Raw genomic sequence first — 60,948 nt, 5'->3', positions numbered from 1 at the left:
ACTTTTCATAGAATGCTAACCCTAACCCATTGTGCTGAGAAGGTTCCGCCCTCCGCTGCCTGGCAAATTTAGGGTTAGTTACAGCTGGAAGGCAGAGCTTGGGACTGAGTAACATCTCATGTGGTCCTTTGTATTTCCGCCTGCAAACAACTCAGACTACCATGTAAGCAAGTAGATTCTCTACTATGTACTTTCTAAAAGATATATCCAGTTCCTTTGACTTGTATCTAAGTCTTGGTTTCTTGGTGAAGAAAGGCTTAAATACAATTTTTTTTCACTAATAAATGTATTGGGAAAGTTATTCATATTACAACAACAGACATTAATATGTCATAAAATATGTCCACATTATGGAGATATTTAAAGAATAAATCTTCAGTCATGAGAGAGAAAACAAATAAGAGAGGCTTTCAGTGTGCCATTATCCTACACAAGAATAAATAAATTTGCCTGAATATCATCTGTAAATAAAAGACACACAAATCCTTTCCAGCCTTCAGTAAAGTATTTATATCATTAAATAAAATTAATGGCTACTTGAAAAAATTCTAATGTTCTTTAACTGCCTATTTAATGGTAAGACTTCCAAAAATGCTGATCTAATTTTAATATTTGAAACTCTTTCTTTGTTTTAATTTTTTTATAATGAACATTTAATTGTCCCTGTGATGGTAACTGTGGGAAACAACAGTAAGTTAGACTTGGCTTTTGCTCAAAGAATATCTCAATTAGAGACATGATCTTGTAAAAAAACAGCTATAATTGTCTCTGGTTAAGTGTTATAATGATGATACATGATTAAGGGTCCTGGAGATGGCTCATTGGCAAGAATGCTTGCTGTGGAAACAAGGTGACCTGAGTTTGAACATTCAGCATCCATACAAAATTCAGGCATGGCTGCTTCTGCTGTGTAACACCTTCCAATGTTGCAGGATGAAGTCGAGAGAACCCTGGGACAATGAGTCTAGTTGAAATGCTGAGTTCTGGGTTCAGTGAGAAATCCAGTATCAAAAAAATTATGATAGAGGCAACACAGGGAGACATCCAACATACTGTCCTCTGTCCTCAGCATGGCCATATGTGAGGCATACAACAAACACACACGCACACACACTCAAGACAAACGACACTTACTCACCTATGCCTGGAGTGCATCTATGGAAGACTTCACTTAGTAAACTTTAAGCTGTTTTTCAAAGGCTAATTAGCATATGAAGAACTACTAAAGTACACTGACTTTAGCATGAACTACACAGTGGGGAATGGCAAATGAAACCAGCCCTGAAGGGAACAGTTTATGTTTAGATTTAGGGATACTCTGCATAGGCCAAAATGGGCAGTACAGGATGTCCAGAGGACTATGATTCAGCACAAAATGGCTAACACTGGATGTCCAGGAAGCCAAAAGTAAATAGTGTTGTAATCCATGACATAACTACTTCTCATAATAGTTGTGACAATATGCCACTTTTGTGGGATTCTTTATCTAGATGGCCTTGAGGTCAAAGGTGAGTGCCTTTGTTGGTTTTCTTGTGTGTGTTAATCCGTGGGTCTGTGTGCCTTCATCCATGTAGCCTGTGTGCCAGTCTAGATGTGTTCATGTGCCTACCTGTATGCAGCTTGTATCTGCTGCCATGTGCCTGGGTGATACTTCATCTACCTGTCTAGTGGCCTGTGTGCAGGTAAAGAAAGCATGTCTTATTTGTTGGTGGCTTCTCAAAATCTTCTCCCAGCTGTGACCCTCCTTGCTTGGCATTGAAGCTTGGATCTCACAGCCCACTCATGGGGAACCTTGCAGCTCATGCTGAAAACTTAAACATTATTCCAGGGAGGGTAGAAAGCCAATGACGTCTTAATTGAAGAAGTAATATGGTCAGATTTCTTTCTATGAAGACGGGGCATTTGAAGGGCTGAACCTAGAGACAGGTCCTTGCTGGATGTTAGGCAAGCATGTTTTCAGTTCACCTGAAGGGGTTAGTAGTAGAAATGAAAGCTGAGGTAAGGTGACAGGATTGAGGAATATTAAGGAGGTAAAATGATCAAGAGTTGGAAATTGGTAGGATTTAGTCAAGAAGGTGAGAGGGGAAAAGAAATCTTAAGTGACTCTATTTTAAGGCTTTAGTAATGAGGATGTAGGAGCCATTAACCGAGATTAGCAAGCAGGTATGTGGACCCCAAAGAGCTTTAAGCCCCAGGGCAATCAAGATAAACCTGGTGCTTAGGTACGAGGCAGAGCTGTAGGAGGGTACATTTGCATCATTATTATAAAGCCACAAAGAAGAAATTGAGTGAATCTGAGGAGAGTGTACAGAGAAGGGACTGGAAACTCAACTGCAGGGACCATGAGACTAAAAGTAAATGGCCATGGCCTATGAGATGAAAGGGAACCGTCAAAGTGGATGAGAAGTGCAGAATTTCAGTGAGAAAATGCATGGAGGGTGTGTGTGTTGGCGGTGGGGGTTTCATCATCCACCTCATTTAGAAACATCAAAGATAATTCCAACCACTCTCCCAAGAATTTCTGATGGAAAATTGTGACTTTTGCCTAAATATGCAGGTTTTAAAAGAAAGCCAAGAACTTTGATTTGACAGGGTACATGTAAGTGTTTGCTTAGGCAGCCTGTTTTCCCATCAGGCAGCAGGGTGCCACCATTATTGCTAATAGTTATTGTTAATGGAAGACTTAAGAGGCTCTTTTGAAGAGAAAGATATCCTTTTACCCCTAAAATTACCAACCAAAATTCCTTGCTACTACACAAACTGAAAACCAGGAGGCAAATTTTAATTAAAAATATTTATAGAATTTGGATAGCAGCTGCCAGTTTTGCTCACCGCTCCTGAATGCATTCTGCAGCTGGCCATAGTTCTCCATTCCAATCAGCTTAACTGATAATAACAGCTGTTCATTAGGCAGGGGACATTTTTATGAATGCCCATGTGGTATGTAGTCCATACTGGTAAAGAAATCCTTAATGTGATGATATTTAAAAGAACTACACTGTGACTTGATGATAAAATATTCTTAGATGATATTTTTTATTTCTTTAGTGTCTTCAGGTTCTGCCCTAACCTATCCATTTAAACCATAGGAACGCTTTACAGGATATTAACTGGAACAAAGAAGAAAATGAGAGGAGAGGAAAGTGGTAGGAACTAAAGGGATGAGTTTTGGAGGGACCCTGTTCTTAAACACATCAGCACCTTGAACACGTCTTGCTTACGAGTATAAAACATTGAGTCAACTCAATTTGCAGCTTTTTTATGCTTGTTTGTTTTGTTGATTAGACAGAAACAAACAAACAAAAAAGAGGTTGCAAAAAATATTAGGAGTCGAGAACAAATCCAAACAGAATTTATAATCCTGTTGACAGGGTCAAAAAAGTGCTAAAATAATTAAAACCCCAGCGCAACTAAAACTTGAACCTTATCAACAGACCAAAGATCCAGAAGTGTGCAGAAATAGGCAGTCTCATCAGAATTCCTTTGGTACAACTCTTTATAAAACTATTTCCAGATTCTTTTAATTAGAAATTATTGTTTGGGGGCTTATACTGGATGGATTTAGGTCAACTTGACAGAAGCTAGAGTCATCAGAGAGAAGGAAGCCTCAGTTGAGAAAACATCTCCAAAAGATCTGTCTGTAGAGCATTTTCTTAATTACTGATTGATGTGGAAGGGCCCAGCCCACTGTGGGTGGTGCCATCCCTGGACTGGTGTTCTAGGTTCTATTAGGAAGCAGGCTCATCGGGTCAGAGGGAGCGAGCCAGAGAAAGCAGCACTCCTCCATGGCCTCTGAATCAGCTCCTGCCTCCGGGTTCCTGCCATGCTTGAGTTCCCGCCCTGACTGCTTTTGATGGTGACCTGTTATGAGGAAGTATGAGGGAGCTAAACTCTTTCCTCCTCAAATTGCTTTTGGTCATGGTGTTTCATTGCAGCAATAATAACCCTAAGACAGGGCTGGAGAGATGGCTCGGCAATTAACAGTACTTGTTGCTCGTGTAGCAGAGCCAGGTCCAGGGTCAGTTCCCAGCACCCACAGGGGTGGCTCACAAACATCTGTAGCTCCCGTTCCTGGTCACTGGATGCCTTCTTCTTACCTTGGAGAGCATCAGGCATGCATATAGTACATATATATACATGCAGGAAAAACACTCATATTCATAAAACAAATCTTATAAAATAATGTAATGAAAGTACTATTCATGGAATCCAACTACATATCAGAGTTCAACTTGATTTTTCCTTTTATTATCTAGATGTCTCATAAATTGAACTTTTTAATTAAAGATTCATTAAGTTGTGTAATATATTTGAGATATATATACACACATATATATGTTTTGTATGTATAAGATAAAAATGACTTCTCTTCCTGAGACAAAATGCCTTGGCTTCATTTTTCTATTCTCAAGAAGATGTCCTTTTAAAATGCCCTTTCCTCATCTGATTTTCTTTCCAAACTTTGAGTTCCTACATTTGAGTTGCTGTACTAAATTTACATGGCAGGAGTAGAAATAAACTAGAAACCAGATTTGCATCCTAAGTGGGCCAGAGGAGATTCATGATAAATTAGAAGAGAACTGGTAGAAAATAGAAATGAAGCCACTGCAAGAAATTTATAAGAGAGAGAAGCAACTGCTGTTTGTTTGTTTTAGGTGAAAGCATAAAAACAAAACTAAGAGAAATGAGACAGAGAGAGCATGCAAAAAATTAAGCTTTTGTTATTTCTCTTATATGCTTAGAATAATTGACTGGTTTGGGGAAATTTTGATTTAGCCTTTTTTACTGCAAAGCAAAAATACAAATAAGAGCTTTGTTGTTGTTATTGTTACTTTTCACCAGACATCTCCACTGAGACCACTTAGTAGCTGCTGTGCAATCCTCGTGTTTATAAAGAGGCAATGTTCATGACCTGTTAACCAGAGCAGGCAGAGTAATTAAACGCTGCAAAGTACAAGTGGGTATTCCTCTTCTTGTTCCACAAATACAAGGAGGATCACCAATTAACCATACCCTCCTATTTTGCTGTGAAGAAAATTTGCATGTTGAAAGACAGTTGCATTTTGATTATTCTACCCTTCTCTGTTTCCTGCAAGTTCTTACAGAAACTGTTATTTTGTGCTTGGGAGAAGCTTTCAGGAACATGTCCTGACTCATGACGCTGTGTGTTAAGTATAGTACATGGAAGAGAGAAGAATGTAAATAAACCCTGAGACAGTTCATCACCTGCCATGAGCAGTATAGCTGCTTCATCCTCCTTACATGTTTATCTTCTAATGCATTCATCCTCACACTCCAGGCCGTGCTTTCACAGCACTTCCGGAGGATTATCTTGTGGCTTAGTAGAAAAAATGAAGAGGGAGAGAAAGCAAAGGTCAGTGACAGAGAACGTCCTTTTGTTTTCCTATCTTAATCCCAGCACTTCCTTCTGGGTGGAGGGATTGACAAGTGGACCATGACATAAATAGAAGACCACATGGCCTCAAATAAAAAGAACCTTCAAACCCTGAAAAATAAGTCCTCTAGAATGGACAGACAGAACCTAGTGTAAGCTGGCGGCATTAGCTTACATCCAACTATCCTAACTTTTTATGAGGAATTGCATAGAAAAAAGATACGAAATTTCAGTTGTTTTATTTTTACTACAGAGATACTCTTTTATTCATTCTAACTAAAATTGGGACAACCCTCAATTTCAAAAACTTTCTGAATTAATGTATTTCTAATTATTTGTAGAGACAACTAAGTAGACAAGGGATTGCAAATTGGCTTACCAACTTTTTTCTTAAATTTGTCTTTCCTACAACACATTCTCTCTAAGAAAAAGGCATCCTTTTCCTCGGTGGGAAAACATCTTATTTCAAGTGCTGTTACCCTGTTTTAGCAACTGTGTGTTAAGTTTATGTGACTTAATGTTTTGTTGTCAGAGAAAACCATGAACTTTTGAAATATTGGAACACTAGACTGCAGCTGTCCTCTCAAATACAGTATAAAAATATAAAAGGAAGCCAGGAGTGGTGGCACATGCCTTTAATCCCAGCACTTAGCAAGGCAGAGGCAGACAGATCTCTGGAGTTCGAGGATAGCCTGAGCTACAAAGCAAGTCCAGTTCAGCTAAAGCTACACAGAGAAACCCTGCCTCAAACTCCTCCTCTCCCCCTTCCCCAATGTAAAAAGGAAAGAACAAGTTGAGGGAGAAACCATTCTAGGCGTAAATCACTCGAGAACCAACGTTTGCTGTGTATTTATGTTTACATAGAAGAGTGTTAGGCTTTGGGTAGTAAACAGAATTGCAGATAACTGAAAACCCTGAGCGACTTCATCTTCCTTGTGGGGCCATAAATACAGTCATACTGACTTTTCACCCAATTCACTAAGAAAAAATGTCATCAGTAAAGATTTTGGAAATTAAAATATTGAGGAAATCAAGGGTAGATCCTGACAGTGTGAGAAGACTCAGTAATTTTGGAGAACACAAAACACTGATACGACTGAAAAGATCTGTAGATGGAAAGCAAAGAGAATGACATCTGTGGTAAGCAAAGGACAGAATGAAGAGCACGGCAGAATCTGTGCATGCTCAGGACCCTGGGCTCACCCTTGGCTGCAACTGGGCATGTGGGCTGCATAATGAGAAGACAGAGAAAAGACCCGGGTTAGCAGGATTTCGTAGGATCTAGAAAGTCAGAAGAGTCTAGGGAGTGAGGTCCAGACTTTGTTTAGTTTCGTTTATTTGTTTTGGCCTTGAGCAGTTGTTGAGGGGAAAAAAAAGGACTTATAGAAAATAGCAGATCAGTAAGTTAGAGCCAAGGTTTTTACTTAAAGAAAGAAATTCTTCCAAAGAGCTTTTGTCTGGATTTCTTCCTTTGCACATACTGGGATTCTTTAGTAGCCTCCTTATTTTGATTTATGTTCTCAACTAAATGTTCATGGACACTAAAATAAATTACTATGTCCTGAAAATCAGACTTTTGCATAGCATGCTCACAACTGCTAACACATTAATGTTAGAACGGAGTATCTTCTCTCTGCTCCCTAAGGTCAGTGTTTGAGAGCTAGTGAGTTAAACCAACAAAACACAGAGTAAGAACGGGAAAGGCAAGCAGATTTTAAAAGGGTTGTTTTGTTTCTAGTTGTGTTCATGTGTGTGTCTGTGTGTGCACAAATGTCACATGAGTGAGTGCACAGAGGCCAGAAGAGAGTGTTAGATCTCCCTAAGACACAGTTATGGGTGGTTGTAAGATGCCCTTTGTGGATGCTTGGAACCAACTTGGGTCCTCTGGAAGAGCAGCAAGTGCTCCTAACTGCTGAGTCATCTTTCCAGCTCCAGTTTGTTTCAGAAGCTTTTTACTTGACATGGGGAAAAAAAAAGTGAAAAAAAAAGTTTCTAGAAGCAGGACATGTTTACCATTTTAACAGACAGGTAAACAAGTCCTTCATAGTTCCTGCTTCACAAATATGTCTGTCAGATACACTGAGCCAGAAGGCTGAAGATGATGCTCTACAGTATGGCAAGATTGAGGTTGACAGTCCAGGCAGTAAACTGTCTCTGTCATTTTTATTTGTTTTGGAAGCTGCTTGCCTGTGCTTCCTGCTTACTTGGGTAATGATTTTATTTCTTCTTAAGTCTCCGATTGGGTTAAAGACCAAATAGTTATAGTTTTACAATTAAACTTAAATGTTTAAGAGTTAAGAAGATGTTTTAAGGTCTAAAAAGATGTTTTTAGGTTGATAAATACATGATGTGATAAAAAAATGATTCAAGTCCAAAACTTTAGACTCACCAAGATAGGATAGATAGTATTTTCTTCTAAGTTGCCAAATACATATAGACTGGACATTATGTATTTAAGTCTTACCTAGTAGTTTTATAATTGTTTCATAATTGTTCTTATTTTATATGGTTTGTAAAAAAAAATAGCCTTTTTAATTAGACAGAAATTGGGAACTGTAGCAGTTGATCTGGTACTTTGTATTATAATGTTAATTATTTTGCTCCCGGAGGTCTGCTTGCTGTCTTGAATTGATGCTGTGTAACTTTGCCTCCAAAATCATTCCTGATTGGCCAATAAAAATGCTAATACCCTGGCTAGGCAGAAGAGAGGCAGGTTGAGCGAAGTTTCACAGGCTAGGAAGACAGAAGGCTTACAAGAAAGGGAAGAGAGGAGAGAGGAGAGAGAGGTTGCCATGAGTTAGCAAAAAGAAACACATGCCTGGCAGGAGCTTGCTCAGAGGATGGGCATGACGGAGAGAAGCAGTCCAGATGAACAATATATGCAAATGTGTATGGGAATTTTAGATGGGAAATAGTCTAGAGAGGAATGACTAAAGCAAATGGCATGGAGGTTTGATCTGGGAGATAATGAGGGAGCTGAGGGCGTTTGTATCTGCCCAGCCCCAGTGGTTTAAGGCTATTAAAATTTCAACAGGTGTCTGTGAATTTTTATTTTTATAATAGAGGGTTAAGGAATAACTGCTTCTTTAATAACCATAAAATCAATATTAATTATTAACAATTAAGTCAACAAAGACTGTTTTTGCAAACTTATCTTGGTGTTGGTCTTCGTCTCAGGTAATAAGACCCGCTCTCCTTTTCTTGGTTCACAGATAGCACCTTCTTGAGAGACATTTGTTCCCTGGATCTGCTGAATCTTACTTGCCACCGTCTCAAAAGTAATTGTTGCTAAAGTGGCATTCTCTGATCCTTGTCATTAGCATAGCCAGATACCTGGTTACTGACACTATTATCAATTTTATTAATAGTCACCTAAGAAATTAATAAGGGACACTCTTGGTTTTATCTATGAGCCCCTATCAAAAGTCAGCTTTTTAAACAGGGGAGATCTGCACTGGATTACGTGCAACACTCCATATAAATGGATCAGAATGAAAGGAGAAGAAGGAGGAAGCTGCCAGCAGAGGCATACACTCTCTGTTCCCTGCTGCCACGAGACGGGCAGCCTCCCCCTCGTATGTCCTACCACCATCATATTCCCCACCTCATTGTGGGCCTAAAGCAATGACTTCTGATTACAAACTCTGAAATAATGCCAAGTTAATATTTTCTCCTTTCAGTTGTTTCTGTTAGGTATTTGTCATGGTGACAACAACCGATTGACATACTAGGTAATGCTAAATTTATACATGGCTGACTAAATCATGTTTCCTGTGGTCACAACATAGTAAACATATCACCCATTTCCATTCTGAGGCTGGACAGATTATTTAAAATTATCAATACACCACTTACACACTAACACATATATTAATATTCTTACTGTAAAACATTTATACATGACTAGAAGAAAATGATAATAAACTTAGATTGTTTTTTTTTTGGTAGTTCCCTTCAACACACATACACACACACACACACATACTCATACACACACATATACACGACACACACCTGTAGAGCAGATAAACTTTAAGTCCCTAAAAAGTAACCAAAGGGTGGGGTGAGGCGGTTCAGGAGATAATTTGCTCCACGAGAGTGAGGGCCAACATTTGGATCACCCAGAATTCATGGGAAGCTGGATACAGTGGCACAGGTCAATATTCCCAGTGCTCATAAGTAAGATGGGGGAGACAGCCTGGGCAGAGAAGCCCCGGTATACACAGCAATGAAACAAGAGCTGCCTTGTCTCCAACAAGGTGGAAATCGAGGACAGACACTCCACGTTGTCCTCTGAACTCCTCACATGTGCAATGGTACATGCACACGCATGTTCACAAGCACAGATATGAGTGTTCTCACACACACACACACACACACACATTATATAACATAAACACAAAAGCAATGGGTGGTGGCGGCACACACCTTTGATCTCAGCACTCCACTTGGGAGGCAGACACAGGCAGATCTGAGTTTGAGGCCTAGTTTATAGAGTGAGTTCCAGGACAATCAGAACTACACAGAGAAAACCTATCGCAAAAACAAAACAAAACAAAACAAAAAAACCCCAAAATGTTTAAAAATTAAAAATAAATAAAAATAATCAAAATGTCAAAATGCTTGATCCATGAGTACACGTTTGAAAACCTAGGTGGTAGGTTTTAAAAATTTTATGCTTTCACTAAAATTAAAACCTTTCCTATTTAATGCATTTTAAAACTTTACACAGTAATAATACCAGCAATCATTTCCTATTTGGCTTGTTCTGGAGAAGAACCTACATTCCATTAAAAGACAGATTACTTCTGCATTTACTCTCATCAAATGAACCCCTGAAGATAAATCATCGTTTTATCATGTTTTTTTATATATATATATTGATAGCATAAGGTAGCAAAACCAAACAACTATATCCAAGCCATGCATCAAGCAGTTTAGGTAGGCGTTGCTCAAGCTGCATTGACTTACTGCATTAACAAGTAGTGGTAGCCAGTGAGAGGTCTTCATACTTCTCTATTTTATGTACCCCATTTCTACATTGATTTGGGGCTCGTGGTGGTTTGAATAGGTATGTTCCCCCATAAACTCGTGTGTCTCAATGCTTGGCCTATAGCAGTGCCACTATTAGGAAGTGTAACCTTGTTGGAGAAAGTGTGTCATTGTGGGGGTGGGCTCTGAGGTCTGACAGTCTCAAGTTATTGAGTGACACACAGTCTCCTTCTGTTCCCTTCAGATCAAGGTGTAGAACTCTCAGCTTCTTCTCCAGCACCATGTCTGCCTGCATGCTGCCATGCTTCCCGCCATGATGATAGTGGAATAAACCTCTGAAACATTAAGCCAGCCCCAATTAAATGTTTTCCTTCATAAGAGTTGCCATGGTCATGGTGTCTCTTCACAGCAATTAAACTAACTAAGACGGTGTTCTTTCTTTTCAATCTCTGAAACTGTCCTGGTTCTGAGGGCTGCCCAAGCTGGAATCACAGACAAACCTAGGGAAGATCTTTAAAGCTAAATTTGTTGTATTTTGTCTTTTAACAGATACACTTCTACTGAGTGTGAATTAATAGGAATGAAATCACATATAAAATATACCTCATTCTGCCACAAATATTCATTAAATCCTTGATACATTCAAGACAGATGTAGTTTGGGAGCTATGAAGTAAAATAATCTTGTAAGAATTTGGAGAGCTGGTATGGTACTGTGTGCCTGAGATCCTAACACTCAGGAAACTGAGGCATGGAATTTGTGTGTGTGTGCGTGTGTGTGTGTGTGTGTGTGTTTTGAGATAGATAGGGTTTTTCTGTGTAGCCTTGGCTGTCCTGGACTCACTTTGTAGACCAGGCTGTCCTTGAACTCAAAGAGATCTGTCTGCCTCTGCCTTCCTGAGTGCTGGGACCACAAGCATGCGCCACAATGCCCAGCTGAGGTAGGGAAATCTTAAATCTAAGACCTGTCTGAGGTACATAGAGGGACTCTGTAATAGCAACAACAATTTTAAATTGGTCTCCCAGAAAGCCAATCAACTGCATAAGGACTCAAACAGATACTGTAAATAAATGAAGCAGAGTTGAATGGAAAATATTGTGAGCACATCTCAGCTGGCCGCGTGCACACAAACATCTCATATTGCAAAGTATCCATTGAAGTCAATTGCAAATGTCTGCATAAGTTACTTTGGATAGTTAAGTTATCCTGGGACAGTTAAATGCTGATGAGTGTTTAATAATGGACCCATTCTGATGAAGTCCAGAAGTGCAGAATTCACTATTTTCTGAGGGTAATGATCTTCAGAGACCACTAGAGGGATGTCCACTTTCAGGTCCCTTGTCTGCTGTTTCAGTGACAACGGCTGGGGGATATACACAAAGACACTATTTTACAGCATGCGCAGCACAGTACAGGCAGAAGACAGCTACCTCGAGGAGCCGTGAAACGATGCCAGGATGAGTTCTCAGGGCTTACCATGGGATGCCATCACAACTCAACAGCTTACGTATCCCTTTTTTTTTGTTTGCTTATATGTTTTAGCATGGTAAGTATCTCAAAAGCCCTAAAGCCTCTTACAAGCTAATAGGAATTAAGTTCATCACACCACATAGAGACCAGGTTTTAAAAAAAAAAAGCATAAAAAGAAATAAAAAATATATTTAGGCTAGGCAAACGAAGAAACATTTTCCTTTATTTCCTCCTCTTCTCCTCCCTTCCCTCCTGCATGCCTACCAGCCCCTGCCTGGATGAAAGCAGAGGCTTCTGACACTTAGGGTCAAAGTGCTCCACCACTGAACTATATTCTCAGTTCTTTCTTCTTCTTCTTTTTAAAATGTTTTGTTTTGAGATGACACCTCACTAAGCTGCCCACCTCCCCGTGAACTTATTTGGTAGTTGTGACAGGTCCTGACCCTGTCATGCCCCTGCCTCTACCTCCAAAGTAGCTGGGATTACAGCCTCGTACCATTAAGCTTGACCTCTTTGCCAATTTTTTTATTTATTCTTCATGGTATTCTTGTGGAATTATATGATTATTGACCTTCTATAATGTATACACAAACAAAACAGAGAGGAAAAAACAATGCTGTCAGGACAAGGCAGGGATGAACTTTAATTTGTTTGGGTTAAAACCCGATGTTTTTAGACAGACAGTGCATGCTGGCACCCCTCCATGAGAGACTTTAGTAACCCCCCCCCCAAAGCTGCCTATGCCTTGAATTTAAAAGTGCAATGGATTTAATCCTCCATTAGAGGCTGTGAACAAGCTGGTTTGGTAGCACAGGCGTGTACATCCCAGCTACTCAGTAGGCTCAGGCAGGAGGATTTAAGACACATTTAAGACCAGCCTGGGCAACTCAGTGAGACCCTATCTCAAAATAAAGAGTGGAAAGAGTGCTGGACAGGTAAATAGCTCAGCCATAGAGCGTTTGCCTAGCAGGCAAGAATGTAGCATTTGCCTATAATGCCTAACATTCAGTCTCTGTCTATCCCCCTGACACACATACGCACACATGTGTATGCACACACACACACATTTATACACACATGTAAGTATCATATAAAGGAAACAAGTTCTAAACATTGAAATAAACACCTTCAATTTGACTCTCTCAGAACTATATTCTCAGAGGGTATGTGCTCACTCTTTGAATTCCTATGTTTACTTCCCATGTACTTATCTTATTTCATGTGATCTTTCAGTTTCTATAGAAATAAATACAAATGCTGTTTTAGCCATTTCCTAAATTCCCTACAGTTGTTCTGGGAACAGTGGGCTCAGCTCCCCCTCTGCCTGTCAGAGTGATTAATTAGACTTCACTTCCTGCTGACGTCTCCAACGGCCTTTTCTTACCCCCAATGACTAATAACACGTCTACAGAAGTCCAAACAAATAGCCACAGTATCTAGTGTTTATTTTTGGAAGTCATCCCCAGCCAAAATGCATTGAACCCCTCACAGACAGCAGTTTAGAAATTCCTGGCTAGGATTCCTGTCCTGAACAGCCGCACTTGATACAGCTAGAAAGCCCGTTGACTGGCACCCTGGGGTGGCATTGTGCCAGCATGAGGGTTGTCAAGCTATCTGAATCAAGAATAGGCCCTGAGCTGTGATAAATCCAGATGGGCAGGCTGCTCGCTGGCCCAGTGAGGGGCCTATCTTCCTCAGGAAGTACCTCTGTGCCAGCACCAGAACATTAACGCCACATGCCTTTCTCTGCACTTGACATCTGTGGACATTTAGAGTATGTGACAAAAGGAGGTAGAGAACGAGAGTGGAAAGGAAGACAGGAGGCTTTATAGGTGGGGCTGGCAAGGCAGAGGCAGACGCTCTAAGCCGAGGCTCCAGGACCGTTAGAAACGGGAACCTGCTGGGTAGTTAGCATGTGATCCAGTGCCAGCAGATGCCGCCATTCGAGGCCAGTGATCACAAAACTGGGGGAAGAGGTCGGTGAGGAACGGGCTTGTCAAACTGCTTCTAGCTGTGCCTGAGCTCCCTCCGCACAAACAGTTATCAGGGAACATATCACGTGGCTACCAAGTGAATCCTTAGGATAGGAAAAAGCCCCCACCCAAGGCATAGGCCCAGAAAAGGGATTTTAGAAGTGTCATGAGCCCCGAACACAGGCCAACTCAGTGGGGGAGGAATCATGGCTGGTTAGACAGATCCAGGCATCCAGACAAGCTTGGCATGGCTTTTGTCAATTCATCAGCGAAACGAAAATGTCTAGTGTTCTAAATATGTGTGTGCGCGTGGGAGGACTTCCGGTTCAGGATCTGTGGGGCTCTGACGCTGTGGTGTGGCTAATTTAAGGTCTGGGGAGGTTAACATGTGTCCAGGATCATTTTACACATAATCCCTGTCTGTAAATTGAGAATTAGATCCAAATACACCTCGCAGCATTATTGACTGCAACTGAGATGGCCTGTACAAAGTGCTTACAAAAAAGGGTTAGTCCATAGAAATACTTGTGTCTTTTTGCAGTCAACTCCTGTATACAAGTGAATACACTGATCGTCATCACTGTACTTCTGAAAAGTCATCAAGTATTAACACAGAGTGCTACCGGTCAGGACTACTCTAGCATGGGTATCACAATACGTGTGTACGGTGTGTGTCTGCATGTGTTTGTGTATGTACATGTATGTGTCTCTGTGTGTATATGTGTCTATCTACGTGTCTATGTGTATATACATCTGTGTGTATATGTGAGTCTATGTATGTGTATATCTGTGTGTATGTGTGTGTCTGTGTGCATATGTATGAGTATACCTGTGTCTCTAATATATGTATCTGTGTGTCTGTGTGTGTTCATGAATAGCTAAAGATCAAACCCAGGGCCTCCTACCTTTCCCCAAGTGGGAGTCCTGATTTTTTTTTTCTTTTTTCTTAAAGCAAATGTATGTGTGGCATACATGAGTATGAGTATAACCATCTCACACTCAGAAGAGACTCAGGCTCAAAAAGTTTAAAGAACTCTGGTCATTAGTCTTTGGAAAATTTACCATGTTACATAGCAACCGTGAAGAAATAAATAGTGAAACAATATGGCTTTTTAGAATACAAAAACAACACAGTGGTTCTAAAAGCAAATGATGAGGGGTCAGTAAGGCAGCTTAGTGAGCAAAGGGCTTGCTTCCAAGACCACTGACCTCAGTTTGATCCCTGGTACCCATATGGTGAAGGAAGCACACCACCTCCCAAAGGCGGTCCTCTGACACACAGATACACACAGAGTATTACCAGTGCTAGGTTATTTTCAAATTCTGGCTCTATATCCCATCTTTAAAATCCATGTCACATTGATTTAAAGTAAGAGGGGTTTATTTTGGCACATGGTTCAGAAGGTAAAGTGATGGAGGTTGAAGAGTGGTCCATTAAGGTGGAACATGAGGAGCAGGGTGCATACAACATGTTGTGTAAGTTTCTCTTGGCCATTATTATTTACTTGTTTTGTGTGTGTGTGTGTGTGTGTGTGTGTGTGCGTGCATGTCCATGGCACTTGTGCTGAGGTCAAAGGGCAGTCCTTGTGATTCAGTGCTCACCATCTTCCCTGTGAGTCCTGGGGCTTGAACTCAGGTCCTCAGGACTTGGCAGACAGCACCTTTATTCTCTGCTCCATCTCACTAGCCTGTCCTGTATGATTTCTTCAACTGAGCATCTTGCAAGTCAATGCAACTTCTTCAGAGAAGCCCCTATGCCCTCTGCATCCTGGTTCTCAACCTTCCTAACACTGTGACCTTGTAATACAGTCCCTCATGCTGTGCTGACCTCCGACCACAAAACTATTTTTGTTGCTGCTTTATAGCTGTAATTTTGCTACTGTTGTGAACTGTAATGTAAATATCTGATATTTCTGATAGTCTTAGGAGACCCTTAAGGCGTCACGACCCACATGTTGAGAACCACTGCTATAAATGGTGTTTTCCTGTTTCCATTAGCACTTTACTTATGACCTTCTGTGATTACTCTGTATTTTTGTTTAGTTTGTTTTTAAAGACAGGGTAATTTTCTGTTTACCAGGCTGACTGTGATGGAACTTAAAATCCTCTTCTGTGGGATCAAAGAACCTTTAAGACATCTAACCTAGACCATTACTTGCAACTCACTTGTGTCATTTCCAATTTACATACTATGAAGTCCTTCAGGGCAGGTACCCCAAGTGTGCCCTTTTCTAGCATCTGCCATAGCGTTCAGTCAGTACTCAATACAGTATGTCTAAGACACATTTAATAAATGCATGAATATATGCAGAAAATTTAAACTATGAGGCAGTGTAAGCAAACAAAAAGAAGCTGTGAATTCTTCACATGAAGAAAGGCCTGACATATGCATGTCTATTTGCATCTCAGACAAATGTTGGGGGCTTTAATTGAGAGATCCTGGATAGCATGGAAGCCATAGCTGCCTCTGGAGAACCCAGAGTTAAGGACACTGCTGGAGGACTATTGTTAATAGAATTATTTTTAGTCTTCTGCTTAGTGGAATGCATTCCTTTGTGGGGAATTTAAAGTGCTTCACTCTCTTGTCGGCTTAATTGTCGCAATTCCAGGAGCTATGTGGGTCCAGGATTATCACCTTATTTCATGAATGAGGAAGCTGCAGAGGCTTAACTCATTCAAGGCGACTCAGGTAGCCTTTAGAAGAGAGATTAGAAATGCTTCCCTTCCTCTTCATGTTTCTATTGTGCTGGACAGCCACTGGCTTTAGCATATGGGCAATCACAGCTTGACTGCATCTGAGAGACCCAAGTATTCAAGACCCCAAGGGTCCTTTGGCTACACCAATTAGAGCTGCCACAATCAATAACTTCCCAGGTCAGATTCCTTTTGCCTTCTGGCATTTGCAGCTTGATGCCAGGCGACTGGGAATTTCTTTCCAGGAGCTTGCTGCATAATTTGCAGAGCTAGAAGCAAAGGAAAACCCCTGGCTGCTTGCTTAAAAATTACCAAGGATTTCAAGATAGATGCTGTAGAGCATTAAACCAAGTTTGTGGCCTTTGGGGAGGCTACTGCACTCTTGGAAATAGCTTTTCCCAGCTGTCTCCTTGCTTTCCGGGACCTTCATCAGGTTTTGCTCAGAAATTGTCACGTGCATCTTTTTTACTTGGGTTGATAATACCTATGTAGTAAAGCCTCTGTGATGGTGTGTGTGTGTGTGTGTGTGTGTTGTGATTAAGGGTAAACCACAATATACGAGTCTACAAGGAAAGGATGCTTGCTTGTGTTTCATTCACCGTAGTGTCACCTGAACTTACAGCAATGATTGGCAGCTAGGAGTTCTACAGTAAGTATTTGCTGAGAATGAATACTTCACTATGTAGAAACTTGCCTCCCGAAGTGTGTCCTAGATTCACTTCTGCCAGAGGCAGTCTTAGCTGTATTGTTTATTGGGTCTAAGAACTTGAAAGCCTCCAAATATACCCTACTCGCAAAGTTCCTACAGCCTCAGGAAAAGCTGAAGAAATGAACTGCAGGAGTCCTTTAAGTTTGGTGAAATCTTGCATGTGCTTTACTATACTGCTACAAGGGCTGATTTAAGAAGATACCAGCAGCCAGCATGGGTCTACTCTAGGCCCCCTGCACACATGCTAGGGTTGTTTAGCTTGGGTTTTTTTGCTAGACTCCTAATAGTGGGCATGGGAATATCTCTGACTCTTTTGCCTGCTCATGTGACCCTTTTCCTTCTACTCGGTTGCCACACTCAGACTTGGTTTGTGAGGGTTTGTGCCTAGTCTTACTGTGAATTGATAGGAAACTTGGCATCCCTAGGAAGCCTGTTCTTTTCTGAAGAGAAACGGAAGAGCAGTGGATCTGAAGAAGAGGGGAGAGGGTAGGCAATTGGAAGGAGAGAAGGGAGAATGAGGTTGGTATGTATTGTAGGAAAGAAGAATTAAAAATAATTAAAGTAATTAATTAAAGGAAGGAGATACCAGCAAAGGGATCCAAATTCTCTATAGAGAACCATGACATCTATCCATAGATCCCCTAGAATGCATAATTCTGAGTGCGTGAATCTTCATGCTCTCTTTCAGCCAGGATGTGATCTACTATGGGCTGCCCAAAGAACCAAAATAGAGCCACGGAATGTGCAGCTGATTGCTTCCTTTCCACAGTTTTCATCAGAGAGATGAAACAGAGAGTTCATGAGGCATACTAGTGTTTACATGCTAATTCACATTCAGGAATTTACTCGGGTTTTTACAGCCACCCTACGTTTATTGTGTATATGCCTGGTGCCCATGGAGGCTAGAATAAGGCACTGGGTCCCCTGGAACTGAAGTTATAGATAACTGTAAGCTACCATGCATGTTCTGGGAACAAAACCTGGGTCTTCGGCAGAAGCAGCGAGTGCCCCTAACCACTGAGCAATCCATCTCCCCTCCCCTGCCCCACCCTCCACCCCCCAGACAGGGTTTCTCTGTGTAGCCTTGGCTGTCCTAGAACTCACTCTGCAGACCAGGCTGGCCTTGAAGGAGCTACATTTTTAAATGAGAATTCTTCCTTTGTTAATCCAGTTTTACAAAACCCTGTTGCTTAATTTTTAGCCTTTGAAATGGTTTTGAAAAAAAAAAAAAGTTGTTGATGAACAATAACCGATAAGTTGCCAGTGTGAGGGCAAGAGGCAAAGGTGACCTTGAAACTAGAAATGAGGTTCACCCTCCTCTTACAGCTAGTCACCCCCTGGATGAACATTGTCGCATGAACCATTAAATTGTTCCTCCTGTTTATTCACGAAACAGTGCATCATGATTCCTTAAATCGAATCCTTTGTCAATCTTTACAACTGCTTTGACCCTATAGGAAGAAATGCTAAACATGTGACATCAGGTGTATTTTATAACAGAAGATTTCAACCTATCATGTCCTATGTAGGGAAATTATTCCATGAGAACAGCTGAAACTAGTCCAACCATTCGCTTGAGGGAAGCCTTGAGGTAAGAGCCTCACCTCACTTTGCTTTAAAAATAAAAATACACGTGGCTGTGTTGGCAGTGTGAATTCAGTTTCCATGAGCATGCTGCCTGCCAGCTAGGGAGAAAACGCAAAATCTTTCATTTTTTTTTTTCACCAGAATCCGTTTAGCATTAAGAAGACCTTTTAGTTTTCCACTCTGCTTTAAGCTCATTAGTTCCAATAAGACCAGTGGCAGACTATGACATTTCCCTCAGCTGTGCCAGGCTGTGTATTTGAAAACTGTCTTATCATCCCTTTTCTTTTCCCCAACACTCAGAATTTCCTATACACAGGAGGAGTCCATTTTTCTAAATTTGGAGCATTTCTGCTGCATTAACTTTTGCAACAATTGAATACTTTTCATGGTTTCTGATTCCAACTCTAATCTCAACCATAAACCCTTCCTTCTCCAGCCCAGGAGGGACCTATAAAAGAATGAGCATGAAGAAATCAGATGACAGGCCAGAGACGAGTCCTAATGAAATGCGGAGCAGGTGGCAGCAGCTTCCGCAGGACACAGCACGAGAATGAGGCCTCAAGGGCACCTTTCATAGGAACAGAGGCGAACCCTGTGAGGGGCTCACAAAGATGTGGCCAGCTGTGCAGTGAGCTGGCTTACTGAGGAATGGAGCACTTTGTGATTGAGAAATGCTGTAAACTGTATTTTAATCTTGAAGGACTTTAGACCTAACATAGGAGGCAGTGAAAAGTATGAATGGCTTCACAGATTTGTCCTCAATCTTAGCTTCCCAGAAGCTGTCTTTTACAAGTCTGTGGTTTCTGCTCCTTTGGGCACAGAGGTCAGTTCCCTATTCTGGGAACTGACAACAGGAGCAGTTTGGCTATGTTCATGCTCTTGAGTGTATTGAAGCAGCCGTAAAATTTGGCTCCTTAATGTGGAATCACACCTGATATGAACCTGTCCTCTAAGGAGGTGTGAAATATGAAAATCCCTCAGAGACTGGAAAGTAGGACTATAGCTAAGCATGCTCATAGAACACGGGTTTACTTATATATAGCAAAGAAATCTGGTAAAAGTAAACTGAAATGGATCTGAATAGTGTCCTATGTGCTTCACTGAAAGAGTCATCATTTGTGGTTTAGCTGGAAGATGGAAGAATTTCCTAGAGGTTATGTCAAAATATTACGAAAGTATTTCGGAATGTATTTTTGTTTTTTCAAATACATATATTTTAATCATATTCTTACCCACCCCTAAGTTTTCCCTGATCATATTTCCCATCTCACTATCCACCTAACTTCAAGTTCTTTCTCTCTCTCAAAAATCAACAAAAAGCAAAACAAACAAACAAACAAAAAACCCAAAAAACAAAACTAAACAAAAACCTAAAAAGACAAAAAACATTAAGCTACACACACACACTGTGCCTGTTTTGTGCTGGTCAAATACTTCTGAGCATGGGGCCTGGCTGGAGGGCGTTTGCTATCCCCAGTGTTACTCCATTAGAGAAAACTGGTTGTGCCTTTTCCAGCAGGTATCAGTTGGAAAAAGCTTCTTGGTGAGGGGTGAGACTTCGCGCCCACATTCCATTCTCAGTGCTGGGATTTTGTCTGGTTTGAACCCGTGCACGTCCTGTGAGTTCATATGTGCATTAGTCCTTGTTAGGTGTCCGGAAGACACTCTTTCCCTGGAGTCACCCACCACCCCTGGCTCTTACTATCTTTCTGCCTCCTCTTCAGCGTCGATCTTCCAGACTTGAGAGCTCTTCTCCGTTCCTACTGTCCTTGGCTTTAACAATAAGGCCCTGGGCCTTGTGAGAAGCTACAACCTATGTCATCTATTCCGTGTTTCTGCCCAGTGATGCTGTCAGGAATTCACATTCGAAGAGTAACTTTAATGCACATGATGAAGGGGGTCAGGGTCTCCATAGACAGCACCCATTGGAGTCTGGAGAGGAAGGCAAGTAACGAAGACGCCAAGCCTGAATGTGCCCACTAGGGGGCAGTGCTCGAAAGAATAACAGCCTTTACCTTTGCGATTAGGCCGGGCCAAAAACAAGGACCTCCTTGTGATTCCCCACCCTACGTGCAGAGCGCGTAAAGATTTTATTTCTTCGGAGAAAAGAAGGACAAAAGACGTTTTCTCCAGCTTAAGGCATAAATCAGTGATGGTGCCATTGTCACTTGCTGAGCTCAGAGAGGGGCCAGTAACAGTAATCAGTAAAGCGTACATAAAGTGTGCTTTAAAAGTGAAATCTTTCTATAATAACCTCTTCAGGAGAAAGAATTTGTCAAAGCGATGACGAAGGTGTTTGGTTTCAGACGTCCCTTGGTCTCTACCTGCCGCAGGATGTGGCTGGCCAACTCTGCTGTCTACCCTGAATCCCCCAGCCCAGAGTTGGGGGTTCCCCTCTTCCAGAGGCTCTTCATTACATAATCCAGACATTCTGTTTAGACCCTCTCCTCCCTCTCTCCTCTCTCTTTTTGTATCATCCCCTCCTCCTCCTCTTCTTTTCCTTCTCTCTTCTTTGTGTGCTTCTCTCTCGAGCTCTCTCTCTTTCTCTGTCTCTGTCTCTCTCCCAACCCCACCCCCTGCAATGCACGGGGCGGGAGATGGGGGGGTTAACGGTGTTTTTCAGGGAAGACTGCAAGGGCTGTAAATCCATTGTCTACCGGCTTCAGTCTTCAACAGGAACCTCGTTAATTAGATAGCCTACCAAAGTGGAAGCATTGTTTCTTCAAACGCTCATTACAGCCCACAGGCCAGGGAGCTGAAGGGATTGGTTGAGCATTCCTGCTTTTCAAAAGAAACCAGAGAGTGGGAAAGGAAAAGAGCACATTGAAAGAATGCCAGAAAGAATGCCAGATTCAAAACTCCTCACTTTCCCTAAGGTCAATCCGTGGAGTTCACTGCTCATCATGGAGTTACTGAGAACAGGAAAACACGTGAGAAGCTAGCACGGCACTGCGTGCTTTCGAACTTTGTGAAAATTGATCTTTTGCTCATCTTGCTAACAAACGAATATGGTGAACAACACAATTGAAGCACGAGGATGCCCTGAATGTGGAAGGCAGTCCAAATGGAGGGTGCTTCTTCTACCCCAAGTCGGTCAAAGAGGTACTCTTGCTCTAAAAGCTGGCATGCTAGTTGGGGAGAAGACACTCTAACCCGGGCCTTACCAGCAACTCTCCTAGTAAGAGGATAACCCCACACTGTAAGAAGGGGTGTGGTGCCTTCTCACTCATTTCTGCCTTGACATAAAAGGACAGAGTGGAAAGCAAGTTTACCATAAACAGACACAGTCCTCTGGAAAGTCAACTTTTGTTTTCCCAGCCATCCCTAGCTGTGTGACCCTGTGCCCATGGCCCTGCCCAGGACTAACTACTATGGGTCACATTTGTTCACTTTGCAAAATGAGATGACCCACACATTCACATCGCAGGATGGATGGCCAAGAAATAAGGGCAGAGGCAACTCAGATTCTCTTCACGGAGCTCTTCTGTTATGGGCTGGTTACGATCTCACAGGCTTCACTGATTTCAAAGGAACAGCCTGTCATGGGGAGTATGTAAAAATTTAGCCACAGATGACAGAGACCCAATTATTAACATTCTAAAGAATCTTAAACTTTTAAAACCTTGAAATAGTTTTTGTTCTGTTTTGGTTTTTAGACAGGGGACTTGTCCCCATCCCACTAGTGCACAAGCTGCTGTTGTAGGGTATGTGGCTGGAAGAGGCCCTAATGATCTTTCTAGAACCCCTCCCAGTCTTCTACCCTTCTGTGCAGCTAAGAAAATAACAGTTTGTTGTCTCCTCCCCCAACCCCCGGGGTCTGGAGGAATGGATCTCCCCGTTTTCAGCTCTAGAGCTTGGTCGGCTGAGGACTACAAACACCAGATAAAGATCAGGCATGAAGATAAAGTGACTTTAAAACCAGCACATTATCCAGTGAGGGCAGCTTCTTAAAGAATTTTAAACTGCATAGCTGTTCATAAATATAAGAAATGCTAAAGCTCTGACACCAAACGAAATAAAAGTATGCATGCAAATACTATTTATTATGTGCAGTCACTGAGCAACCACTTCATATTGAGCCTTATCAGAGTCAACATGGAAATAAAATGTCTCCTTGTCCTTCCAGCCTCCTTATTAAAATTCATTAAATTTGTTTTTCTCATACATGGAGAGATAAGGTTATTAATTACACGAACTGCTTATCAGCAAAATGTAAAATAGCAGGAGAGGCTAAGAAGGAAAGAGATATTGGGATAGAAGAAATTTAGGGTGCAAGAAACCTTAGAGACTGAATATGAGTATATATATATATATATATATATATATATATATATTAGACTTAATTCTTAAAATTAAAATGTTTCATGAAAAGTATTTGTAATTGAAATAAAGATGATAAAAAGACAGTTTAAAAGGGACATGAGTGTGTTTGTGTGAGATTTGCTAATTAAGTTGAAAAGCATAAGTTGCCGTCTCCCAGTGATAAGACTTTTACAAATTAGAGCGAGGTAAACTGAGCAGGACAGTGGTAGCCGAGGGTCAGTAGGGATGGAGAAGAGGCTACCTCAGCATCCACTGCACAGTCCTGGCTTTCTTTTCTGTAGAAACCAGTTAACAACTGATGTTTGGGGTGATATAATTGGTGGGAATTTCATTTTACAGTTACCAGGAACAAGCATAAAGACTTTTATTCAGCAAGCATAAAGTGAGGTGAGGGTTATTTTCTCTCCAGAATGAGGAAAAAAAAAATGGAGTGGTCAGGTCTCCCCGTGTGCTTGTACGCAGAGAACTGCTGTGACAGACAATCTAGACAATCAAGATGTCTGGGAAATGGATTCTCAACCTAAGGTGTTAGCTAATAACTTCAGGCTTGGAGAAGACCACCTCAATGCACTTGATTTCTGTGGATTTACCTACAACAATCAAAAATAAATCAGTGAGAAATCATCTGTGATGGCACTAACAAATTCCTTTAGACTCATTCATCTGAAATACACATATGCATATTCAGCATGTATATTGAATCACAACCAATAACTTATTGGATTAGATAATGAGTATTGGAGGCCATCAATGTGATTAAATGTTGATCAAAGTCAAGGGTCTCAAATTCACAAATACGCCTGGCTGAATGCAGGCAGATTTTAAGACAACACTAATTTCTATGCCTACTTTCTACTTACAAGTTTATCTACATACCTACCTATACTGCTGAGCTTTCTCTTTATAAAGTGCAGTTTTAGAAGCCTTTAGAAGACTTTTAAAACCTCAGAAAATGCAGCATAAAAGAAGATTTTTGTGTCTGGGCCACATCATCCCCATTTCGGGGCTTGAGAGAGAGGCGTGTGTCACACAGTGGCTGTGGTAACCGAAGGCTATAGTCCTGTGGTGTGAGAATTTGGCAATCTGAAGAGAGAGAGAAAAAACAAACAAAACAAAAAAATAAACAAACACTTGCAGACCACCACAACAATCAATAACAAAGCACATTGCTCCAGTTTTTCGCAACACCAGTGAGAAAAAAAACCAAATGTCATCAATCCCTTCTTTTAATCTCTGCTGATCAGAAATGTTGCAAGCTTAGAAACATCACGAATAATTAATTTCCTGGTAATTATACCCCCTCACCCCATATTCCATGTGTAACGAGGACCACATTCTAAGCCAGCGAGGGGTGGGGTAGCTAAGGAAGAACTCACTGGTAGCCTTTATGAAGAAGTTACTTCAATGTATGGCCTGGCGATGAGTGGGTCTCAACTTGTGGGCCTTGACGCTTATCACACATCCTGCAAGGCAGATATTTACATCATGATTCATAACAGTAGCAAAATCACAGCTATGAAGTAGCAACGAAAATAATTTTATGGTTGGGGGTCACCACAACATGCCGAAGTGTATTAAAGGTCTGAGGTGACCTTTAAGAGAACCACTGGTCTAGACCTTATTTGCATATGCACTGTATAAAGAAGCCAGCGCTGGCTGTTGCTCAGTTGTACAGTTGGCCAAGCGGTATTCAATTACATATGTGAGTCAGTGCTGGTTAGGGACTGCAAGCTCTCAGGGGCTGGCCTCACAGCTGCTTAACTTCAATCTTCTGTCAATTACTATGTCAGGTGCACAGGGATGGCCTTGGGGCCAGAGCCTCTCTGCCTGTTCCCTTTTCCTCTTTGTTCTCCCTCTGCTCCCCATTCAGAACTTTTAACGAGGGAACCACATTCCTCCCTAGAAAAATTTCACATGCAAAAATTTTCCTGTGGAACATCTGTCATGAAGAATGGAAAACCAAATACATGGAGACAATTTCTGATTTTAGCTAAAAATAATTCCAAGATACTTTGAAATGTCTTAGGAGCCAAGATGTTCTTTTCTTTAAAAAAAAAAAAAATGTTCTTTGCCTTAAAGGTCGTTGGAAGAAAGCCCAGCTGAACAGATGTCACAGGGCACGCTCTAGCGTTTTATAGTAAATGGAGGAAACAGTTGGCTGGGCAAAGTGGGGTTCTCCAAGACAATACAACAGCCAGGCTGGGATCTTCTTAAATGTGGGTACAATGCCCCTCTGAAGGTTTTGAAGGCAGGATTAGATTCCTGTATGCTTTCTAAATGCAGAATGGCAATATCACCCTGACATTTATGTCTTAGCAAATTTAGATCAGAGTGTCAGTTGCAGGTATGAGATAAGTTTTCAATCCTTAAGCAGAAGCTTAACCCTTAATGGATTTCTCCTGAATGTATGTATTGGGAAGGAAGGACTAAAGGATAGGGAAAATAGAATATGAAAAAATAGAATATCAATTATTCTTAGCTATGAAAAGCCTTAAAGTTTTAGAAGAGCACTGACTTAGAACAGTTGGCAGTCATTCATTTGTTCAACAATTAGGAACAAAGCTTAGGAGTCAAGATGTTCTTTTCTTTAAAAAATGTTCTTGTATGGGTTTTTTGTATGGGTTTGTATGTACAGGATCATGTGTGTGTATGCATATGTGAGCATATATGTATGTGAAGACTAGAGGTCCATAACAGATGTCATCATTAATTGCTGGCCACCTTAAACTTTTTTTATCTTTTCCTTTTCTCTTCTTCTCTTCCTCCTCCTTTTTTTTTTTTTTTTTTTTTTTTGAGAGGGAACAGGGTTGTTGTTTTGAGACAGAGTCTCTCTATGGAGCCTTGGCTGTCTTGGAACTTCCTTTGTAGACCAGGTTACTCTTGAACTCACAAAAATTCATCTCCTTATGGTTCCTCAGTGCTGGGATTAAGGATGTGTGCCACTGTGCTGGGCACCACCATAATTTTTGAGACAAGTTCTCTCATTAAGCCCAAAGATCACCGATTTAGCTAGTCTGGTCAACTAATGAGCCTAAGCATCCTCCTGCCTCTATTTCCCCAGTTGTGTGGGTGCTGGAGATTGACCAGAGGTCCTCAAGCTTGCTCAGCAGCCACTTTACCAACAGATCTGTCTTCTCATCACCTCAGTAATTCTTTCCACAGATGTTTACTGTGGTCTGACATACATCAGGCTCGGGCACTGAGCCAAGCTGTGGATTACAATAAATAAGGGCATCCGGTTTCCTCACAGTTCAAGCTAAGCATGGCAAGCTAGAGATAAATAAAATGTGATAACACCCAGGCAGACATGTCTTGGGTCTTCAAGGGAACATGGTTTTGGACAGAACTGAGCTGGAGGAGGTGGATGTGGCACAGTCAAGAGGTGAGGGGGGCAGCTCAACAGTGCCAGAGTTGGAAGGTTCATTAACCACATGAATTTACCTAACCTGGACCGACATTCCTGTTTCTCAGACTTTGATATCTTCCTTCGGCCCAGTATCTGTTGGTGTGATACACAATCAGAGTTCAGACATTTTCCGCATGGGGGGGAAGTTCCAGGTTCTCCAGGCCTGAGCTCTCTCTGGCAGAAGGGCAAACCCTTGTGCAGGAAAGGGCCTTTGTGAGGAAGGGCTACTGAGGAGACCAATGACAGGAGGCAGTAGGCAGGCTAGAAAGACCCCAGGCTGTGGGGGAGATAATGACTTCCAGGGGGTGAGAGTGAAAATAATTGAACTATTTGAGACTACTGCAGCCACTGATGAGAGAAATTACAGTGCCCAGAACCAAGGTGGTAGCAGTAGGGGAGGGGGAATTCAGAAAGTGTTTGCAAGATGTCAGAACTATAGAATCAATGGGGTTGTGGTTGATTCATTCACTTGTCTAATAAACTTTTATTGAATTGCCACCATGTTCTGGGCATTGCTGTTGGTTCCCAGCAGGAAAGGAGGCAGAGAAGAGCCTAGTTTCCCTGGGGCTCATGTTCTAGTGCAGAGAGACAGACAAAACACAGCTAATGAGGAACTAACTCAATCACACAAATCAGAAGTCAGTGCTCAAAAGGGAATAAACTGTGTAAAACAGCATTTTCTTGGTGAAACTATAAAATGGCTGGGAGTGGGATTTAGAGAGTGAACAAGGAATGAGGTGAAGACGGTGAGTGAATGACTGCCCTACACTCAGACCAGGAAACCAGAGAGGAATACTTGACATGTTTTGTTTGTCCATTTCACTTTCAGCAGTGCAAGGGATATATCGAAGAGCCCTGCAGACCCCAGGCAAACCGCCAACCCTTAGAAATCTGTGACGATCCAAGACAGCATGATGCTGAGTTCAGTTTGAAAGACTCGGGAGATGATGTGACCAAGAGGAACTCATTCGGTTTCTGTAATGCAAATATCAAGAGAAGATGGATTAATAGTCAGAAAAACATACGTGCTAGGGAGCATACACGCACACCTGCAGACTCATAGATACCACATGGAATCCTACCCCCACCCCGTAATCAGTGCTGTAGCATTGACTATGGGCCAAAATAGCAGCAATATGGAGAGAAGGAAGGGGGTGTGCAGAGGATGTCCGGCAGGTGTGAGACTGACCAGGGATGGATCGTTAATTCTTTTACAATCTGTGATCATCATCATGTGTACAATAAATGTCATGTTGCCCTGCATTCGACACACACACAGTCAATTGTTTCCTGGTTGGATTTGGTACAAGTGCTTTTCCACACATGTTATTAGTGAAAACAGCTCTGGAGAGAGTCAGCCAATAATCTGCTTTGGGGTATACTCGGCACAGTTTCCTGTCCACCAGAACTTCAAAAAGGCACCTGCACAGTCCCCAGAGAGATTAAGCTATAATAATGGCCAATCCCAGAGGTGGGGGGGCGGCAGCCATTAAGATAATGAGAGACTCCTCTCTTCTTTCTTGCAAGCTTCATGAAGCCCCTATTAGGGAACTTAAAACCCCAAATTCCAAGGATTCATTGAGACTGAAAAACCCCTATTTTCTTCTTCTTCATAAAAAGTGAGACAATAAAAATCAGTGAGGTGTGTAAAAGAAGGAAGAAGAAGAACCAATAAAAACAAGCTTTCTGCAACTCCAACAGACCTTCCATTCCAGGCCGAGTGGCCTCCTGCCAGTCCAGCTTAATGCTGTTAGTATTTCCACTGACTTTACTGTGGGTTGTTTGGCTGAGGAATATGAGGCTGATTTAGATAGGATCTGGTCATTCGTTTATACAGAAATTATCCATAATTACAAAGGCCACAGACCTCACTGGTAGAATCTTCCAACATCTGAAAGACATCTTCAAATGCTGAAAGACATCCTACCTTCAAGGAAAACAAACAAATAAACAATGACAGACAAAAAACAAAACAAAACAAAACAAAACAAAACAAAACAAAACAATGTACTTGCAGGAAAGGCCACACTTGGAATAAGTGAAAGCTCATTTTCTTTTTCTTTTTTGAGACAGGATTTCTCTCTGCAGCCTTGGTTCTGCTGAAACTCATTCTGTAGACCAGACTGGCCTTGAACTCACAGATATCTGCCTGCCCCTGCCTCTGCCTCCTGAGTGCTGGGATTAAAGGTGTGTACCACCATACCAGGCCTAAAGCTTATTTTCTAATGTGATGCGGTAAACAAGTTTTTCCCATTACAGCAAATAAAAAGAGTGATTTCCTCCCAGCATTAAGTGTTAAGAGGAGGCTTGAAAATAAACCTACCATCCACTGGAAGGACAGCTAGAAGGACAGACATGGTAGAAGGGTACTGACCTGTTAACCGGTTATTCGGATATCAAAAGGATAGAACAGGGTATAAAGGAGATGACATGTCTATCTCAAAGCCACATTCTAAGACTGACAGACATGCAGCTTTGGCAGAAGGGCCGTTGAGGGACTAAATGCTTTCTCTTTTTCCAGTATTTGTCTTTGGTTTTCTGTATTATTTTTTCCCAATTTGCTCATTGTCAGGATATTGCTGGTACATGCCCAAACTTAGGCTGTTTTTATGCTGTCTGAAAGTGCAGTGCCGTAGACACAAAAACCCCATCATTGTTTAAGTCTAGACATGAGGGGATATCCATGGCCAAGTGTGGATATTTGCTGTCCCCTGCCTTAGGAAAAAAGAATCAGCTGTATTCTATGAATATAAGTCTATAATCGTACCCTCCCAAGTCAGACTAGAAATACCTGCCATGTTCTTGCTTTTTTTTTCCTTTTGTTATTTTTTAATTGAATTTGTTCATTCAATATACACAATAAATAGCTTTAACCATGACATTTCCATACAACCATATCATTATACTTTGTTTCTCTTCACCCCCTGCACTGTCCTCCCCTGCCCCTCCTTCTCAATAGCTCACCCTTTAAGTCCTTCCTACTTTCCTGCCATATAGACACCATTATCCTGTTTCCCTCTCCTCCCACTAGACTCCTTCCTACTCATAGTCTTGTTTCTACTTTCACACCTGGCTTACACACATGATAAATACATGAGTAATTGGTCTTTCTTAGTCTGCCTTCTTTTGCATAAAATAATGTTGTCCAATTCCACCTGTTAACATTCTCCTCAAGAATAAAATGAAATCTAAGCAGATTCACTATAGAGAGCTACAACTTATCACTCCTATATTAGGTTGCCACTTAAGAAAAAAGAAATTAACTTGATATTCAAAACAATCACCTGAACTAGGGTGTGGTGGTGCATGCTCGTGATCCCAGTGCTGAGGAGGCTGAGTCAGGAAGATCATGACTACAAGTCCAGTCGGTGCTACATGGTGAAACGCCATACCAAAAAGGCAAAACAAAACAAAAGCTATCACCACCAATGATGACAAAATAAAACAAAGACAAATAGATCAATAGGTAGCATTTCTAACTGAAGGCTACAGGCATTGACAGAAAATACCAACTCTGCCTGCTTTGAGGAAGTAAGAAAATACTTTATTCTGAGCCAAGTCAGAGTGACCATGACCTAGGAACTCAGATTCAAGTTGTCTCAAATGACATGCTTCACCGTAGGCACTCATGCGTACAGAAAGGGAGCTTGTGAATCAGTGTTACAACGCAGGCAGGAGGGTCACCGGGTAGACTAGCCACCAGGAGAGAACTGAGTAATTTGTGTGGTGTCAGTATCACCCTCTTCGCTTACGTTTGGGGAAGGCTGGCGGTGTGTCACATTTGGGGCCATTTTCCAGCTTAACAGAAAAGCCAAGAGAATATCAGGCCAGGAGAAAAGGCTGATAGTAAATGGATGTTAAAAGAGCTTAGATACCTCAAGTACTTGGAGTGGAGCCTTCTCTTTCAGACTTTGCAAATATGTGTTTGCAACCAAGAACAAGTTTAATATCTCTCTTTTTCTGTTTCTGTCTCTCTGTCTCTGTCTCTTGGTATGTAACATTTCATCCCTCTACAACCATGACTTCTGCTCAGCCTTGGTCAAGTAGTCTATAAGATATTTAAAAATGGCACAGCCTCTTCAGAGAACCTTATTTTACATGCGGAAGCTGAAAAACTGTAAAGGGCATTTTCCTAAGATTGTTTAATAGTAATAAGAATTTTTCATCTTGGGACCCTTTAAGCTTGAAAATTGAGTGTGTGTGTGTGTGTGTGTGTGTGTGTGTGAGAATGTGCATGTGTATGAGTGTGTATGTGTGTATGAGTATATATGTCTGAGTGTGGATGTATGTGTGAGTGTATATATGTATATGTGAGTATGTGTGTATATGTATATGAATGTATGTGTGATTATGACTGTGTGTGTGTATGTGTGTGTTTACTAATAGGTTTCTCCATCCATTTAGACAAGCCAGACAAGGAAGTAGAGTTTTAAAGTCCAAGAAGACCTCCATTGAGAAGGATGCTGCTGTTTGCAAACCCAGAAGGAGCAAAGAGGTGTTGGTGGGCTAGCTTTTGTCTTGCTAAATCACCCTTAGTTAGGTCCTGGCTCTCAGTCTTATAAGCTCAAATTTTTAATATGATCTATATTCCAAAATCAGTCTTCTTTGAGTACAGCCTTCTCTTCCAGACATTGCAAATATGTGTTTGCAACCAAGATCATTAATCTCTCTATCTTTCTGTTTCTGTCTCTCTGTCTGTCTCCTTTTCTCTATGTCTCTCTCTCACTGTGTGTGTGTGTAAGTCAGAGGTCAGCCCTGGTTATTGTTCCTTGTGAGACAACCACTTTGATTTTTGACACAGCCGCTCTCACTGGTCTGAGACTACCTAAGTAGGCTAGTCTGGCTGACCATAAAATTCCAGGAATCCTCATCCCTGCCTTCTGAGCTCTAGGATTACAAGTGTGTGCCACCATGCCTCGCTTTCTCAGGTGGTTTCTGGGTATCAGACTCAGGACTTCATGCTTGAACAACAAGTGCCTCACCAATGGAGCCACCTCTCCAACTCAGACACTTTATATTTCTATGAAATACCATGTACAAGTTGAGTAGATAATTATGTTAACCTGGTGAATTCATTTTCTTCCTACCTATAGAAAGATAAACAGCATGAAACACTGAATTCTTACCAGAATAAGCAAGATCTTATGTATTGTTCAAAAGAAGGAGAGATTCCAATGGCTGGTCTTACAATTGGGAATTGGTCTTAAGCCAACCCTCTAAGAGCTGAGTCAGTCTTAACCGCTTGCTCTGTCAATGTTTGCCTCTGGCACTCCTTTACCAGTGCTTCTTTGGCTAGATAATCCTCTTTAATTTACTATATTAGCATCCTTAGTTACACTATTGACAATCCTTGAGGCCAAAGAGCCACTTAACCTTTTTTTTTTAAGGTTTTTTGAAATATGTTTGTGTTTAACTGCTGTGTGTTTACCTTCACTGTGTAGGCATTTATTTTATCCAAAATGAGTCTTCCCATGCCTCCTTCTGTGGCATGGAGGTGAGCTGCTTCCACAGGCTCATGTAGTTGTATGTGTTTGAATACCAGTCCACGATTAATTGACATTGTTTTAGGATGTTACTGAACTTTTGGGAAATGGGGCCTTACTGGAGGACACAGGCCACTGAGATTGGGTCTTGAGGGTTCTAAGACTTGGCTTCCCATTGCAAGCTCTTTGCATCTTCACCCAGGAAATGTGAGAAACTATGACATCACACCCTGCTGCCCTAGAACATGTGGTCTGAACTGCCATGCTTTCCCTTCCAGAAACCAATGAGCCAAAATAAATCCTTTCTCCCCTAAGTGATTCAGTCACAGTGATGAGGGAGGCAGACCCGGAAGAAACATGAACCTTCCAGGGCTTTGGCTACTTGGCAGACAGCAAAACAAATGCTGCTTTCAATACTTTACTTTCTAACTTTCAATGATAAGTTAGACAGTACGCAAAACACAAAGACAAGAGTGATTCTGTATGCACATGATAGTCTATTTGACACAATTATCTCTTAATCTGTGCCTCATTGTGAAAATCTTCTGGCAGCTCATTTGTAGCATACAACTCATTCTATAAGAAGAAATACTTCTCATAGGTAATTATGAACAATTCAAAAGGGAAGTCCTACAACCATTTAAGTTTGATTGTAGTTTGGGAGGCACAGCTTAACTGTCATCTATCTGTAAATACAACAGAACTTGCCATCACTTTAAGAAGATAATGACTGACAGCTTTTCAGGTATAATTACTCAAAGACGGGACAGGATTATGTGGACGGCAAACACTAGCACAAAGGATATGGTTTCTCAGGAGGTAAAATAAGGGCATGAAGGAAGAAACGCTACTTTCAAACCTGTTCCAAGCATCAGGAGGTGAGGAAGGCTACAACCCAGCACTTGAGGACAATCTCACTGGCAGAGAAAAGCTTTAGTATATTGGAGACATAAGAGCAACCTAGCAGATTCCAATCAGGCTTACTCTATAAATGTTGGAAAGATGAATGAGAGATAAATATTTATAGCCAATCACTATTTCCTAGTGGTGAGATAAAGAAGGTAATTGAACCAAATTAGCCTCTTTTTCAGTTTAGAAGAAATGGAGGCAGAACATACATAAAGTGGATGAAGTGATGGCTAAGAGAGCTGGCCCACAGGTGGCATAAACACTGGCTGGTGCAACTCACATCAGAAAAACCTCACCGCAAATAACCGTGCCTTTAATTCTCTGTCAGGGAAATGCCCCAGTGGAGTTTCTCCATGAGAAACTGTCTATACAACTTCAAAAATACGATAGGGGAGGGAGAGATAAAGCATTCAAGCAGCTTTCAATCAGCTCCATAGTAGGAAATAATTTCAACACTATTTGTCTGACAAAGGTTTCTATACAGGGTCCCATAATAGCTGGTGTGGAAACCAACTTAGCGGTGATTCCTTGTCTCATGGATCTTGGGCCTTAGTTGTGGCAAGCCATTTATCAAATCACCCTAGATAAATGTCTAATTATAGACATAAATAAATATGGTAGGGTGTAAAAAGCATATGACTTCATCTAGAGTGAGGTTTCTGTGAGTTTTACAGGGAGTGGTCACTGAGTTCAACAAAATACAGTATTATTTCCATAGAAGAAACAAGGTGCTGATAAATACTACAATATGAGTGAAACTTGAAAACATTCTTTTAAGTAAAGAAAGTCAGAGAGAGTCAAATTATATTTCACTTACAGGAAATGTCTGTATTAGGAAACTCCACAGATACAAAATTTCATGGACAGCACTGCCAGTAAACAAAGACAGACAGACAGATAAATAAATAACTCGTTTGCATAGTTGCTATTCCACCACGTGTGTGCACGCATGCAGAATCTTCTGAAGAGAGAAGCCGACTCCAAATTGGCCCCCGTGCCACTGCCTGCTGGTGTCCTGGCTCTGTGCTCCTCACTCCCTGTTGCTTTGGCCATCCTCCCACATTGCCATCTTTCGGTTCCTGGAAGGGACTGTACTCACTCTGCCACAAGGGAGGCCTTTGAACCCACTATTTTTTTTAAATATAGTCCAATACCAAGGCATACATTTTACTTTGTAAAGCATTTTAAGACAGACAACTCAACCTTATTTCATTACATTCCTAATGTTGCATAAAAATCAGATTCACAGTTATCAAGCTCTAGGGATGGAGGAAATGAAATAGAAGATATGGAAGATAGAAGATATGGAAGCTAGCCTGTGGAGCTACATGGGAGTGTTGAGATTAGTGCAACATTTCAGAGTGCAGGGAAGTGGGGACTTAGGTGTGAAGTGCACTGTGGAACTTATTTGAATTGTTTATGCTGGAGGGCCTGGTTGGTGAGCCAGACAGGTGTTCATGGTTCTTCATGGTGAGAACTAGAATGAATGAAGAAATGACTGCATGTGATGTCTTTGGCTTATGCTGCCACCGAGGGCCATGGTAGTGTCTGTGATCCAAGCTGCAGCAGAGGGCAGTGTTAATGTCCGTGGTCTGTACTGCTACCTGAGCTCCGTGGCATGTGCTGTCACCAGAAACTATGTGGAAGTCCATAATCCACTGACTGTAAAGGCGAAAAGCTACTTTTGCCATGGTATTAATGACTGCAGACTCACAGTTGAGAAAGAGGTACATAGAAGGCTCCTGTGACAACCCCTAGCCCAACCCCACCTCCCCTTCCCCTCTGCCTCCGGCAAAAAGAACAGCCTAGACAGAGAGCCATCAAACAGAATTCATAAAAATGTGATAAGAATACTGAAGTGTAGCTCTCCACACCTGATGGCTACAGGAGGGGATGCAGGTGGAGAAGGACTCAGTTTTCCTTAAGGAGCTGGCCACCAGGAGTTTGGTTGGCCATGTTCCTGTGAATATATGGGTAACACAAATTGGATGACTTCTTCTTCTTCTTCTTCTTCTTCTTCTTCTTCTTCTTCTTCTTCTTCTTCTTCTTCTTCTTCTTCTTCTTCTTCATCATCATCATCTTCTTCTTTTTCTTCTTCTTTTTCATTTTCTTCTTCCTCTCCTTTCTTCTCCTTCTCCTCCTCCTCCTCCTTTCTCCCTTTTCTTCTAGTCCTCCTCCTTCTTCTTTTTTTTGGGGATGTGTTAGGAGGAGGCAGTAAGGGTAGGGAGGAAGACCTGGGAGGAATGGAAAGTGAGTGCAATTGGGGTTCATGGTGTGAAATTCACATAATCAATAAAAATATTATGTTAAAAAATAATTTAGTTATGAGCAGAAAAATATTGATAACAGAACTTGGAACCACAAATATATTATCGTAGAATTAGACAATTAGAGAAGTAAGACTCATTCTTCTGACACATAGTTATGTTTTTCTCAAACCCCCAAAGGTTTCACATTTAACTTTGTTCAATAAAATTTTGAACAAAACAAAACCAAACAGAAAGAAAGAAAGATAGAAAGAAAAGAAAGGGAAAGAAAGAAAGAAAGAAAGAAAGAAAGAAAGAAAGAAAGAGAAAGAAAGAAAAAGAAAGAAAGAAAGAAAGAAAGGAAGAAAAGAAAGAAAAGAAAGAAAGAAAGAAAGAAAGAAAGAAAGAAAGAAAGAAAGAAAGAAAGAAAGAAAGAAAGGAAGGAAGGACAATGACAGGCCGATCTGGAGTACAGTTTGAACTGTCGGTCATAACATTAATACAATTTTAGCTTTTCTCCCTCCTCCCTTCCTTCTTTCCTTCATTTCTTCCCTCCCTTTCTCTTACTTTCTTCATTTCTTCTCTCTTTCTCTTTTTCTCTATCCTCTTTCTCCTTCTCTCCGCATCTCTTTCTATCCAGGGTCTCATACAGCCCAGGCTGGCCATGAAGTCGTTATATGGCTCAAGATGATGTTGAACTCTGGTCCTTTAACCTCCAGAATTCCGAGATCAGAGAGAAGTGCCACCACATGGATCAGCTCATGCGGTGCTGACTGGGGGATAGAACTCAGGGATTAATGTACAGCAAACAAGCATTACATCAATTGAACTATACTCTCAGTACCACATTTTTGGGTTTACATAGTTATGAAATTTTTGAGACTGAGCCAGAACTTCTGGACTCCCAACATTTGTGGATGCCTGTAGACTTACCACAGCGGCCTGGCTGCCTTACACCTATCAGAATAAGTCACAAATGCCATGCTTGTGGAAAAGAAGACGCTAGGCTTAAAATGGTGATGTGGAGTATGTAGGTTTACCATTGTTAGAAATCATGGGACAGCTACACACAGAGATTTATTTATCTGTTGTATCGTTTCTTACACAGCAAGTGTTTTTTGAGTGTTTTCTGCTAATGAACACCGTGTTATGCATACATCCACAAGGTTATAAATAAAATTAGCTCATCTTCTATGGAAATAAAAAATTATGAATGTAATTTTACTGATAATATGTGGGAATATAATGTTCTACTGAGATTATAAGGCTATAATCAAAGAACTTTTGCTTACTTCTGATGAAATACATGCTGGATAAGAATTATTTTTCTTAATAGACAGAGTTCTTTAATGAATATATTTAAAAATAATCTGTTTTTTCTGTTGCTGTATTTCCATCAATTTCTATTTTTTACTATGGTAACATGTTTATGATACCAGAAATACCTTATGTAAAATTTGAAAATAAGTAAAAAACAAGTTCTATTTATTTTAACTTATGAGTTTATGTCATCACATCTCACTTTAAGATATGAAGTTTTTGAGAACTACTTGACAGTGGAATAATATTCATTCCAAGGCAATCTGTGAAGCAATTTTTTTGTGTGTGATAATAGTTGTTCAGGTTCTCACAAAAAAGTAACATATGTCATAACAGACCCCAGGATGTCAGCTTTGTTACCTGGCTCCGTCATAGAAAGGCTTTCAATAATGCTCACAGGCAAATGGCCAGAGCTATCACCTTTCTATGGTATTGACGATTGGTCAAAACATAAAGAGGCAATGTAATTAAAAAGGTCTCCAATGACTCCAAATATTGATGAGGGCAAAACTGAAAATCAACAGTAATAATGAAGGAATATCCTTCATAGAGAGTTTGAAAATACAAAATAACTGGCAAAATATTAGATGCAATTCTACAAATTAAAATTGATGGGAAGATTTAATTTCAAAGAAAAAACATTTTATGTTATTAATTGTGACTAAAAGTTACTGGCACACATACCAAGTCTAACACTGTACATTTACATTAAAAAGAACATTCTAGAAAATGTGGCTTCTTGGTCGCTAAACATTATGGACAGTCTTCTCAGATCATTTACTCTAAAGAATAAAATCTGGAAGACAATGAAAATCAGAGACAAGGTTTCCAGCTCTTGGGCTCACTGGCACTAACAAGCTTCAATTGAAAGAGATAGATTCTCTTAATCGAGTCATTCATGATATCATGGTTGTTTGGAAAAGAAATTTCAATAATCCAGGCTTTCTGGCTGCCTAGGATAGCCAGCAGGGGGTTCTCAAGGGACCTGTGAACTCTATCCCTCAGCAAACTTTAGACTAAATAACACATACATTTGTACTGTATTAGTTTGGCTAAATTGGAACTGTGTATCCCAGAAATCCATTTTATGAAGAGTTCTAGGATAGTATGGGGTTTGAGATCATTTGACATAAGATTTCTAATGTGGAAGTGTGGTATGTAACTGTCTTTCTTTCATGCTTAGAGTGTGGGTGCAGGGTGCTGGGTATGGTTGAAACTATGCATGCTGCCCTTTATCTGCAGGCTCACCTGGTTGGCACAGGACAGCAGCTGGGCTCTTGCCAACTTCTCCTGCTGGATCAGCTCCCTTGAATGCTGAACCAGATGCATCATTAACTCTGTGATGGAAACAACCAGTTTCTCTTTCATCAATTGCCTGCTGACTCCAAATGCCATCAGAAGCAATATCTTTAGATGCTTACTATCATTTTATTATATTACAATATAAAATATACACTGAAATATACATGTTTTCTCTATAAATGTGCATGTTTTACATATAACTAATAAAAATACAAAATAGGATATGTATGGTTTTGCTTTATCCCTAGTGATACATGTTATATCAAATTGTACATATATTTTAAAGTTGCATGTGTAATTTATATAAACACATAATGAACATAGAGTGGAAAAATTTACTTAGCTTTGGCTTGTCCCTGGAGGAGACTTATTCTTCTTCTCTCAGAAGCGATTGATTGCCCTTTGCTCTTCCTCTAGGAACACAGTCATGCAAATTTTCCCTATCCAAGTTGGCATGGCATTCTGACTGGTTTAGTAATAGTAATTATAGAAGAAGAGGTCATTAACTAGAGAGGGAAGGGAGCACATTGGAGAGTTGGAAAGAGAAGGGAGGGGCAGAAATGATAAAAAACATTGCTTATGTATAAAAGTCTCAAAAAAAGTTTTAAGTAAAGAAAAGATGGGGGAAGGGTAATATAATCAAAGTACATTATGAGTATGAATGTGATTATGAAATAAAGAACTGATTTTAGAAACTGTATTAAATGAAAGAAATGACCCAGCTTATTAATGAAGGAACTAACATGATGGTAATAGTTCAAAGAAAGAAGAGACAAAAAGAAAGAATACTGGAATGTGACTATTAAAATCCATTCAGCAAAGCACATGACAATCGAACACAGTCTTTCAAAGCTACTTTCTGTAAAGAAATCATCTGCATCTCAATTTGAAAAAAAAACTGATATAGACTACTATAACACCTGGGCTCTAGTCAAAGGCAAATATTACATCAGACAAAGCTGCATCCCTAGGAACAGATGACTTACTCTTGACTTACTAAACACTACTCTAGCAAAACTTTGAAATTTCACTGTATCAGTTAATTTTCTATTGCTGTGAGAAGACACAATGACCAAGGAAGCTTATAAGAGGAAGAGTTTATGTGGGCTAACAGTTTCAGAGGGTTAGGTGGACACAGCATGGCAGCAGACAGCAGACAGGGCTGCTGGAGCTTGATGCTGAAAGCTGAGGTCACATGTATTCATGCAGGAAGCAGAGAGAGGGAACTGGGAATGGCTCTAATCTTTAAAACCTCAATGCCCACCCCCAGTGATGTACTTCCTCTAGCAAGGCCACATCTACTAGACATCCCCAAACTGGGGCCCAAGTGTTCAAATGCCAGTACCTATGAGGGACATGTAATTCAAACCACCACAGGCATAGTTTATTATTATTGTTATTGTTCCTTAATTTTGGGTACTTTTTATAGCATATTTATATACATCTTCTGGAGGAAAAAAAAAGGCATATTCTGTACTGAAAGGATTTGCAAATTAAAAATAAAGACACACATACAAGATGTGCCTCTGAACAAAAGGAATGAGATATAATGGATCCCATTCAAATTTTGATTGCAAAAATAAGACATACCTGCTTTATTCTGGCAGCTCTCTTTAGTGGAAGCATTTCTCTGTACTACTTCAAGAGAAAAATATTTGAGTTGCTCATATTTTTAAACAATAGCCCTGCAAACTACTACAACCTGCTACTCATCTACCTTGCTTTCAATGACAATAGCCAAGATTTACTGAGGACTTCCCTGTACATTGTCTTGGAAGCTTCACAGCCACCCAATCACACTGTCCTTCTCAATTTATTAATTATAAAATATTAATTTCAAATATATTTCTCCAAAACCCAGCAACCTTCACTTGCTGGGTTTTTACATGAACGCCCCTCCAGCAATTTCAAACTGCAACCCAAATAGAACCCACAGCCTCTCCTCTCCAAAGCCATCCTTTCTGTGTTTTCTTGTGGTGATAGTAATATCATGAAATCAAAACTCTTTTTTTCCCAGTGTGTTTCTCTCCTACTGGGTCTGGCCATGAACCCAGTGCATAGGAACATCAGTTTTATTCACTGGTAAGTAACGTATCCCATAAGCCTCTTTAGGATGCTTGTATGCTTCATTCTCTTGCCTCTTAGGACTTGGGTCAAATGCCAGCTTCCTGGTGGAAAGCCCCATCATCTCATCTAATTTGCACCCTTAGCTCTTCCAGTTCTTCTTGGGCTTCATTGCTTTTTCTGAGTATTTATTTCCTACTAATAACCTATGCATTTTATGTATATACCATTTTATAATCCTTTCAGAAAATTTTCAGCTCTATAGGGCACAGATTTTTTGTTCCCAGTGTTAACAATTCCTCACTACTTCCTATAGCAAGAGGCACAGTTGGCACTATGTAAATATTTGTTCAGTGAATAAATGAATCCATAAATGAATTTTATAGCAGTGAAAGCTATGAGCTGCAAAACCTGTATGAACTGAATATGTCACACATCAGCGAGAAATATTTTTTTTCTTACAACTTGGTCTACATTTTTCATGTAGATAAAAACATTTAAGGAAACATTCTAATGCAATATGGATACAGATGAGGGTCTGGGGACATGGCTGAGTTGGTAAAGTGATTATCACACAAGAATGAGAATCCGAGTTCAAATCCCTGGAACCCGTGTTAAAAAGCATGCCAATAACTGTGGTGCTATGGGGTAGGGTGAGTGTGGGGGGTTGGGTGTGAAGGCAGGCAGACCTCTGGAGCTCACTGGCTAGCCATCCTGGCTGAACTGATGAGCCTTATATTCATTGAAAGAGTCTACCTTTAAAACTAATGGTTGAAAGCAAGAGAAAAAATACATCTGACATTGACCTTTGGTCTCAAAACATACATCCAGGCAAACATCCACATAAATGTGAATACCTTCTAAAAATGCAAGTCAGCGTTATTTGCCATAAATAGAAGCCAACCCTACAGAACTACATTACGATTGACACATCATATACCCTGTACTTTGAATCTGCGTTCAACCAATAGTGTAAATTCTCTAGTTTGGAAGGTTTCAGTCTGAAAAGAAGATTTCATGTAGATTAAAGGTGGCTCACTCTTTAACCTAAACATGAGATTTGTAGAAACTGGCTCATTATAGAGGTAAGTGGGAGGCTGAACAGTTTAGGCAGCTTGTTTCCAACCACTTATTGTTGTGGAAGGGCCTCTGCCTTCTTTCCACACATGAATGAATGAAGGAAGGAGAGAGCGAATGAATGAATGAGTTAGTATGTATAGTACGGTGTGTATGTGATGAACATACTTTTAATGTGGTGCATGCCCATGAGACAGCCAGTGGTCCATGTTTGGTATCTTTCCATGGCAACTTTCCACTTCTAGCTTTTTGGAGCAGGGTGTTTCGCTGAATCTGGACTATGTATTGTGCTATGCTGGCCTGCCCGTGAGCCTCAGGGATGTGTGTCTCTGCCTCTTTCTCCTCAGCTCCAGGGTTACAGATGTCACCACTCCTGGGGTTTTATGTGAGTTCTTGGCATTTGCACTCAGGTCTTCATGCTTCTGCAGCCGGCACTGTGACCTGAGCCATCTCCCCTGTCCTCTACCACCTCCCAACACAGCAGCTCCCTGGCACACGACATGGGACACACATACATTTGCCATTCACCCTACTGAACCCATTTGCCTGCCTCTGAGCTACTGGGCATATCTAATAATTTGACTTTCCGGCTCTTTTGCCCTCACACCAGCTGCATCCCGAACACATCGTTGTCCACTTCTTTCACTGTCTTTACTTCTGCTCTTTGTTATTTCATGTTTTTACTTGGGTACTTGTCTGACGTTTACAATGTTTCTTGAGCCTCAGTGAAGAAACAGCCTGTTTGTAAATTTTCTAGGATATTTAGCATTCTGTCTTTATGAGCGCTGCACTGCGTGTGAAGCTTGAGCTCAGCACAATTTTTGTCACAAACTGAATTGTATCTTCTGACGACAGGGGCACAGAAGCCTGGAAAGTGAGACGCTGGTGGTCTCTCTACATTACGGCGCCCATCTGTTTGCTATCACCTGTTTCCCACCTGCTGTCATCACCAGCACAAAACTCCATCTGCTACCTCTCCTTCTTTTCCAGGCAAGATTTGGCAAAGCCTCTGTTACGCTCTGGACCAGAGTTGCCTAGTCAGCACTGAATCTCCTTAATGATTTTTACTAATTGCTAATCTTCTGGCTTGTTTTGTTTTGCTTTGTTTTGCTTCTGCCCCTTGAGAACTTCTCTAAAGAGTGAGCAGAGTAGCCAATACTGAACAAGGACAATATTGAAAATTTGTTTGGAACAAAGGCACTAAATTAGCCTTCAAGTTTTAGACACGAAGAAGGAAGTTACAGATGGCAGAGTATGACCTTGGGAGGCCAGTTCTCCTTCCCGGTTCATAGCGTTCTGGCCTTTGGGATGAGAGAAATGAGCACAGCTTTGCTCCAAGTTCCACTCAAACATGACATCTCACATAGCAAGCATTCTGTTCCAGTGTTGTCTCCTGAGCTCTCTCCTGAGGAAAATTGAGTCCTCTGAGTTCTACAGTGCTTACCTTCCCCTTACTCCACTGGTCTATCCTGCCCTGAGCTGGGTCTTTCTCCATTATACACTCCTCTCGGGCAGCAGTGGATTCTTAAAAGTAATCCGACAGCCACTGTATACTAGCTTTCCTAAACCCCTCCCAGAGAGTATGGTAGATAGTATGCGTACTACACAAGAGCTATTTACTAACAAAAAAAGAAAGGAAGGAAGGAAGGAAGGAAGGAAGGAAGGAAGGAAGAAAGGAAGAAAGGAAGAAAGGAAGAAAGGAAGAAAGAAAGAAAGTCATTACATGATAATTCTTTGCAGGAAGTTAAAAGAAATGCTATGAAAAGGGGGATAATTAAAGAAATGTGAGCCAGAGGTTAGAGAGACAGCTCAGTGGTTGAGAGCACTGACTGCTCTTCTAGAGGACTCAGGTTCAATACCCAGCACCCACATGATGGCTCACAATACCCTGTAACTCCAGCTCCAGGGGATCTAACTCCCTTTTTTGGCCCCCATGGACACTACATTCATATGGTACACAGACATATTCAGGCAAAACATCCATACACATAAAATAAAAGTAAGTAACTCTTAAAATAATAATGATGATGATTTAAAAAATGTGAGCCAGGGCTATGAATATTAGTAACCCTTGGAAGTGATCCAGAAAACAGACAGAAGATATAATTTGACATAATAGCAATAGACAGCTAGTTTAATATGTAAATATAGAAGAGGGATGTTGAAGGATGAAGATAGTGGAAGTGATGCCTGCTTTTCATTCTGACCCTGTGTTTGACCTGTACAGGTCAACATCACCATCTCCATAATGAGGGCATCAACTTCTTTACAAACTATTGTGAGGATCAGATAGCCACCTCCTATTCATTCATGAATATCTGTCCTTATTTTACAGTTGGTACTGAGATGCTCCCTGATGTCTTATCCCTGAGTACACAAAAATGGCAATAATAATGGAAGCTTTTCCAGGGCACTGTAAGATGTGTATAGCTCTTATGACTATTATATACCATCACTATTCATATTCTTACAATAACTCAAAAAAAGAGCTTAATTTAACAAAAGCTAAAAAAAGCAGAGAACACTATAAAGGTGACCCGGGTTCCTGATCATGCTAAGACGCTCTATTTTATGGGTGGAGAATCTTGTAATATTTTCTTGTTTAAAACACAGAGGAAATATGAACCGGATGCCACACTTACCTTCTTGATATGGTTTGCACATCAGGAAGAAAACATGAGGGCACTGCTGTGATCTGCACAGGCTGACAGAACGAAAACATCACAGGTGGTGGCTTAAATAACAAACATGCACCTCCCACACTTCTGACGCTCAAGACTGAGGAAGTGGAAGATTCACTGTGTGGTGAGGGACATTTCCTGATTCATAGGCAGCCATCTTGCTGTGTCTCCACATAATAGAGGGGCAAAAGAGTTTCTGAAGTCTTTCTTTATTATTGACTCTTATTTATTGAGACTTCTATTGTAGAGTAGTTACTAAACTACTCTATAATAAGGGCTGTGTTTCAACCAAAATTTGGTGGTTAAACAACATTTAACATACAGCAAAGAAAAGCACTTCCTGTTATTATTTTTATAATGATGCACACAACAGATATTATATGAAAAAGTTTATTTGGGGGAAGGGAAGCAGAAGAGAGGGCCTGAGTGAGCCATGAGGGCAGAAACAGAGACAGAGGGACAGAAAAGGGGAGGAAGGGGGCTTCCTGACAGAGAGAGCAGGAGAGAGAAGCAAGAGAGCAAGAGTAAGAGATAGAAGTAAGAAGCAGGGGTTCATTCATGCACAGCTGAACCTCATCTGCCACACACCTGGCGGGTGACACATGATTACATCATAGGTTACTAGGCAATCCTGAAGCAGGCTGCCTATATGCTAACACTTCCCCTTAACACTTCAGAAAGAATATTATACAGTATTTTCACTTCAGAAATGTCTTCCTTTCTAAGACAATGAGGTCCTTTCCCCAAAACTGTATCATTGATGGTTAATTCTGTAAGGTTGAAGTTAGTAAAGAGGTCACAGGCTTAATGTCTGAACAACTTAGTGTTCTTTCTCAGCCTTCTGGATGTAAACACATTACTTTACCTGTCTAAACATCAGCTTCTCCATCTGCAATGGAATAGTGTCAAAGCATCTACCCTGGAGTTTACTGTAAGATTTAATAGCACACCCAAGACGCTATGTATGTTGCACTGTAGAATACAGAGGAACAGTATAGCACAGCTCATACTGAAATTATATAAGGAAAATAGTTCAAGTCCCTTTGGGAATTGTGCATTTCATGAAGAGATCCCAAATCTCTACAATATGATTGATTGAACAATCAGAGGAATGTTTTATGAGAGGCGAAATTTTGATTGGGCATTGAACAGCCTTTTAAACAAGGTTTTTTGCATATCCTGGGATAATGAAACGACCACAATGAGTCTCAATGTCATCACTCTCATTGCTGAACGACTGCCAATCTACAAAATTGTTTCTCTAAATAGAAGCAGCTATGCTTCCAGTGTACAGGGAAAAGAATGGCACGCTCTGAAAGAAAACGAGAAGGGTGTTTGTAGCAGAGCTCTCTTACCTTGTCCACCTGAAGGAATATGAGCTCTACAGCAATGCCACCTGACAGCATCAGGAAGGGAAGGGGCTGCCTTGAGGTCAACAGATATTTTATAGTATCCTTTTCTGACCTCTGCCTCCTGGCTTTTCACTCTGTCAAGCGCTGCAGAATCAAGTCAGGCAAAGCACATGAAAAATTCAACAACGCAGCTCAACCCAATCATACCACAAGGTGACTTTTACCACCAGCTACAATGTGAGTGCTGTTTGAGAAACAGGAAACATTAAAGGAAGTAGTCTGAGAAAATATATCATATATCATATATATATATATATATATATATATATATATATATATATATATTGGCAGTAGGTGGAGGGTATTTAATAGTGAGGCACGGTGGGCAATAACCCCAGATTTAATAACCCCGAGTGGAGAGCCTTTCATTTCTGGGAGCCTCCTAGCTCTGCTACGGTTCACAGGGTTCTGGTGACAGCTCAGTGAGCTAAGTGGGCATGTCTTTTCATTTCCACACAGTAGTTGTGCTCAGAAGCCCACGAGCTGCTTCAAAATGCCAGGCTCCCCACTGCCACTCTCCTACAGCAGCAGTTCTGTCATTTCTTGCCATGTTTTTATAATGGCTCCTAGGCCTGAGGAAGTCTTTATGAGGCTGAGATTGCCATGAACTTTGATTTGAAACAACCCATTGCCAGCCTCCATCACCTGATTTTCTCACAGAGGAAAGCAGAAGGAAACATCACAAAAGAAAAGTGGGGTAGCTGAAGGCGATGGCACGAGAGACGTTTATTAAGCTCTATAAATTAAAGGTACCAGAGTATACTGTATCTTGTGTTTCTTACCAGGTCATTGACACAGGGAAAACCAAGAAGCAGGAGAAGCTAAGTACTGTGCACACCATATCCACTCAGCACTGACTACCCTATCTCTTCTAAAGGCAGGGACACAGTGGCTGAGCCAGCTCATGGGGCGGTACAGCTTCTGCTTTTGGTGGAGTGTGTGTGTGTGTGTGTGTGTGTGTGTGTGTGTGTGTGTTCCTGTTAAGGATTTCCCCTCTTAGCCTATCTATGATACAGGAGGTCAGTTCTAAATTAGGTGTTTGAGGCTCTTGTTAAGGTCTCTGTCCCCCTCACAAGGGGAGGAAGTGGAAAGAAATGGAAACATCAAAAGTTCTATTCATTGTCTTCTTTGTCCTGTCCACTCATCTCCAAGAATACCAGCATAGATCAAATGTGAGAGGTTCTGGGATCTCAGACAATGAAACCCTCAGCAGTATGCCCTGATTTGTTTACCTAGTTAGAATTTTATTGTTGGTTTCATGAGATACTCACTTTTCTATATAAAAGAGCCTAAAATCATTCTAGAAAAATGAAACAACAAACAACAACAACAACAAAAAAGTAGATTTTACTGCACAGTCAGTATAGTTCTTACCTCAGTAAGAAGGAAGAGCTGAATTCAATCCCTAGAAGCCATATTAAAAAACAAACAAATAATAGCTGGGCAGTGGTGGCGCACACCTCTGATGCCAGCAGTTGGCAGGTAGAGGCAGGGAGATCTCTGAGTTCAAGGCCATCCTGGTCTATAAAGTGAAGTCTACGCCAGTAAAGGCAATACTGTGAGACACTGTTTAAAAAAAAAAAAAAGAAACAACAAACAAACAAAAACCAAAACAAGCACATTTGTTTATGCCTGTAGTTCTATCCCTCGGAAGGCCAAGTCTGTGGGGAGCCTCAGTCTTAATGGCCAGATAATCTAGCTCAATCAGGGGAATCCAGGCTAATGAGAGACCCTGTCTCAAAAAGTAAGTAAGACACCTAAAATCAACCTCTGACCTCCACGTGCATGTATGCACATGTGTGCATACATACACACTCATACATACACACCCACATAAGCGCACAAATAATAAATTAAATTTTTTTGCATCCTTTCATAATGAAGAACATTCTAAATCAGCAGTGGTGTCTGAGCTATGCTGCACCCCATCCCGCTTTCTCTCTTGTCAGATGTGCCTCCGCTTCCACCTTCCCTTCTGATGGCTCTTATCTGCTTAGGATAGAAAGGCTTTCTAGGGAGAACAGTGAAAACGGCAATCAGTAGGAATATGTAGCTTTTTATCTAGATTGGGCAGAAATAACCCAGCAAGAGCACTACCTTCTGGAGGGTGACTTGGGATGCTACAGGCAGGCATCTCCTCATCTTGGCTTCCAGCAGCCTCTGTCTGGAATACTCCTCCCCCTCACCTGTCACAGAGGTCCAGACATCTGCCCGCTGTGATTATTGCCTGAGAAGTCCGTTAGCATCCAATGGGGTAGCACTCCCAGAACACAGGAGGCTGAGGCAGGAGAATTATGAGCTCTGGGCCTGCCTAGACAGCACAGTGAGAAGTTCTTAAAAAAAAATAAAATAAATAAAAATGAAAAATTGAAAGGTTTATTAAAATAAAGGGAACCAGCTAACTGCTTTTCTCAATATAAAAAAAAAAAGTCCAAAGATTAGCTGTTTTTCCCCATCTCTCATTCTAATTATGCTTTCTGGAGATCTGCCTCCCGCCTTGATGGTTCTTTGCCAGAGAACCAAGGAAGAAAACATTTCTCACTGCTCACATTTACCCAGTCAGGTTTTGGGCTAAGACTCTAGTCTTTTTGAAATGTGATGTGGAGAGTCACAGGAAGTTGGCTTACTTAAAGGAGTTCCCACATCTATGTTTTCAGCATCCCACAATGCACCACAGCAGCCTGATTCAGAGTACCATTATGGTCCATGAGTAGCTTGATATTTCTGGCCATGATGTTAAAAATGTCATATTTATAAAAAGCAATGACCATGGTGGAGAAGAAAATGGGAAAGTTAAGTATCTATAGTCAACACACACACACACACACACACACACACACACAAAGGAAACCGAGAACTCCTTGGCACATTATAGACATAGTGTGTGTGTGCGTACATAAGCATGTGTGTGTCATGGGTCCATACAGAGACTTCTGGCCCAATCTCTTCTCTCCTTTAGTTCTTGCAAGGATGCAGACATTCACCAAGCAACTTCTGCTCTTGCAACTGTCCCAGGCAGAGATAATCATCCCAATTTTGTACCATCATAGCACTTGGTCTTAACCTTGAAATACACCTGTGATGGCACAGCCCATAGTTTGGGCTGGACATGGTCTTGCACAGAACACAGGGTGCCACGAATGCCCTTCCACTAGACAGTGTCTTCCTACAGCTCTTGGTAGTGACACCCATATCCTAGCTCTTGGTCTTAGGAAGCTTTAGTACACAATCAGGGGTGACAATAAAAGCAAACTTAACTTATTTTCACAAGACTCAGATCATGCCATTTTTTTTCTGTTTAAAGCCTAGCAAAGGGAGTGGGGAATAATCTCAGTAAAATGCTTGCTGAACAAGCATGAGGACCCAAGTTTGGGCCCTACACTTGCGCAAGAGCCAAGTGTGGCAATAGTGTTTATTTGCAAACCCAGCACTGGGGAGGCAGAGACAGGCAGGGCCCTGGTACTTGCTAAATCAGCCAGTCTAGCTAAATTGGTAGGTTAGTGAGACCCTGTTTAAAAAAAAAAAAAAAAAAAACAAAACATGTAGAGCTACTGAAGAAAGACACCTAACACACACACATACACACACACACACACACACACACACACACACACACACACCAAACAACCCCAAGAACACTATTTGGCACATTATAGATATTTTAAAAATAAGTGACTGAATAATCTCCTTTCAAAATATTTTGAGAAAATGAATTGATGAGAGAGAGGGTTCTCATTAAAATAATTGTTTCTGCATCATGGATAGACTGCTTAGGCATTCACTAACCGAAGACATTTACCTCTGAAATGCTAAGTGCACTCAGCCTTGAAATATCCACAGCAAATTCCCCTTGACAATTCACTTGCAATTGCTTATGAGCTAATTCTGAAACATCGAATAAATCACTAATCCTGGCAGGACACAAAAGCACAACAGTATGCCTGGCAGTGGTGGCACACGCCTTTAATCCCAGCACTCAGGAGGCAGAGGCAGGCAAATACCTGTGATTTCAAGGCCAGCCTGGTTTATGGAGCAATTTCCAGGACAGCTGTGGCTACACAGAGAAACCCTGTCTCAAAAACAAAATAAAAAAACAACCAACCAACCAACAACAACAAACACACACCAAAAAATAAAAAAAAAAACAAAACCCAAACAACTGCAGCAGTTATTTTCACTCTGAATTCTCAGTGCAAAATTGAGAATAATTGTCTTTATGCTTACACAAAACATATCTAGGTAAAGTAAGTTTACTGCTGTATAACTGATCACCTCAAGAAGCCATACTTCGGTCAGCGAGATGGCTCAATAGGTAAGGGTCCTTGTTGCTAAGACATACATCCCTACATGTGTATATATATATATATATATATATATATATATATATATATATATAAAATGAATGGAAGCTGGGTGTTCTTCTTTTAGAAGATGTTTCTATCTCTAATAAGGCATTCACTCCCCTTTAGATAAGAGCACAGCCTGATAAATTACCTACCTTCCATGCTGTCACTGTGTCCCTCCTCTTCAAATTTAGTAAAAGTGACTTTTAATTTAGCACCTGCTAAAAATTATTGAGTTCTGAGTGGCTCATCTCTCTGCGGATACAGTGGATTGGGTTTTGAGGCAATAAGGAAGAAAATTTGATTACTTAAAGAACGCTCACTTGTTTGGGAAAAGTGAAAACATTTTACGGCCATGGCTCCCTTAGGACCTGGCGCACATGGTAGGGCGTTGAATCCCACGCCAGGGTCCCAGTGACGCTCACGTTTCTTACCTACTTTCACAGCGTGTCTAGAGCCTTCTCTGGGGTTACCCAGCAGTGTTTGTTTCCTGCCTTCTCCCCTCAGGACCAAGAATTCGGCTCTCCTGCTGGTTTCTTCAGCCATGTTCCCCCGACCCCCATGAAGTAAACTGAGGCTCCTGGGATTAACATGCTGCTGCTCCATGTTTCCGTTTGTGTTATCACAGACACATTCCTGCTGCAGTTTCAAAGATGAATGAGGCGTGGGAATAAGCAGGGCTAAGAAGGTATCATTCAAGGAAAGGGTTTTTGAAGCCTCCAAATCCGTCCACAAATAAAGGGCATTCGGAGAGGTTTGGGGATGAATGAAAAAACTGTGTGTGTGAAAACCAACTCAGGGGGGCAGAGGAAACATAATTCCGCAGTTTGTAAATGCACACTCAGTTCACAAGCATAATACCCTGAAATTCAGCAGACTGAAGATAAAGGATGTGAATTAAACTGTCCCAAGTTACTAAAAGCAATTTCATCAGGAACAAATTACCTTGAATTACACACACACACAACCTTCACACTTCTTTTAAATTGATCTATCACAGAAATTCCAAAGCTGTATTGATATAGAGTCCTGGGTTATATAATCTAGGAAAATGGTGTTGGCACAAAGACTATGAAAAAGCCAATGGGCGCACTACCTGAAGTTGCATTGTGGTCACTGTTTAGAAGTAATGAGGATGACTGGACTGCCACTAATGGTTGGGTAATTTGCACAGTACACAACCTGCGTGGCCATCTGAGACACACTGCAAATAAAATATTTTTAAGCTAATCTGGGCATATGGTGCACACTTTGAATTCCAGAAAGCCGGAAGCAGAGGCAGCTAGGTCTTTGTGGGTCAAAGCTGGCCTGATATATACAGCTAGTTCCAGGCTAGCTAAAGCATATTTATTACAATTTTTAAAATTTTTTATTTGTTCATTTTACATTCTGGTTGTAGGCCCCTCCCTCCTCTCCTCCCGGTCCCACACTCCCTCCCTGTTTCCCTAATACTTCCTTCCCTACTCCTCAGAGAAGGGGACCCCTCAAACCCTGGCATACCAAATTTAATCAGGACTGAGTGCATTCTTTTCCTGTGTGGCCTGGTGAGGTAGCACTGCCAGGGGAAAGTGGTTGAAAAGAAGGCAGCAGAGTCCATATCAGAATCAGCCCCCATTCCCCTTTCTGGGAACCCATAAGAGGATCAAGCTGCCCATGGCTGCAGCTGATGTAAGGGTCCTAGGCCCAGTCCATGCATGGTCTTTGGTTGGTGCTTCAGTCTCCATAGGGTCCCCCCGGGCCCTGATTAGTTGGCTCTGTAGATCTTCTTGTGGAGCTTCTGTTCCCTCTGTGTCCTGTCCTTCCACCCACATTTCCACAAGGCTCCTTGTGTTCCACCCAATGATTGGTGTTGGGTCTCTGAATCTGTTTCCATCGGCTGCTGCGCGGAGCTACTTGAGGACTCCTAGCTCCAAGGATAGCAGAGTATCATGTCATGTTGACTGATTTCTAGGGGGTGAATTTTAGGTTGGGCCAGACATTGATTGGATGTTCCCTCAATCCCTGCTTTATTTTTGTCACTGCACATCTTATACAGAAGGTAAATTTTGGGTTGAAGTTTTTGTGGGTGGGTTGGTGTTCCCTGCCCTCCACTAGGAGTCCTGTCTAGTTAGAGGGTGGCCTCTTCAGTCTCCATGACCTGTTACTAGCAGTCTCAGCTAGAGTCACCCTCATTTCCTCCCGAAAGCCTACCCTGTTATAGGTCTTCAGCTTGTTACAGAGAAGTACCTGCCCAAGGTTTCTCTTCTCTCTGTAAGCCCTCTGTCTACCCCCACACTCTCCCCACATCTGACATGAACTCTCATTTCTCTCCATGTTCTTACTCTCTATCTCTTACCATGTTCCCTCTTTTCTACCACTTCCACCATCTATTCTATTTCCACTTCTGAGTGAGAATTAAGAATCCTCCCTTGGGTCCTCCTTGTTACTTATCTTCTGTACTATGGTTGTCCTGTACTAAGTGGCTTAAATCTACTTGTAAATGTGTACATACCATGGATGTCTTTCTGGGTCTGGATTACATCACTCATGATGATCTTTTCCAGTTCTATCAATTTACCTGCAAATTTCATGATGTCCTTGTTTTTAATATATGAGTAGGATTACATCATATAAATGTACCACAATTTCTTTATCCATTCTTCTGTTGAGGGACATCTAGTTTGCTTCCTAATTCTGGCTATTGTGAATAAAGCAGCTATGAACATAGTTGAGCAAGTGTTCTTGTCATATGGTAGAGAATATTTTGGGTATGTACTGAAGAATGGTATAGCTGGGTCTTGAGGTAGAGCTATTCCCAGTTTTCTGAGATAGCATCAGATTGATTTCCAGAGTGGTTGTACAAGTTTGCCCTACCACTAACAATAGAGGAATGTTCCTCTTTCTTTACATCTTCAACAGCATATGCTGTCACTTGTGTTTTTTATCTTAGTCATTGTGATGGGTGTAAGGTGGAATCACAGAGTCATTTTGATTTGACTAAGGACATTGAACATTTCTTTAAGTGCTTTTCAGACATTCAATATTTCTCTGTTGAGAATTCTCTGTTTATCTCTGTACTCTCCCCCATTTTATATTAGATTATTTGGTTTATTGGTAAAAAAAAAAAATCAGTAGCCCTCTTACATACAAAGAAGGAAAGAAATTAGAGAAACAACACCCTTTACAATAGCCACAAATAATATAAAGTATCTTGGTGTAACTCCAACCAAGCAAGTCAAAGACTTGTGTGACAAGAATGCCAAGTCTCTGAAGAAAGAAATTGAAGGCAATGTCAGAAGATGGAAAGATCACCCACGCTCATGGATTGGTAGGATTAACATGGTAAAAATGGCTACCTTACCCAAAGCAATCTACAGATTCAATGCAATTCCCATCAGAAAATCAACCCAATTTTTCACAGACCTTGAAAGATCAAGTCTCAACTTCATATGGAAAAATAAAAAACCAGGGGTAGCTAAAACAATCCTATATAATAAAAGAACTAATGGAGGCATCACCATCCCTGATTTGAAGTTGTACTATAGAGCAATAGTAATTAAAACTGTATGGTACTGGCATAAAAATAGACAGGTTAATCAATGGAATCAAATCAAAGACCCAGAAAAAAACCACACACCTACAGACACCTGATTTTTGACAAAAAAGCCAAAATCACACAATGGAAAAAAGATAGCATTTTCAACAAATGGTGCTGGTCTAACTGGATGTCTACATGTAAAATATGCAAATAGATTCATATCTATTACTCCGCACAAAACTCAAATCCAAGTGGATCCAAAACCTCAACATACAACCAAAACCACTAAATTTATTATTGGTACAGCAGACAACTTTCTGAACAGAACACCAACAGCACAGGCTCTAAGAACAACAATTAATAAATGGGACCTCATGAAACTGAAAAGACTCTGTACGGCAAAGGACACTGTCAATAGAATGAAATGGCAGCCTACAGACTAGGAAAAGATCTGCACCAACCCTACTTTTGACAGAGGGCAAATATCTAAAATATATAACATTTTAAGGCTTCAAATGAAAGGGCAGATTTTTGGCTGAAACATCAGCTATGATTTCCTGGAAGAAAAAAAAATGTGAAGGATGTACACCAGTTGAAAGAATTTAGATGTACAAGTTGGGGGATGATGAGTACTACTCAGGAATTAAAAACAAGGAAATCATGAAATTTGCAGGCAAATAGTGGGATCTAGGAAAGATTATTCTGAATGAGGTATCCCAGAAGCAGAAAGACACACATGGTATATACTCACTTTTAAGTGGATACTAGACCTATAAAATAGGATAAACATACTAAAATCTGTACACCTAAAGAAGCTAAACAAGAAGGAGGTCCCGGGGTAAGAAGATCAATCCTCATTTAGAAAAACAAATGGGATGGACATTGGAAGTAGGAGAAAACAAGAAACAGGACAGGAGCCTACCACAGAGGGCCTCTGAAAGACTACCTAGCAGTGTATCAAAGCAGATGCAGAGACTAAAAACCAAACATTGGGCAGAGTACAGGGAATCATATGAAAGAAGGGGGAATTAGTAAGACCTGGAGAGGACAGGAGCTCCACAAGGACCAAACATATCTGGGCACACGGATCTTTTCTGAAGCTAATGCTCCAACGAAGGACCATGCATGGGTATAACGCAGAACCCCTGCTCAGACGTAACCCTTGGCAGCTCAGCATCCAAGTGGGTACCCTAGTAAGGGGAACAGGGACTGTCTCTGACATGAACTCAGTGGCTGGCTCTTTGACCTTCTTCACCCCGACTCCTGAGGGAGGAGCAGCCTTGCTAGGCCACAGAGGAGGACATTGCAGCCAGTCCTGATGAGATCTGATAAACTAGGATCAGCTGGAAGGGGAGGAGGATCTCCTCTATCAGTGGACTTAGAGAGGGGCAGGGAAGAGACGAGGGAGGAAGGGTGGGATTGGGAGGGATGAGGGTGGGAGCTACAGCTGGGATACAAAGTAAATAACCTACAATTAATATAAAAAATAAAAATTAAAAAAATCTTCCCAACAACAACAATAAAGAAATCCACGCAAAACATAATCAAACAATTGGAAGAAACCAATTAATTACTTGAATAAAGCCATGAAGCAACAACAACAAAAGCACTCATCTGGCAGACATAGACTGCATCTCATACCATGTCCCATTCCTTACAAGCTGACCTCAGTCCCAGCAATGTCCTCAGTCCACACACTGACCCTCATCATGACAGCACACCGTTTTTCAGCTTGCTGCTCCTATGTGCCAGTGTGCTGTCCTGTCCTCTTCTCTTTTCCTCAGCATTAGAAAATTATTTATTATTATGACTGTTATCATTACTATGTGTGTGTACAAACACAAGAATACATGTGTGCTTGTGTGTGATAGCCACAGCACTCATGTGGAGGTCAAGAACAACTTTCAGGAGACATTTCTCCCCCTTCCTTTGAGGGTTTCAGGGACTGAATCAGGTTGCAATGCTTTTGTGGAAAGCATTTTTACTCCCCCCATCCTCCAGGCCATCTCATTGGCTTGAGTTTTGTTTTTTTCTTTATGCTATGTATGCTGAGCCTGAATTAATGAGTCTCCTGCCTCACCTACCCGAGCACTGGTTCATCTGTGAACCACTACCCAGCTTTTGTCTTAGGTTGTGCTGCCCTTCACCACTTTCTAGTCCACTTTGGAGCAAGGGCCACTCCCATGTAGTCCTGTGGAACCCCAGACTGATCTTCAATCTGTCACTATCACTTGGGGGTCAATCTGCTTAAGAAATTTGTATCTTTGTGACCAGGGTTACTCAAGGCCATTTCTCAGCCATTTTCAGGACTGGGTGTGTACGCTTGGACTTGGCCATGCCTGCACAGTACACAGAAAATCCCAAAGTTCCTGGGAGCAGAGAAAAAAAAATCTCATTCACTTCTATTTATTGCTACTTCTCTTTCCTCCTTTAAGAGAAGTAGAGGCAAGCCGGTGGACTTGAAGTTCAGGGTCATCTTCAGATACACAGTGAGTTTGGGGACAACTTGAGTGAGTCGCTGCCAAAATATCTGAAATGCCAACACCTGTTTTATGCACTGCGAGGGATGGAAGCCAGGGCATCTTGCATGCTAGGAAAGTACTCCAACAATTGAGCAGCTGCATCCCCAGTCCCTCAGTTTTCTTTATAATCTGTCACTTTACACGTTTTCCTTAATGAATTTTAATCTTCAGACACGATTGACTTTTATAGGAGAATTGTGTAAGGATCATGTGTAAGGATCTGACTTTGTTCTTCTCTGCCATGTTTTCTTTGTTGCTAACTAAGCTTTGTCATTGAATGGAAAGAGAGCTTGTATTTTTGTTTCCTCTTTAGTGGAGTGATATTTGTTCGTTTTATGTAGCCCTGGCTGTCCTGAAACTCACTATGTAGATCTGGCTGTCTGGGAACTCACAGAGACCCACCTGCCTCTGCCTTCCAAAGTGCTGGGATGAAAGGTGTGGGCCACCAAACACTCAGTCTCTAGCCTAGAGAGAGAGAAAGGGAGGGAGATAGAGAAAGAGAAAGAGAGAAAGAGAAGGAAGAAAGAAGGAAGAAGCAAGAAAGAAGGAAGAAAGGAAGGAAACGGCAGGCTTCAAGAAGTGGCAGCCCCTTGGGAGCATGGGAAAATGAACATTTCTGACCCTACCCTGCACATGATGGCTGCATAGAGAAGCAGAACACACTCAGAATGCAATCAGTTCTAGACAGATAGTTTCGCAATACCACCCAAGTAGCTGATCAACACACATCCAGAAAGATTGGTCCAAGCCTTCTTTCACATTTCAAATAGAAGATGTGCTCCAAATCACTGTGGCTAATAGCAGTCAAGTATGCCATTCAAAATGACATGCTGCCGCTCACAGCCTTGATCACGATCTCGAGGGCCCCCTAAAGAGCAGCAGGGATTCATTTGAGCTTTCTGTTTAGCTAAATGTGTAGTTTTGCATCTGGTAATTAAATCATGTACCCAGGGAGCTGGATAGCTTATCTCATCCTCCAGCTGAGACCTGTCATAGGATAGAAGCTCGATGACATGGTCCCTGCCTTTAACAATGCTTATACCTCTGTAACAGCTTCTGCTGTCTAGGAGAGTTTTCTGTATTTCCCAGATGTCTGGCTTTCAACTGTCTCTTGCTACATCACATGGGACAATACAATTTGGGCACTATAAAACAACTTTTATTTCAGACCCCCATCACAATATCGCTTTTAGAAGAAAATTGACACAACAGAGTTATGAATTTAGTTAAAAGATCACCAGAATGCTAAACTGTGATGAATGCTAACCTCTTAATCAAGACTCTGATTAGAAGACCAGGAAACCAATTTGGGCATTTAGTCACTGACAATTTCTCATGAACTGTTCTCCTAGATGGTGGGCAAATCTCATTTGTTACTGATGGACAAGATACATCCAAAAATTTAAAGCAGAAAAAAAATTTTAAAAAGTTTTTTTACAATGAACAAAAACCTTAATCTTAGAATTAAGATTATAAGTCTAAATTTCACATTTTAATTGGTGTGCTTTTATAAGAGTATAATTAGTTGGTTTCATTTGAAAAGAACTGTGTCTTATACAGAATTTTAAAATAAAATAAACTTTATAATTGTGTAGAGAGCAGGCTAAAATTCCTGAGTTAGTATAATTGCTATTTTTATCATATATACTCCTATTCTTTTATTATAATTTTGATTTTTTTAGTGCTGTGGATTGAACCTAAGCATGCAATCATTTGAGGCACTGTAGGGCTGGCGATATGGCTCAGTGGTTAAAAGCACTGCCTGTTCTTCCAGACGTCCTGAGTTCAATTCCCAGCAACCACATGGTAGTTTATAACCATCTATAATGTGATCTGTACCCTCTTCTATCATTACATTGCACCCTCAGTCCCCATCACACATACTTATACATATAATTAACACATTCTTCATATTGCCCATTTTTTCTAAATAAAAGAGGCATAAGCTAACTAAATTACCAAAGTGTAACCTTCTTTGTCTAGGTCAGTGGTTCTCAGTCTTCCTAATAATGCTGTGATCCCTTTAATACAGTTCCTCATGTTGTGGTGGCCCTCAAACAGAAAGTTATTTCATTGATGCTTCATAACTGTAATTTTGCTATTGTTATGAATAATGATGTAAATATCTGATATGCAACCCCTGTGGAGGTCATGACCCACAAGTTGAGAACCACTGATCTAGATAAAACCCAGGGTTGGGCAAAAGGTAGAGAAGTAAATGTATTGGGTAATAGATATAGGATTGTCTATAACTAGACCGAATACCAAGATTCGCTTAAGTCTTTTTTGGCATTGGAAATGTCTGCACCACAGAACACATACACAAATCGACAGCTTCCTCTCATCCAATCAACTGTTTCTGTAAATGTGCCAGTGCCTCGTCTACGCAGTAGGTCAAGATCAATGGTTGCACCATTCTTAATCTATAGAGAGACTTCAGAAGATTGACGCAAAGGGTACAGAGAGTTTCCTGATAGCTGTTCATTTTACAAGTCATCAGTATTCACCCAGCATAGCTTTGTGAGTGTAACTAGCACAGGAAAGATGACAAGAAAGCATAAAGAACTAGAACATTTCTAATAACTGGTATCTTTGCTTCATTAAAAACATTCCCTTTATTGTGACCGTAGTCAAGTTCCAAGAAGGCCATAGGTCAACAGTCTTGTAGAATGTCACATGCAGTCATGCATCCTGGCTCCTGCTTTGTTGAATCTGGCCTCTGAAATGCTATGATAGGGCTTTGTCAAGGTCAAAGCCTACTGGAATTTATTCCTGGCCTTAGAGAGCTTTGTGGAACACCTTCCGTGGCTGAGCCACGGTACCCAATGTACAGGCGCAGCTCAGCCTCCATGGCTATGGCATACAGGGCCATACAGTGGGAGCTCAACCTCTCAACAAGAGCCATTGCCTATGCATAAGGCAACAGGGGCTACAAGGTCAGCCAGGACGAAAAGGAAGGAACAAATGGTGAGAATGCTCTGAAGAAAGACTAGGCAAAAACAAACAAACAAACAAACAAACAAACAAACCTGTCCATTTTCAAAGTGGAAAGAAACAGAAGAAAAACAAAGTGAAAGGCAGTTTCCATAGGACACCTAAGAAATAGTAAATATTCCAGTGTCATTAAAAGGATTAGGAGATCAAAAGATGAGCGAGGATTCTGACTTTAAAAGCATAAATCCAAGTGGAAGTGTCTTATTAGTTCGTGGAAGAGCCAAAATTATACTCAAGGAACAAGTGCGGTTTTTACACACAGACATCAGTGGAAACCGAGGGACTCCATGTGTCCTGCAGTGGAGATGGTATGGAGATTTACTCTGCCATAGGTAGCTAAGGATAAGTGTTTCATAACTACTTACATCCATCAGCAGGGGGAGTGGTAGGTATCAGAGAAAGCAGGAAGGATTCTGTGAGTGTGCCAAGCTGGTCAGCTGGGTCAGTGATGTGTTTAAAGACCAAGGGGAATTAGAAGGCAGATGCCACGATGATGAACATGGCGGAAAGGAATTAAAACAGCCAGTGATAAATTGAAGGCAATTTGAAGGAGGATCCTTGGTTGACAGCCCTCCAGGGATTGTACCAGGGACACCTTATATTTCATACCCAGCTCAGCCTGAACAGATGGCAGATAAGACTCTCTTCCTAGAAGATTTCATCTGGATTTATTACCTAGTCAGTCTTATTTCCCATTGCCTCCAGATGGACTCAGGGCAAACCCCATTTACAGTCCCAGAGGAAGCAAAAAAAGGCTCATTAGCAAGATGTTTGGAGTGGCCCTTCTTGAACTTTTATGGAAAAACTGTGAATTAGCAGTATGATATGTTGTTTAGTATGATCACACATGACCACAGAACCAGCATTTACTGCACGATAGGACAGCCATCTTTTAAGTCAGATAAATGTTGTCAGGACTGTCAGGCTTCAGCATCTTAATTTTTGTGTTCAAAAGTCAAGCTAAAAAATTATCTTCATTTCAAAAATCGAGATGATCTTTCTTCTTTCTATAAAAAATGAAATTATCAGGCTTTCTTCAAATGTAGCAAAGCACAAACCAAACTTTTTCATAATAATTAAGCTTCTCTAGAGGAGAACAATGTCATATCTAATATGTTCTAGAGGTCTGAAATAACGTCTGAAATTAAGACAGTTCAGTGCTGTAAAGTGTTTCCAGTGTCCTCCATATGTATTATTCTCCTTCAGGTTTCAAGCTTGTGCTCTGAATTTTACTACCACCATTTCAAGCCCTTTATCATATTTTACTATACTGTAAGACATGTTATACATTAGTGAAGATGTAAGACTATGATTTGATTAATTATAGTCCAGAGGTAATAATTATTCCTTTGGATTAATGAAACTCATCTCTTCTATTTTAATAGAAATCATTATTTTACAGACACAATTCTTATGCATAGGTAATGACCTACATCTTATAGAGTTAGAAGTGGTTATAACTAATTCGTACCACATTGAATTAACCCCTCTAGTTTCACAATGAAGGTCAGTGACCAATCCAAGCATGTGAATGAAGCTGGGCTCCAAAAAGAATCTAAAATGAACCAGATTTTGCCTGTGTTCTTTCCTGTTCATAGAGTTTGTCATTCTTTTCTTCTAAGATGAATTTTCTCTGCTCCAAGTCAGCACAAGAAACATATGACCTGTGCTGGTAAGTTACTTATGAAGGGCTGGCCTGCAGAATGCAAAACTTACTGCTGATTTGGTCATAGGCTAATTAGACTTTTTAAAAAATCAATTTGCCTTGATATCCTGCAGGGCAGAGCCTTGCAGAGGCCCTCTGAGGCAGGCTCCTGTCCTGTTCCCTGTTTTCTCCCTCTTCCAATGTCCATCCTCTTTGCCTTTCTGAATGTCGATTGAGCATCTTAGCCAGAGTCCTCCTTCTTGATTAGTTTATTTAGGTGTGCAGATCTTAGTAGGTTTATCCTATATTATATATCTAGTATTCACTTATGAGTGAGTATATACCCTGTAAGTCTTTCTGCTTCTGGAATACCTCACTCAGGATAATCTTTTCCAGTTCCCACCATTTGATGCTGAAACTTAATAGCCAAACTTTGGGCAGAGTTCAGGGAATCTTATGAAAAAATGGGGAGATAGTAAGACCTGGAGAGGACAGGAGCTCCACAAGGAGAGCAACAGAACCAAAAAATCTGGGTACAAGGGTCTTTTCTGAGACTGATACTCCAACCAAGGACCATTCATGGAGATAACCTAGAACCCCTGCACAGAGGTAGCTCTTGGCAGTTCAGTGTCCAAGTGGGTTCCATAGTAATTGCAACAGAGACTGTCTCTGTCATGAACTGATTGGCCTGCTCTTTGGTCACCTCCCCCTGAGGGGGGAGCAGCCTTACTAGGCCACAGACAATGCAGACACTCCTGATGAGACCTGATAGACTAGGATCAGAAGGAAGGAGAGGAAGACCTCTCCTATCAGTGGACTTGGGGAGGGGCATGGGTGGAGAAGGGGAAGAGGGTAGGGTTGGGAGGGGAAAAGGAAGGGAGCTA

General features: G+C 41.0%; 2 long non-coding RNA genes across 3 annotated transcripts; both read right to left on the bottom strand.

Moving 5' to 3' along the window:
- Positions 1-24,030: 24,030 nt before the first annotated feature.
- On the bottom strand, positions 24,031-27,625 carry LOC132652183 (uncharacterized). 2 transcript variants are annotated; one of them, XR_009589658.1, is made up of 3 exons: positions 26,585-27,625; positions 24,520-24,606; positions 24,031-24,226 (listed from the first exon to the last, which is right to left on the bottom strand). It is a non-coding gene; the product is annotated as an uncharacterized LOC132652183 (long non-coding RNA). The 2 variants fall into 2 exon arrangements; XR_009589659.1 differs by having other exon boundaries at positions 26,590-27,625.
- A 2,216-nt stretch (positions 27,626-29,841) lies between these two features.
- LOC132652182 (uncharacterized) lies at positions 29,842-37,882 on the bottom strand. The gene is made up of 4 exons (XR_009589657.1): positions 37,756-37,882; positions 35,755-35,960; positions 34,816-35,175; positions 29,842-29,920 (listed from the first exon to the last, which is right to left on the bottom strand). It is a non-coding gene; the product is annotated as an uncharacterized LOC132652182 (long non-coding RNA).
- Positions 37,883-60,948: the final 23,066 nt, after the last annotated feature.

This window comes from Meriones unguiculatus, chromosome 2 (assembly GCF_030254825.1).
Source record: "Meriones unguiculatus strain TT.TT164.6M chromosome 2, Bangor_MerUng_6.1, whole genome shotgun sequence".
Lineage (NCBI taxonomy): Eukaryota > Metazoa > Chordata > Mammalia > Rodentia > Muridae > Meriones > Meriones unguiculatus.
The sequence above is the reverse complement of the archived record's forward strand: the minus strand, read 5'-3'. Positions and strand labels throughout refer to the sequence as shown.